This window comes from Quercus suber, unplaced genomic scaffold (genome assembly GCF_002906115.3).
Source record: "Quercus suber isolate HL8 unplaced genomic scaffold, Cork oak 2.0 scaffold_9, whole genome shotgun sequence".
NCBI classification, from domain to species: Eukaryota; Viridiplantae; Streptophyta; class Magnoliopsida; order Fagales; family Fagaceae; genus Quercus; species Quercus suber.
In genome coordinates, this window is record NW_027069475.1 from 2,791,841 (window position 1) to 2,859,044 (window position 67,204).

At 33.6% G+C, this 67,204-nt stretch overlaps 5 protein-coding genes and 1 long non-coding RNA gene across 10 annotated transcripts; 3 read left to right on the forward strand and 3 right to left on the reverse strand.

The window, feature by feature from the left end:
• Nucleotides 1-2,509: 2,509 nt before the first annotated feature.
• Nucleotides 2,510-11,126, forward strand: LOC112028169 (uncharacterized). Of its 5 annotated transcripts, XM_065777041.1 has the most exons (6): nt 2,511-2,735; nt 5,337-5,479; nt 5,574-5,681; nt 8,037-8,120; nt 10,270-10,550; nt 10,777-11,126. In XM_065777041.1, exons 2-5 carry the CDS (start codon nt 5,346-5,348, stop codon nt 10,499-10,501), a joined length of 558 nt encoding a protein of 185 aa, XP_065633113.1. In that variant the 5' UTR covers nt 2,511-2,735; nt 5,337-5,345; the 3' UTR covers nt 10,502-10,550; nt 10,777-11,126. The 5 variants fall into 5 exon arrangements, with proteins under 5 accessions (XP_065633122.1, XP_065633113.1, XP_065633105.1 ...); XM_065777050.1 differs by lacking the exon at nt 10,777-11,126 and having other exon boundaries at nt 2,510-2,735; nt 5,345-5,479; nt 10,270-10,775; XM_065777033.1 differs by lacking the exon at nt 10,777-11,126 and having other exon boundaries at nt 10,270-10,775.
• A 766-nt stretch (nt 11,127-11,892) lies between these two features.
• LOC136069015 (uncharacterized) lies at nt 11,893-12,575 on the forward strand. The gene is made up of 2 exons (XR_010630302.1): nt 11,893-12,006; nt 12,232-12,575. It is a non-coding gene; the product is annotated as an uncharacterized LOC136069015 (long non-coding RNA).
• Nucleotides 12,576-35,299: 22,724 nt separating this feature from the next.
• On the reverse strand, nt 35,300-35,967 carry LOC112041062 (glycine-rich protein 5). The gene has a single exon (XM_024073968.2). The coding sequence runs from the start codon at nt 35,907-35,909 to the stop codon at nt 35,553-35,555; it is 357 nt and encodes a 118-aa protein (XP_023929736.1). The 5' UTR covers nt 35,910-35,967; the 3' UTR covers nt 35,300-35,552.
• A 1,702-nt stretch (nt 35,968-37,669) lies between these two features.
• LOC112041061 (uncharacterized) lies at nt 37,670-38,393 on the reverse strand. Its single transcript, XM_024073967.2, has one exon. The coding sequence runs from the start codon at nt 38,331-38,333 to the stop codon at nt 37,947-37,949; it is 387 nt and encodes a 128-aa protein (XP_023929735.1). The 5' UTR covers nt 38,334-38,393; the 3' UTR covers nt 37,670-37,946.
• Nucleotides 38,394-52,659: 14,266 nt separating this feature from the next.
• On the forward strand, nt 52,660-59,002 carry LOC112034414 (uncharacterized). The gene is made up of 4 exons (XM_024067246.2): nt 52,660-53,153; nt 55,336-55,397; nt 55,531-55,635; nt 58,566-59,002. Exons 1-4 carry the CDS (start codon nt 52,910-52,912, stop codon nt 58,704-58,706), a joined length of 552 nt encoding a protein of 183 aa, XP_023923014.2. The 5' UTR covers nt 52,660-52,909; the 3' UTR covers nt 58,707-59,002.
• Nucleotides 59,003-59,939: 937 nt separating this feature from the next.
• Nucleotides 59,940-64,105, reverse strand: LOC112034402 (alcohol dehydrogenase). Its single transcript, XM_065777075.1, has 10 exons — nt 64,036-64,105; nt 63,643-63,779; nt 62,906-62,952; nt 61,908-62,233; nt 61,719-61,801; nt 61,540-61,615; nt 61,396-61,457; nt 61,186-61,281; nt 60,568-60,729; nt 59,940-60,451 (listed from the first exon to the last, which is right to left on the reverse strand). Exons 1-10 carry the CDS (start codon nt 64,070-64,072, stop codon nt 60,335-60,337), a joined length of 1,143 nt encoding a protein of 380 aa, XP_065633147.1. The 5' UTR covers nt 64,073-64,105; the 3' UTR covers nt 59,940-60,334.
• Nucleotides 64,106-67,204: the final 3,099 nt, after the last annotated feature.

The following is a 67,204-nucleotide window of genomic DNA, read 5'->3' on the forward strand; positions in this document are numbered from 1 at the left end:
TCTTGGTAGTCCGGTCCTGGTAGTATTGGCAATAAAAGTTCTGATTGCACCTCGTGGACTCTCCCACCATCTTATTCGGCCATTTAAAGTATGGCTCATTTTTTATTTTCTCCAACACCCAGTGTACTAGTTCTCGGAATACAGCATTGACAGTCTGCGTGTTGGCTACTCCGGATTGTCCTACGAAATCTCTCCTCAGGCGATTGCTGTTATATCAATCCGACCTGAAATCCCTCCTCTCCTGAGGATAACCTTCTCTTTTCCCTTGCCTCGCAGCTAGTCTTCCTCTACTCATTTATACTTATCGATCTGATCCATCAATTGGTGCACACTGGTGGCAGGCTTGCAATTAGAGACTTCCTCAAGCCATGCTTGGCGGGGAGACTATTTTTGAAGGTACTGATGGTGACATCGTCAAAATTTTCGTCCATTTCATTATACATCTCCTAATATCTGTCTTCCTATAATCGGCCATGAACTTCTCCATTTCCTCTTTAGACTCGACTAACTTCTTAAACCTACCCATCCCTAGGAACGGCTAAAGGACTTAAGGAAAGATGAAAGAAAGAGAGAAAACGTGAATTAGAGTTAGAAGAAGACTTACAGAAATGAGGAAAAGCTCCTTGGACAGACTTTTTATGCTGAAAAGAGACGTGAGTTTGGTTGGAGATTTGACCGAATTCAAGATATGTGCACAAGAACTCTTGAGTGTAAAAGTAAAGAGGCAAATCAGTTCAATGGATATTTATACCTCAAATTAAAAAGAACTGTGCGGATTTCTCGCCCATAAAGTTAAAGAAATCCCCACCGTTAGATTACCATCACACCGTTGAACGTGGGGAGCATAGAGCCGCCAGAATTTAATGAGGGTGCGCTCCGTATACCGAAGCGCCAAAAACATGCCTTGGACAGATGAAGAGACTCTGGCACTGACGGAGGACAAAACTTGACAAGCCATGACAAAGACCCAAGGACATCAAAATCCTCCTCCTCGTTCGAGGAGCTGGACAGCAGGATTTTGAGGGGCTATTGTGGGACCTAAGAATTTGGCAACCACGGTCCATTTTATACTGAGCCCAAGGCCCACGCTGAGGAGAAAGGAATGTCCGAGGATGAACGAAAAAAGCCCAAATTGCCGAGGAACATCGCCAAGAACAATCCCGTCATCGGTCAACTAAGATCATAAAAGGGGAGAGTAGCATGCCATCAAAGGCAGCCTCCCAGAGCTTTCAAAAAAAAGGACGAGTACAATGGACCAGCCATGGGAGCATGGTGGAGGAGCAATTCAAAGAGAAACTGTCACATTCGCATTAAATGCCCACAACTAACGTTTTGGCCGCATTAATGAGGAAATGACCCTTGAACAGTGCTATCTTGGTTGTTGCAACTCACAGAAAGTTTGGGAAAACAGTTGATGAGACAAACACTCGAGTAGTGACCTACATTATCAATAAATAGAGGGCCAAGATCAACTAAAAGGGGATATATAATGTAAGAGATCCTTCAAGAAGGGGGATCGGAGAAATCAGAAATAGAAAACACAGGAACCATTTATATGGTCTTTGAAGCCCTTATAACCAAGTACCAAAGAAGTAATAAGAACTACAAACTCCTCAAATGAGGGTCGAGGACAAAATTTCATACTTTATCCCATGCTCTTGTTATTCAAATCAACTCGTAACCATGTCTAATTGTTGTATCCTTACTAAGGCCTAGTTCTTAAACTCATTCTCTATAAATTTATTGTGTTGGGCTAGTTGGGCCATAATTCACTCATCCAACAGTAGTAGTGCTCAAACCTAGTCTCTACAGGGGCCTTTTTTATACTTATATATTAATTAAATTAATGTTTATTTAATATTTTTATATTATATTTTTCATCATTATTTTCATTTTCTTCTAAATTATTTTGAAGTTTATTATCAAAATTTGTTGTATTGGAAAATTGAACATCATTTTCTTCTAAATTTTTTGGTGAATTTCTTGCTCATTTATGATATTTTCATCTAAATTTTGTGTTATATTTTGTTTATTACTAATAACAAATTTATCCATTGATCATTTTTTAGACTCAATTAATTTTTCTTCTTTTTTTATTTTTTTAAGTTTTTCATATCTAGATACATATTTCTAGTAGACATTTCTAATTAAACAATATATTTATAAAGACTAAAATAAAAAATAACTTTCAAGTGTAGAACAAATGAAAAATAGAACCTGATTTATATAAAAAGTATTGTTGTAGTTTCACTGAACAATAACAAATTTTTAGCAATCTCAACCTGCATAAATAAATAAAAAAATAAAAAATTAAGCACAGCCATAACACTGACACAAGACTTATTAATAAGACCCACCCACAAAAAAAAAAAAATAAATAAATAAATAAATGCAGGCTTTTAAGGAAAAAATAAAAAACTTGAAGGCCCAAACTTAACGCCCAGTCCAGGGAGGGTCCAGGCAGCCGAAATGATAAACTAATAAACAAAGTTATCTTAAGTTCTTAACAAATAAAATGGAGTACCCTGTGCCCAAATATTTATAAATACCTGATTCCTGAACCCCAGAACCTAATACGGTGAGGTGAGCAGTTGAGACTTGAGAGAGGCGGAGAGCAGAGAATCAGAGAGAGGCTGAGGAGCTTCAAGCTTGCTGCCTTGCTTGAGCCTTGAGCTGTTGTCTGTTGAGCAGATGAGAACAGACTGAACAGTGGAGACTGGAGACTAGAGAGAAAGGTAAAATTTTTAGGGTTTTGAGTGGATTTATTTGTTTTGATTTGTGATTAATCTCTTAGACCGGATTTGTAGTTTATCTGGTTGTTTTTTGGTCAATGATTTTGTTTAGAACCAATGTTTAATAGGATTTACCAAAATTTTTGTTTAGATGAGAACAGACTGAACAGTGGAGACTGGAGACTAGAGAGAAAGGTAAAATTTTTAGGGTTTTGAGTGGATTTATTTGTTTTGATTTGTGATTAATCTCTTAGACCGGATTTGTAGTTTATCTGGTTGTTTTTTGGTCAATGATTTTGTTTAGAACCAATGTTTAATAGGATTTACCAAAATTTTTGTTTTTTTTGGTTAAAAGGATGTGCCAGATTATTTTTGTAATTCATTTGAAACTAATTCATTTACTACCCTAAGGGAAGGGCCGGCCCTGGTTCACATCTTTCTTTCATCATGTGATTTTTCTGAATGAATATTTTGGGGTTTCCAATATAGAAATTTCTGCCATGTTCATTTTCTTGATGCATATAACTAATTAGAAATTGGAATCAATGACAGAGTAGCTTAGTAGTTATTGGTCATTTTTTATGCCAATTAAGTCATCATTGACATCTTTCTTTCATGTTTTTCCAATTTGTTCTTTCTCTTTCCCTGTAACAATGGGTTTTTTTTTTTATTTGTGACATTATTGTGTATGTTTGTGGTGTTAGAAATTCAAATTTGTAATTTTGAAGTTTGAAATTTGTCATTTGTTCACATTTTTGTAATTTGTTACTTTGTGGTTATTACACCTATCCACACCAAAAAAAAAAAAAAAAAAATGTTAGTGGTTAATGGTTATTACCTTTTTACAAGTAATTTGTGTCAAAATTTAGCTTTTCTCCCAATGATTTTTTAACATATGCTATTATTAATTGTGATTGCTGGTATTTTTCATATATTTTATTTTATTGGAAAATAGAATCTTAGGATCATTGATCCAATACACGGTACCCTCTCACCGATGTTGTGAACAAAATAATTCCACTGGGCTGGCTGATTGGGCCTCTTAGCTCACACCCTAGTCCAAAAAATCAAAATTTCTGAATTAGAGGAAAAAAAGGTTTCTAGGGTTTTAGCATCTGGGATTCCTACTAGGGTTTTAGAAAGAACTCTTTCTCTCTCTTCTCTGTGTTTTGAGAATTTGGATTCCAACAGAGACAAAGACAAAGGTATGGTTGGTTAAAGATGATCTTTCTTACTTGTTTCTATACCTATTAAGCTGAAGTTGGACTCCCTTAAGTGTTGTTAAAAGCACGCTTTAGGTGTGCAACATGCGTACTTAAGCTCAAAGCTCGAATCCCCATTCTCTCAATGCTTCACTAGGCCCCAAAAAAAAAAGCTCATTTAATGTAAAATAAAAAAAAAATAAATAAATAAAATTAAAAAAAAAAAAATTGTTAGTGGTTATTACCTTTTTACAAGTAATTTGTGTCAAAATTTACCTTTTCTCCCAATGATTTTTTTAACATATGCTATTATTAATTGTGATTGCTGGTATTTTTCATATATTTTATTTTATTGGAAAATAGAATCTTAGGATCATTGATCCAATACACGGTACCCTCTCACCGATGCTGTGAACAAAATAATTCCACTGGGCTGGCTGATTGGGCCTCTTAGCTCACACCCTAGTCCAAAAAATCAAAATTTCTGAGTTAGAGGAAAAATAGGTTTCTAGGGTTTTAGCATCTGGGATTCCTACTAGGGTTTTAGAAAGAACTCTTTCTCTCTCTTCTCTGTGTTTTGAGAATTTGGATTCCAACAGAGACAAAGACAAAGGTATGGTTGGTTAAAGATGATCTTTCTTACTTGTTTCTATACCTACTAAGCTGAAGTTGGACTCCCTTAAGTGTTGTTAAAAGCACGCTTTAGGTGTGCAACATGCGTACTTAAGCTCAAAGCTCGAATCCCCATTCTCTCAATGCTTCACTAGGCCCCCCAAAAAAAAAAGCTCATTTAATGAAGTGTGCTTGAGGCACTTTTTTAGAGCTTTTTGTGAAGAAGCACAAAGCATGTCTAGACATGTTTTGTTATTTTATTGCTAAAAATGATATGGATCATCAAAATGAATTGTTTGATCTTGAAAGAAATTATATGGACCAATGATTTACTACACAACCACTATCCTTAAGGTGTTGTATTACGCAATTTTTTTTAAAAAAAAAAATTACATGTCATAAGATATGAACGAGGTTAATTTACAATTCTTGTGCTTTTGGTCTCTGACTTTTAGATGTATGTTGATTGAACCATATACACCATTTGATCATAACTATCATTGTTATGTACTTTTATAAAGCACAAGAAAATTATATAAAATATTATATTTAAACTTTCTGTGACTAGATTATTATGATATTAACCATTGATAATTATTTTTAATTTACTATATAAAAATTTTAAGAATTGAAATAACATAGTTAAAATTTGAATTTACATACATTATACATTTGACTTCCCTAATAGGTAAAATATAGAAATCTTGAGTCATTATTTTTATTTTATTTTTATTGCAAATTAAGATAAACCCCATGCTATTCAAACTCACTTTGTGTGTTGTGAATTTAGTAAATAAGCATGAGGAAGCTAAAGTATCATGAGAAGAAGCTGCTGAAGAAGGTGAATTTTTTGGAGTGGAAGAAAGAAGATGGGCACAGAGAAGCCTCTGTTATGCAACGCTACCATGCCACTCACCGTGATGATTATAAGAAGTATTATTCTCTTGTTTACTTCAATACCCACTTTTTATTTTACCTACTTTTTAACTGTTTTTATACCCTCTTTTTAATTAAATTTTGAGAATAGGTATTCAGGGTTGTGCCGGATGGTGCAGAAGTTAGTGAATATTTTGATGAAGATGGACCACAAAGACCCTTTTCGGATTGAAATGACTGATATGCTACTTGAAAAGCTGTGAGTTTCTCTTTCTTTTTTCTGCTTGTGCCTTTTTAATCGGACAAGAAGGGATAAAGAGTAAAGCCTTATGTTGTTGTTGTTGGAGATGTGGAATTTAATCGGGGCTGAGTTGAAAACTAGATGAGTAGAATCCTGTTTGTTATATTTTTCAATCAGTATGATTGAAAAAATTAATAATAGTAGTCAGGTAAAATCCATTGTTGTGTACACTGACTTGAATTTTGGCTACTGAATGTCTTTTGAGTTCTGAGCACGAAGATGGAGTAATTTTTGCATAATAGGCACATAAATTCTACAAATATTTGTAGTATGAAGAATCAATGGTTACCCAAAAAAAAAGAAATAAATTGAAAAGGAATGATCAGCTCAATGAGGCATCCTTGGTTTTGGTGCTTTCAAGAATCACAAGATTCCTCATGACCTATTTGGGCGCTCAAGAATTTATGTTTGTTATTTTTGTTCTATAACAAATTGAAAATCATATGTCTCTGTATTGCTTGATGTTCCAAGTTATTCTTGAGCACAGTTTCCCTAAAAGTGTTTATATAGAGATCCCTTCTCAAAGAAATTGTATAATTTAATGTTGGACAGTGTCCATTAGTGAAACCTTAAATTTCTTATGGAGAGAACTTGCATAGCAATAGTGAATCCACTACAAATATATTTTTTGGGACTTGTATGTGATACCCCTTGGTCACATAGAAAATGCAGCACCAATTACAGACACATTATAGCTATCTGTTATGGATGATGTTCATTTATGGAAGGGATTTTTAAATATTGAATTCTCATTTGTCATCCTTGTTGTAGATCCTTATTGTTGGTGCATGCACAGGAAGTACTATTTCATTGTTGAAATCTTAACACAAGAGGATTATTCTCATCTTCCACAATATAATGATGGGGCTAAAAATTGATATCTTCTGGCAAGAGGAAGAAAAACCATGCATTGTTTTATTGTTTGTGTTACCAGAATTATATCCATGAACTATATAATGATGTATAGAACATATAGGGTACAAGGTTAGGTGGTAGGGCAGTTTGCCTAATGCTTATGTGTGTTGTAGGGGTGGTGCACTTTTTATTTGGAATTTTTATTTTTTGAACTTGTGCTATACCGAATGGGCATATCTTTGAAATGACCCCAAGGGGTAGCACAATTGGCTAGGGACTATGCTTCATGAAGCGGAGTTCAATAGTTTGAATTTCCCGTTCTCCCCTTGCTTCCCTTTGGGGCCAAAACTTGAAATAAAAAATAGGCATATTTTTTTTAAAACTGATTAACTAACTATTCACATAGAAGATTTGTATGTTTCCTTTTGAGCACTTGATTAACCAATGAGCATTATAGCTCAACTGGTACTTCATCCTCCCATTATAATGGGATGGAGGTTGAGGTCGTGGGTTTTTGACACCCATTGGGTGCATAACTTACCAATCAAAAATATTTTTGACTGCTAGATTAACCCAATCACCATGAAGTTATTGTGGGGTGGGGTGGTGGGGGGAGTTGTGGTTCTCTCAATTCTTTTTGGGAAAAGTCTACTTTCCTATTCTTGTCATCGGTCAATGGTAATATACTGGAAATTCCTGTATAGTTAAAGGGTGTTTCTATTAGTACTGATTTAAAAATTTTCCTATGTGATGTCCATGAAAGCATCTTTTAAGTCGACGTTCTATAATGTTACCTGCTTATCCTCTTGGGGTTTGTACATTTATTTTTGCACCACAGCAGCATCAGGTGACAAGGCAGAATAAGCACCTGACCATCAACGTTTCTAGTGGGATTTTAAGCATCTTCTTTCTAATGCAGGAGGTGTCTTCAGCTGTCTAAGCAATGACTTCCCATAAATTTTTAGAACACCTTTTCTTTGTCATAGGTTTTTAGGCAATGGTGCCAAAGTGTTTAATATCTGATATGTGTTGATATATGGCATGGTTAACCTAGCAGCCCTTTGGGACAGACAGCCATAGATGATAGATCAGAACAATTCCATGACTCTGTGGCTTAATTGAGGCTGTCCAATGAGCTCTAGTCAAATGGCAACACCTTCCCGCTAAAATAAGGTGGAGGGTGTGATTATGAGTTCAAAGCCAATCAGTTTAGTGTGCAACTTACGAATCTAAAAAGAAAAATGATTGAAATTTCATATGAATGTGTATATACTAACTCAATATTTCAGGCTCTTTTGTCTGATTTTATGTTTGTTTCATGGATTGATTGTTTAATTGATGGTTTACTTATCAAAAAAAGAGATCATCCTTATCTAGATGGTAATACCATTCTCATTTCAGTTGTCACTCATTATCAAAGGGTTTTGTTGACTGTTATGCGTGTTTTCTCGATGACAGGTACAACATTGGTGTACTACCATCCAAGCACAATGCTGATGCTCTAAAAGTGTGTGAACGTATAACAGTGTCATCCTTCTTTAGGTAAGGAAAAGTTTCCAAGTATAAAAATCTCTTTCTGCTCAGTTTCAGGACAAGTCTCCCTTGCCTTAATAGTAAAGAAAGGTGTAGCTACATCACTACTTGTTTTATTCACATTGGAAGGTACCACCATGAATATATAGGAACAATTAAAAATATGCTATTCATTTCCACTAGTAGTCATACCTTTTTTTTTTTTTTTTTTTTTTTTGGAGAGCGGGTTTGGTAATGCTTCAATCTAGAAAACTTTGACAATGCAATTATAAAGATTAAGAAAATAACAAGAAGTACGTGTAGGAAAAGCATTACTGACATTAATTAAAGGATGGATTACAGTGGATTTTGCAAGTAATCATGATCGTGACCCAATATTAGTTGAATACAAGGAAATTGACTTATAAAAAAATGGTTGAGTATATTTAAATTGATTCCAAGTTTCGAACTACTTCTGACATGGCCTTTGGACCATATGGCACATCCACCCCATTAGTATAGGGTGGTGGGAAAGAATGGGGGTTTGCATCTCCTTGGGTGCTTGAGTTTGTCACCTAATAATAAATAAATTACAAAAAACTATTTACTAGTCCTAGGATGAAAGAAAAAGACAGATTGTTATTGTGAAGACATCTTGTATTGCACTTTCTCTGTGGCACTCATACACTATTTTGGTCACTTCTGAATGTTATTTTTTTAAGCTGCATCACATTGGGTCAGAGCAAATTCATCTTGCATGTTCATGTTTCTTGTAAAATATGAAAAAGAGAGATGATGCCTATTCACATTTCATGGCTTATGAGAATGTGTGGATTTTATCTCATGTGATTTATAATTCTTTGAAGAATGGCCTAATCCCATGAAGGCCACCATTTGTGAGTGCTCATGCATGATCTCAAGGGATCTTGAGACATCATTAAAAAAATTTTAGGGCCTGGCTACCTTGGATTAGTCACAAAAGAGGCCTGGCGGTTTAGTCATAGATTTCTTTTCCTTGTTCTCTTTTTTCTGTTTGTTTTACTGTTTCTCTTTTTTCGTTATGGGAGGATCCACATTTTTCTTTGTTGAATCCAAAACTTTTGAATTTTCAATTGAGGAAGGTGGTACTTTTTATTTGTTTCGTATTTTTGAAAGAGGTTGAGACTTGCCCCATTATGTTGCTTTGGGGAAGAAGAGTGCAAAGAGGCTGTTATTTAATGTGGAAGAGTAGCTTTGGATAAGGAGGCTGTTATTTATTGCTTGATATGATGATGCACCAGCTCACTATCAATATCCGAATTGGGATCGGTCCCCGAAACCACCATGTCGGTGCATGTGGGAACCGATACTTGTGAAATAGAGCTTGACACGGCATCATGAGGAATATTTTGACTATTGATAATATTTGGAAATGGAAGATTTTGATTTTAGATTGGTATTGTATGTGTAAAAGAAATGGGGAATTAGTAGACCACCTCCTTATCCATTGCCCCCTTCCTTCTGATTTGTGGTCTATGATCTTTACCTTGTTTGGTATTCATTGGGTTATGCCAAAGATGGTGATGGAGTTGTTGGCTTGTTGGAAAGGAAAGTTTGGGCGGCATCAAAATAGTGCTATTTGGATGGTTGTCCCTTATTATTTGATGTGGTGCATTTGGCGGGAGAGGAATAACCGGCATTTTGAGGATTTAGAGAAAATAGTTTTTGATCTTAAACTCTTCTTTTTTAATACTCTTTTGGACTTAGTTAGGCCTTCGTTCTTTATTTTATTTATTTATTTTTTTCCAGTTAATGGTTTTATGGACTTTTGTACTTTATGCTCTTGGCTTGTACTTTGCCCCTGATGTATACTTTCTGTATACTCAGGTGACACCCTTCTTCATTTATTAATATATTTCTTATTACTTATAAAATAAATAAAAAAAGATCTTGAGACACATTTTTTTCGATTTTAAGAGTGGAAACAGTAAGAAGTTAGAATAAGGCCTCTAATATTTTTCTCGTAATGTCATGCTCTTGAAAAGGATTGTGGACAATTTTTTTTCCATTTTTCTCAGATGAATGGACTTGTGTTTCTGTTCACCTAGCCACTAATTTGGTTCAAAGCCTCATCCTTTCACTGGCTTACACAATTTGAGTCTGACATTGACTTTTTTTGTATTTCACTATTTCCTTGTAGGCGTAGGCTCTCAACTGTTTTGGTGCGCCTGAAGTTTTGTGAGCACTTGAAAGAAGCTATCACATACATTCAGCAAGGACACGTGCGAGTGGGTCCAGAGACAGTTACTGACCCAGCATTCCTTGTAACAAGGAATATGGAAGACTTCGTTACTTGGGTAGATTCATCCAAGATAAAAAGGAAGGTGCTGCAGTATAATGATCAGTTGGACGACTATGATGCAATGACCTGAGAGCATAACACTGGATATTGCTATTATTTTCTCACATCTCCCTAATGAGGCAAGTTGGTTGCGATCTTTGAACTTGTGATTTTTCATATGAAAATTTTCCCGTCTCTTATGACTTTTGATTATGATTTAATAGAATTTGGTAACTGGAGACACCGATCATAGATCAGATTTAGCAAAGATATTAATTAATGCATGCAGCAGTGATTATTTAAATGTAAAATGAAATTAGCATCAGAATGTTTTTTTTTTCCCTTAATAGACTTTCTCTTTTACAGATATTGGTACTGGACTTTGTCATGCAAAACCATCCATATAGCCATTTGTTATACTTTTTCATTAGGGCACCAATGTATTCTGATATGCACATATGTGAGAACGGCGATGTAAAATGTTGTACCTGTGTATTAAACCAAGCAACATACCAGAAAACAAAAGGGACATACATCATAGACCTCCCCAGCTCCCGTTCCGGTTACCCCTTATGTCCTGCACAAGCTTCCCATTCTTCCCTTGGGACACATATGGTAGTTTCTCATTCTGTTTGTTTTAGTAGTGATGTTTTCTAGAAAACAAGCCATTTTCCAAAAATTATTTTTTATAAAATTATCTCATTTTCTTATGTTTAGTAGCAACCTTAAATGAATTGAAAATCAATCTCCTAACTTCATTTATTTAGCTTGTTGTGAGATAAAGTTGTTTTTTTAAAAAAAAAAAAAATTTGTGGAAAACAATCTATAAAAATAAGCAAAATTTTTTATGTTGACTAAAAATAGTTTTCATCTGACTCATTCTTTTTGATGCTACCAAACACCAAAAAATAAGGAAAATTATCTTTACATAAGGTTTTCTATCGAAACAAACAAAGCGTAAGTTCATTTACATTGTAAGGCAGTGTTCTTATGTTACTGTTTGTTGTGAGCCATCATCTGTTTTGCTTCACATGGGTTTAGATTTACTTTTGAGGATTTAGGATTTTGCAGTTTAGTAAAAGGTTTGGAAGAGATCGATTAAGGAAAAAATACAAAAGGAGAGGGATGTTTAGGAACATTCCTAACTGGGAAAAAAAAGGGTGCACCATTTATGAATTACAGCCTCGTAATTTTAATTGAATTGATTTTTATCATTAAAGAAAACAAATTTAGTAATTTTTTTTTTTTTTTTTTTTTTTGAGAAACCAGTAGTTTCATTAATTCAACATGGAATTATTTCACTATTTCCTTGTAGGCGTAGGCTCTCAACTGTTTTGGTGCGCCTGAAGTTTTGTGAGCACTTGAAAGAAGCTATCACATACATTCAGCAAGGACATGTGCGAGTGGGTCCAGAGACAGTTACTGACCCAGCATTCCTTGTAACAAGGAATATGGAAGACTTCGTTACTTGGGTAGATTCATCCAAGATAAAGAGGAAGGTGCTGCAGTATAATGATCAGTTGGACGACTATGATGCAATGACCTGAGAGCATAACACTGGATATTGCTATTATTTTCTCACATCTCCCTAATGAGGCAAGTTGGTTGCGATCTTTGAACTTGTGATTTTTCATATGAAAATTTTCCCGTCTCTTTTGACTTTTGATTATGATTTAATAGAATTTGGTAACTGGAGACACCGATCATAGATCAGATTTAGCAAAGATATTAATTAATGCATGCAGCAGGATTATTTAAATGTAAAATGAAATTAGCATCAGAATGTTTTTTTTTTTCCTTAATAGACTTTCTCTTTTACAGATATTGGTACTGGACTTTGTCATGCAAAACCATCCATATAGCCATTTGTTATACTTTTTCATTAGGGCACCAATGTATTCTGATATGCACATATGTGAGAACGGCGATGTAAAATGTTGTACCTGTGTATTAAACCAAGCAACATACCAGAAAACAAAAGGGACATACATCATAGACCTCCCCAGCTCCCGTTCCGGTTACCCCTTATGTCCTGCACAAGCTTCCCATTTTTCCCTTGGGACACATATGGTAGTTTCTCATTCTGTTTGTTTTAGTAGTGATGTTTTCTAGAAAACAAGCCATTTTCCAAAAATTATTTTCTATAAAATTATCTCATTTTCTTATGTTTAGTAGCAACCTTAAATGAATTGAAAATCAATCTTCTAACTTCATTTATTTAGCTTGTTGTGAGATAACGTTGTTTTTTTTTTTTTTTTTAATTTGTGGAAAACAATCTATAAAAATAAGCAAAATTTTTTATGTTGACTAAAAATAGTTTTCATTTGACTCATTCTTTTTTATGCTATCAAACACTAAAAAATATGGAAAATTATCTTTACATAAGGTTTTCTATCGAAACAAACAAAGCGATGTACATTGCAAGGCAGTGTTCTTAAGTTACTGTTTGTTGTGAGCCATCATCTGTTTTGCTTCACTTGGGTTTAGATTTATTTTTGAGGATTTAGGATTTTGCAGTTTAGTAGAAGGTTTGGAAGAGATCGATGTAAGGAAAAAATACAAAAGGAGAGGGATATTTAGGAACATTCCTAACTGGGAAAAAAAGGGTGCACCATTTATGAATCACAGCCTCGTAATTTTAATTGAATTGGTTTTTATCATTAAAGAAAACAAATTTAGTATTTTTTTTTTTTTTTTTTTTTTGAGAAACCAGTAGTTTCATTAATTCAACATGGAACATGGAACATGCTGGCTGGCACCTCAATCCAAATTATACAGTCAGCGCAAAGCGGTAGAGTATTTTGCTAATCACTGAGCCACATGATTGGCTTCACGGTATACATGGGAATAATTCATAGATCTGAAGGAAGAAGCTTTCAAACTTGCAAAATCAACCTTAGTATTGTTCTATTCAGATGACTAGAGGGCCTTATTAGTTATTTACCATCAATGAATCAACTACAGTTTCATAAGGACAAACAGTTTCCATTAATTCCGATGCTCGCATAGCCACTGAAAGTTATTCTTAATTGAGAATTCCAAGTGATGTGATATTAACATCTAATTAAGAATCTAAATAGTTACAATAGATACACAGTCTCTAATTATAAAAGTTGGATAAAACAATGACATGTGTCATCTTTTAGTTACAATAGATACAAACATTTAATCTAATTATCTAATTATAAAAGTTGTTTCAGAACAACATCCCAAAAAATATCCCAGAACTAGTATTCAAATACTCTACCATATCCAGAAAAGCATCCTTAAAACTAAAATCTCCACACCAAAAAAACGAATGCCTACTTTAAAGTGTAAAAGCCCTTAGAAAGCTGTCATGTTTTCTTCGAATCTGCTTCCTTAAGCTGACCCCATGGACTTCCAACTACCCCATGGCTGTGCCATAAATATTTCAAAGTAATAACGCCTCCCCTTTTAGTAGCAAAACGCTGCTACCATTCACCAATAAAATTTTGGTTAAATTTCACAACACTCGGAATACCTGAACCTCGTTGTTGAATTGGTTCATCTTTCAATTCACCAAATCGAATTTAGAACCATCCAAATCCCCCAAAGGAAACCCCTTTGCAATTTTTCATGGTTGGTTAGTTGCTCAGTTAACAATATATATGCATACCCCACTTACTCTTATTATCATTTTACTCCAATATATATATATATATACACACACATATGTGTGTGTGTGTGTGTTTTTCTAATGTTACAAGAACAATAAATCTTCTATCAAAAATTTGTTGAAGTCGTTGAAAAAATCAATAAATGTCTCGATAGTGAAAGATTGCAAGAAAGATTCTTAAGGATCCCTTCAAGTTAGGGTACACTCACACAGTCACACGATTTAAAGTTAACATAACTATAAGAGTGTTAACATAACTATAAGAGTGCAAAAATTGTTTCTAGAATTGACGTGAACACGAAGTTATAGCCTGTTTTATTCAACCAAGCCATATGGTGCAAAGGTGACATACGATAGGTTCCTTGAATTGTGTATGGTACGGTCAACATGTCACTAGCACAAATATCACTAATTTGTTATTAGTTTTCTCTGCTATCTCAATAATATTTCTCGTAAAAAATTTGTAATGCTTAGTGTTTATTTTAGACAAAATAGAAAGACAATAAAAATAGTGTAATGATCTGATCATATACTATATGAATTTACAAATTTAAAAATTGCATGACATATTGACTAATAATGTAATGTTTCATGCCTACACAAGAATGCAAATATTGTTTTGATAAAATAAAAATGCAAATACTAGTTTCATAACAAAGCATAGGTGACAAACTATTAATGGAAAAACCAAAAATGATGTCAGTGGTGGACACAGATTGGAATCAATAACAACTTGCCTCTTAGGTTTTGTTATGAAAATTTTGTGAAAAATGTTATGTCTAGATCATGTACCTTAATTTGAAAACTTATTATTGGCAACTTTGTTTTTGTATGCCATTTTTGACGGTTGGAAAATAATTTTTTAAATTATCAGAATTATAAGATACGGGTAATGTTCTCTTTTCCCATAATGAAGTTCTTAATTGATAAAACTTCTCTATTAGAAAAACAAAAACTTCGTGAAATCTTTCATAATAATAAAATTCATGAACTCACAAATATATAATTATTTTAACTAATTTAACCTAATAATTATTTCGATATTTTTGATTGCGTGTATTAGTGTATTATTAAATTTCTTCTTGTTTCAATTTTTTTTTTTTATTATATGAAGAGCACTTAATTACACTCTTGCATTGACAAAAAGAAGATGCATGACATTGTTATATGCATCAATAAAGTGATACATGTCATCATTTTTGTGTATTCCCATTTATAGGATCTAATTTTTATAATATTCTTAAAGAGTTGGGTTAAAGTTACATCTGGTATAACTTTAAACAATGTTATACTACTTAATATGTTTTAATTGAATGAAAATTTTAACAAATCTATTGTTGAATTATATTATTTTCGTATATTTTTCATACTTATAAAATTTCAAAATGATCCATCAATCAATTGTTTAAATTCAAGTTTTTGTAGTTTAAAATAATGCATAAAAATAAGTTTATGAATCGAATGGTAAATAATATTCGATTGATATGAAAATTGGCATACATATTAAGAACATATAGAATATTAAATTAACGGTAGGATTTTTAAAATATGAATTAAACAATAAGTTATTGAGTGGTGTAACATTACTTAGAGTTACACCAAGTGTTATTTGAACCCAACCTATATGTGTGTGTGTGTGCGTGCGCGTGTATGTGTGTGCATGTGTGTATAAACATACTAGTAGGAGTATATTATATTAAAGTGGAAGTTGAGAGAAAGTAATTGAACTCTAACATGATATTAATTTAATAAAAAAGTATACCATGTTCTAAAAATTGGTTGTTCATAACTTATTCAAAAATGCACACATGAAATAGTTTATTGTATCACAATAAATAATAATAATAAATCATGTCAAGTATCAAAATATTTTTATGAACAATTTGCATGTTCTACCAAATAATATTCCTACAATTTTTTTTTTTTAAATTAACAAAATATAAAAATGAACATTAATAGTATTTAAATTTTGTAGGAATTTTAATATACATCAAATTATGTTTATCTTTAAATGTATTTATGCATATATATTGGGTTACAAACTAGTTTTCAAGAGTATTGTGATATGCAAGCAATTAACATAAAGGGTAGGAGAATGTGAAAGATTATTGAAGGCTAAGTGTTGGTTAGAAGTTAACTGAATCGAATGCAACCCTTTAAGAGAATCACTGTTGGAAGCAGAATTGTACGGCTATTTATAGAAGCAGAATTGGAGCACCAACTGCGAAAGCCTCTTAACTAACTCAGCGCATGGCTTGCTGCCAGTTGCTACATGTCCTCATAGATTGTAGATGGGCTAAATTTCTGTGGACTGCGTTTCTCGGCCCATAAAAGCCTACCCAAGCTCAAAGAATATTGTTTATATGGAAATTAATTTGAACTATCTATCTCAAACCCAACATTGGAAGGAGCACCCTTATAACCTTTACTCTCTAACAAGAAAAGTACAATGTCTACAACACTTTCATAATAAATCATATGTGATAAGTTGTTATTAGTTTCAATTTAAACTTACTATTTAAATTACTTTTTTACCCACTAATAACAACTTATACCAACTTTTGTAAAATTATTATAAAAATATTGTGAACATAACATTTTTTGTAACAATTATAACTAGCCAGGAATGCTTTTTATTCCGATTGATATGAAGTTAAGTTACATCTCACTTACATTGCTTTTTTATGGAATAGTTCATCATGCTAATTAATGAAATTTTGTTTTACAGTTAATCAAATGCTTCAATGGAAGGAAAACCACGTACAGATTAATCGTTTTATCTATTGAAATCCTTCAATAAATTGAATATTGATGGAAGTGTGAAAATCCAGGCAGAGCAGGGGCGAGAGGAGAGGGATAGAAAGGGACATGAATGAAAAATGGATAAAATGTTTTTCTTTCCATGCATGTTGATAGGGTATGCTACAAATAATATGGCCAATTAGACTCTCAATTGTGTGGCTAAGCTTGGGCTAATTAGGGATATCATTTTACAGTCGGATTCGGCGCTTATCCTTCCTATCTTTACTAACTACAATTAATTAATGGACAGTGAATCCACATCATGTGCTCCGAGAGACTAATAAATTGCTATGCCTTAATTTTGCTTTTCAATGTTTTAATTTGTATATGATAATATATATATATATATATAGAGAGAGAGAGAGAGAGAGAGAGAGAGAGAGAGAGAGAGAGAGAGAGAGAGAGAGCTTGGGATCAGACAGAGATTTTTCCCCTACTACTAGTGAACCTTTGTTTATATTAATATAATACTATGCCTGTTTTAAAAAATAAAAATAAAATCAAACCACTTCAACTTTAAATTGCTAGTTCGTACCTACACATTGAACATGTAAATTAGGGATGGGCAGTCAACCCACTAATCTGTCAAAACCAACTCGATTCAGCCCAATCCACTGGATTGAGTCGGTTTTTAGGGTTGGTGGGTTGGGTTGTGTGGACACAAGGGGTCATTTTCGGAGTCGCCACCTAGTTTTCGCAATGATCTAGGAACTATACATATAGCATCCTTACGAGGAAGGACCTTTAATCTTACTACCAGAGTATGGGTTCGGAGTTTAGATACGCTCTTGGGAAGTTGTTAGGCACCTAAGATCGCCCAACCCTAAGGTTAACCTCCCATCATTGTGTCTTATGTCTTAACCTTATTAAAAACAATTTCAACGCTTGTATCCTAAACTCATACACACACTAGCATGCATCTAACATACAATCATGGCATTTTTATCCCTAAACAAGCATACTTATCTATCCACAAAGCGAAGAAAGCCAAACATGCAAAAGAAACCCTAGCATTCATCTAACATGTGAGAACCCTAGCATTCATCTAAATAAGGCAGTAAACATATCATACAACAACACATATAAAAAACAAAGTATCAACACATTAGAAACCCTAATTATACATCTAAGCATGTTTCATCATATCATCAAAATAAAACCAAAACACAAATGCATGGACATTTCTAATGCATGACTTACCCTTTACTTACCTCTCAACAACACAGCACCTATGGCATTGATGAATGGGCATGTGAATGAATGGCATGGTATAAGAAGAAAACCCTAATCTAGCATGTGATAGCAAACAAACATGTGATGTAGAGATACTAGCACATATAAGCATGTGAATAGACTCTAAAAAGGAACAAAACATGTGAAACAAACCCAAAAAAAAAAAAAAAAACAACATAAGAGATCTGGATTAGGGTTTTTGGGCAAGCACTTGCATACGTAGCCCAAAGCTTGCGTACATAGCCTGAAGCTTGCATACGCAGGGTTTACGCTGTTGGGAAAATCTAGTTTTGTATCTCATACAAAACACACGCAGCGGAAGCAACAAAAAAAACGGATCTACTTCAATCATGAAAGATAAACATGTAACCATGAATTCTAAAATCAAAGAATAAAAAGCGTACCTTTGGTGCAGTGAATTTCAAAACCAAACTTGAGAATACCTTCAATCTTCATCTCAATTCCACATAGTACCTAAGATGTGTGGTCTCTCAATCAGTCTTTTGTATATAGATTCTCAAAGAAAAATCCTTCTTCTTCTCCTTGTGGAGAAAAACTGAATTCTATTTCTTTTCATCTTACGTATGTTTAACCATTCTCATAGTTTCTTTATTTAATAACACTTATTAAATAATGATTGATTTCTAATTGGGTTAGCCTTTTGGGCCTACCCAATTAGGCTTTAGTTTGTGGCTTGAGATGGGACCAAAGGGACCAATAAGACAGTAGCTCCAATGGGCCTTGGGCTTTTCCGTCAACTCTTGACAAGTCCAAATTTACCATTAATTATATTCAATACCACTATAAGAATATAATTGCACTTTAGGCCTTATCTATAAATTATATCCCAAGACTTTATTATACATTCAATCCTTTCATTAAAATATTTGTAGTAATACAAAATTATTAATATTGACTGCCACTTTGAAGATTACTACATCTTAATCCTTGAGTACTCGGTTTAATCCTTTATGTTATTCATAATATATTTATGAAATCCAATTCCATAAATATATACTTTAGTAACTTCTTACTAAAGTGGTTGGGCCCAACATTCTGAATAACCAAACTCATTAAACTTATCTCAAGGGAATATTTTATATCTCCGTTAAGAGATTATGAATTCCATCTTGAGAATATATATTCCATCAACACTAAATGCGGCTGCCCAACATACTGAGGTTTTGACCATAACTTATAGATTTCACTCCTGATATATCAAAGCAACCTACATCTCATGATCAGGTCCATTATTCTCTCACGATTTAGAGTTGATGTAAATAGAAGTCGTGAGATTTATTATTCAATTGACAGTCTTTAGGAGAATAATAAATCTCACAGCGGTCCAGTACAATATGTCTTAACTCTTAAAACATATTAACATACCAACTAGAAGTCTCCACTTCCATGATCAAGGCAAATCATCTTAGTTGATATGTTATAGTTTTCGCAGATGAGATGCCCAATTTCATCACCAACTATGAACTAAAATTCTGAATTTATAAAAAACTTGTGATTTATATCTTTCTGTGACTTTTCACATAGATCACATACTATGCATCTCATGGACTAAGATAATGTCCCACTAGTTCATAAATAGTCTCATATAATTAAGCAACTTAATTATTCATGACATGCCAATAAATTAGATTTTAGGGCACAAACCCTAACAATCTCCCACTTGCTCTCAAAGACAATTTACCACATATCCGACACTTATCTCCCTATAGAGTAATTCATAGTCACTCTAAGGCAAGGCTTAGAAACAAGTTTCAGCCAGATTTATTGCATAAATTATCTTTTCTACTACTACTTTCACGTACTCATATCTTCTCTAATGAGATGATACTTACGCTTGATGTGTATCTTCACCACCTAGGATGAATACATATCTTGAAGTCCAACTTCATGAATCACAATCAAACTACAAGTCAGTATTTGTACATCCAGTATCTATCAAAACTTCACTTTTGTGGACACGCATATAAACCCTCATTCTCCTAAGATATTTTAGTATATGCTTTACTCCCACTAAATTAAGTGATCTTCGATTTACTTGATATTTGCTGACTATGCCCACCGCAAAATAAACATTTAGCCTAGTATTTAGCATAGCATAAAGACTTCCTATCGATTTGATATAAGGAACCGTCTTATATGCTCTTCCTTTATATGTCTTAGGACCATAGTCCTATATAAAGGAACTTCAAACTTAAAAGGAAAGAATCCTTTCTTGAAGTATTACATGTTATACTTGGCTAGAATCTAATCTATTTAAGCAGTTTAAGATAGACCCAACATCCTAATTTCTGAATTTTAACAAAGTTATAATTCTTAGGATGTGACTAATCTTTCCCAAGTACTTTATATCAAACTAGACTAGACAACCAAAAACTCCTTTGATGACAATAACTCTATATCATTCTAAATGATTAGAATGTCATCAACATACATTAAGAAATTTATTATTCTATATAGCCTTTACACACATAAGGCCTTTTAAATACTTGATCAAAATCAAACCATTTGATTGCTTGATCAAAAATGATATTTTATGATTTAGATGCTTGCTTTAGTCCATAAATGGATTTTAAGCAACTAGCATACTAAACACTACTGGTTCTTTGCTATGAACAAGTCTAGTCACATCATATAGATGTCTTTCTCAAGATTGCTACTAAAAAAAAAGCTTTCTTGATATTCATTGCCATATTTCATCCAAATGAAATATAATGAATAAGAAAATCTAGATAGAGTTAAACTTGACTATTGGTGAAAAAATCTTTTCATAGTCGAAACATTTCTTTTTGAATAAATCTTTTCGCCACTAGTCTTGACTTTGAAGGTTTGCACCTTCAAATTTATCAATCTCATTTACTTGTAGACCTATTTGAAAACAATAGGCTTAATGCAATTAAGCACCTCTACAAGTTCTAGACTTTAAATAGAATCTAATTCTATTCTCATAACCTTGAATCAGTAATCCATATTCATATCATCTATTACCTTTACGTAGGACCGAGGATCAAATTCATATCCTTGTGGAATAACTACAAAAGTTTATTCCAAAACTATGAATTTATTTGGTAATCCTCCCACTACGATATTGTACCCGTGTATTAGCTATATATCTAGAATAATGTCTTGTAGTGTATCTAATACAACCATCTCAGTTCCAAATGTACTTTATAGTTGTCCTATAACAAATTTTGACATTTTTGTTCTAGAACAATCTACCTTTACTTTGAAAGAGCCTCATTCCTCCTTTATGTATGCATTAACTTAAAGAAGTCATTGAAACTTTATTCCTTTACAAAAAGGAACCCTAGATCATATTATCCTCTAAATAGAATTCATAGATTGTGAATATAACAAAATAATGATTCTAAAAGCCCATCTTTCACCAATCTTGAATACCATTTAGATTAATAAGATCTAGACATAAGTGCCAAAACATACAAAACCAAAGGATCGAAACTGAAGGAAATTTAGACCCCTTAGAACAACCAGATTGGTTAGCCTAGATTAATTAGCCAAGTTGTTACTTAGTCAAATTATGCAATTCTAGGTTAAAGCAATCAAATAATCATATCAAAATAATAAAGCAGCGGAATAATAAAAGACACAATGATATGATCACCCAAGAAACCACACAGTAAAAACCTGGGGAGGATTTGACCCACCGATCCTCAAGGCAAACCTGAATCCACTATGAAAGAATCGAAGTTCATACAAAAGGACTACAAGCTCCCCGCTCGACTTCCTAATGTTACCCACCAGTAGAACTTACTAACACGACCACGTGCAAGTTCCGAATCCACGGACTCCTTCTTTCTTGAATTCTTCAATCAACTACAAGCACCCACGCTTGATATTCTTTAAGCTTCAATGGTTGCAGCCTTGTTAATCATCAAGATGTAGATAATATCTCTACCTTGAAAACCCTAAGTTTATGTGAAGAAAAGCTCCTCAAAGATCTCACAAGAGATTCACATAAACAGCAATATGAGCAACAAAGACTTAGAGAGATTTGGGTACAAAACCCTAGATACAAAAGAGGCACTCTCTTCTCTCTCTCAAAAAGCTCTCAAAAACGTGGCTTAGGGTTTCCTTTATATAGTGGGAGAAGTAGATCTGAAACCCTAATCCTTAATAGGCTTAAGCTGCTGTTTAGGCCGACTTAAAATTCTGCAGATACGATTTTCGATCGATCGAGCCTGTTCTTCAATTGATCGAACCAGGCAGAATATGAAGTCTTCTTCCTGCAGCTTGTATGAATCTTGACTTGAATCACCTTGAGCAATGTCTAATAAAACCTATAGACTCTAAGATCTATATCTAGACAAGTTTGTGTTCACGATTTGCCTATTGTTCTAAACATTTAGAACCTAACAATCTCCCCCTTTGGCAATTCGTGACAAAACTTCCATACCGAATGAAATGCTCATATACAAGAACAACCCAATACAATAAAATGCTCATTACAAAAAATTCAACCTAACTATTATCCATCAGTTGCAAGTGTAGACAACAACTTAATTGAATCAACCTGTATATTTCCTGAAACACTCAACAAACGCATAAACACATGTGTGATAGAAAAATAGTAAATCAACAAATATGCAAACTAACTCTCCCCCTAAGTTAGATACATCAAAAACAATGTTAACTCCCCCTAAACATAACATTCTTGTATCAACTATTTCTCCCCCTTTTTGTCACGTATTGACAAAGACAACACATACAAAGAGTAAACAGTCAACATACACAACAAAGGATAAGAAAAAATAGAGAAAGAAGGGGACACAAAACAATTCAACTCTATAGAAAATAGAGACAGCTCCCCCTATGAATAACACAGGTTAAAAAAACTTTTCTCCCCCTATCAAAAATAGGAAAAACAAAACAAGTTTTGGGAAAAACAATTTTTGGGAAAAATAAAGGAGATAGGGGAAAAGAGCAGCAGCAGCAGCATCACCAACAGGATCAGGTATATCCTCACGAGCAGGACCAAAGTTAAAAACTAAGGTGAGGATATACATGAAGAAAAAATAATCTTTCTTTCAATAAAATGCAAACATGGCACTATGTGACCCATAAATAGTTGCTTGAGTAGAGAAAATATGTGCACATTGATTATCCATCATATCTCTTAACAAAAATATTTTCTACAGTTCACATATAAGAAATAGCATATACTAGAATGTACAAAACTCAAAAATTAATCAATCAATTTTTAAATCAAGTTGAGTACCCAATGTAGCAAAGTGTATGCATGCTATGTGTGAAAACAATGAGAGATATGACTACAAAACTGCAAGATGGATACAAAATCAATGCAATGTATGTGAATCCTAAACACAAATGATGCATGAAAAAATTTTGGTCAAAAACATAGAAACTGAAAATTTTTCAGTTTCGATCGATCGAGAATCGATCGAACATCAATCGAGTTAGGCAGACTCAAACCAAAAAATTTAATCGCAATTTCAATTGATCGAAAAACAGGTTCGATTGATCGAAAGTCTGGAAAAATCAGATTTTTGAAAAACAGATCATTTTAATGCAGAAACTCCTCAAAGCACATTATTTTATAAAAAAATGCATAAGTATGAGATGAAAAGTTATTCAAAACACACTTGAATTTAACCCAGATATTCCAAAATCAAGATTTTCAATCAATTTGTCCTCAAAGTGCAAACATTATACACATTTTGTATTAAAATCAAGGAACTTTTAATCTTGGATGGTCACAACAAGATCACACACAATAAAATGTACCAAGTTTAACAAAGAGTAACTTGTGTAGTGTGTGCAACTAGCAAAAGCTTGAGATACATATGAGGTGATATGTGAATATCAATTAATCACAAAGTCTACAAAATTCATCACACAAAATTTAAAAGAGACTATCACCTAAAGAGTTACATCATATAACTCCCACATTTCCTAGATCATAAGCTTGCAATCATGTAAGTTTCTTGCATATTTGCCTCATAGTTATGTGAAATGGCATCAAGTCTAATAGTACACACCAATTTTAATTATGTGAGATGGCATCAAGCCTAATAGTACACACCAATTTTAAGCATTAAGCAATTAAGCTGAGGCAACATCTTATGTTTTTTTTGTGCATGTGCTACACTTTCTCGAGCACAAAATCTTATGATATGCACTAAGGCGTTCATGATTGGCTAGTGAACAATAGTGAGATGGTTATTTATGCATTTCTTAAAAGGATCAAGTTCGACAGTCAAATAACATGCGACTTCAAGATTAAGACAAAGTGATAAACACCATAAACATCTTTCCCACACAACATGCACTACAAAGTTTCAACTAGTCAAGTGCAATAAATAAGCCCATCAAAGCTAAACAAGGTACATAAACTTGTTATGTAAAGATAAGGTGGCCAACCTTGATTTCAAATCCATGATATGAAATACAAAACACAAAAATCTTTTTGGTTTAAAAAATTTTATGACCAAAAACAAAAAGCACACATTATGCTAAATGAACAATGCAAATGCAATGCATGACAATGTTTAACTAAGTTATAGAGGGTACACAAATAAGAAATATCAATTTCTTAATTAACCCATGAGTACATGTACAAACTAGTACATACTCACACAAAATCAAAAATAGCTTAGCATACTATTCAAGTTTCTCCACAATGTCAAGCATATTTTAAATTAAGAGAGAGATATCATAACCCATGTAATCCTCAAAACAAATAAAACAAGACTCAAAATAAAATATTTTTGTCTTTTTGAAATTTTTCAATGTTTTTGGATTTTTTTTAACAAAAACAAAAACAAAACATGTCCACAATTAATTGAAAGAATTAAATTAAGGACAAGTTAGCAACACTCACCTTGGAGAATCTTTTTTCACCCATCTAGCACGAGTCTTTGGCTTTGTAAGTGAAAATCCATGTGAAGCAGAGTGTATTTGAGGAATTACACCAATCTTCTGAGAGAGACTGAAATCCTGCAAATTCCTTTCACAAGCCAACAAGCTCAAATTTTTCAAAAGCATATGAAATAATTTATATGGACTTATGGCAGGAGAAATATCATCACATATCCTAAATTGACACACAGAATGCTTAAATTTCAATTTATGACAATTAGGACGAATGTGACCGGAGACACCACAAAAGTGATAAACAGGAACAATTTTAGGAACATCAGTATTTCTATCAACAAGTCTAGTATCAGATTTAGGTTTTTGCCTCAACAAAGAACAATTTGGTCTAATATGACCAACAACACCACAAAGGTGATAGGTAGACACAAAAACAGATTTATTATGCTCTCTAACAGTAGGTTTAGACATAGGTTTAGAAACCTCAGCGTCTACATCATAACTTTTACCTTTGTCTAACCTAGCAAAATAAGTCTTTTCTTTATTATTCCTCTTAAAAGGAGGGATATAAACTTTCTCAGTTTTAGGCTTAAGAGAAACAAAAACACTTCTGTTATCATCAACAGGCTTGGTACTAGTCAAATTTTCAATTTTAGTTTTAGATTCAACTAACTCTTGTTCTAAGCTTTTCATCTTCTCATCTTGAGAGGAAATTTGATTTCTCAAAAATTCATTCTTTTTATTAGACTCATCTAATCTCACAATCAAATCCTCTTTTTCAAGATTAGCTAATTTTAACTCTTCTTTAAATTTCTTAGAAATTTTCAAAGATTTAGATAATTCCTTACAAAGAGTTTCAAAAGCATCAAAAAAATCAACAGAAATAATAGTGTCCTTTTTATTCAAAACATCACAGGCATCAATAAAATCAGCAGAAGCATGAGCAGAAAGACACTTCAAATTATCCATGATAACAGGGGTCAAGGATCAGCTCTTAGATCAAAAGATCTAAAACAAGAAGAGCTACCCGCTCTGATACCACTTGAAGGAAATTTAGACCCCTTAGAATAACCAGATTGGTTAGCCTAGATTAATTAGCCAAGTTGTTACTTAGTCAAATTATGCAATTCTAGGTTAAAGCAATCAAATAATCATATCAAAATAATAAAGCGGCGGAATAATAAAAGACACAATGATATGATCACCCAGGAAACCACACGGTAAAAACCTGGGGAGGATTTGACCCACCGATCCTCAAGGCAAACTTGAATCTACTTTGAAAGAATCGAAGTTCATACAAAAGGACTACAAGCTCCCCGCTCGACTTCCTAATGCTACCCACCAGTAGAACTTACTGACACGACCACGTGCAAGCTCCGAATCCACGGACTCCTTCTTTCTTGAATTCTTCAATCAGCTACAAGCACCTACGCTTGATATTCTTTAAACTTCAATGGTAGTAACCTTGTTGATCATCAAGATGTAGATAATATCTCTATCTTGAAAACCTTAAGTTTATGTGAAGGAAAGCTCCTCAAAGATCTCACAAGAGATTCACATAAACAACAATATGAGCAACAAAGGCTTAGAGAGATTTGGGTACAAAACCCTAGATACAAAAGAGGCACTCTCTTCTCTCTCTTAAAAAGCTCTCAAAAACGTGGTTTAGGGTTTCCTTTATATAGTGGGAGAAGTAGATTTGAAACCCTAATCCTTAATGGGCTTAAGCTGCTGTTTGGGCCGACTTAAAATTCTGCAGATACGATTTTCGATCGATCGAGCCTGTTCTTCGATTGATCGAACCAGGCAGAATATGAAGTCTTCTTCCTGCAGCTTGTATGTTCTTGAATCTTGAATTGAATCACCTTGAGCATTGTCTAATAAAACCTATAGACTCTAAGATCTATATCTAGACAAGTTTATGTTCACGATTTGCCAATTGTTCTAAACATTTAGAACCTAACAGAAATTTTCTCTTTAAAAAGTAAAACATATAAATTTCCATCTAGAAAACAATCATGGACAATGCTTAGCTTTACCAAAACAGAAATAACTTCCTTTTGGTCATGCTTTTGAGACTAATTTCCTTTTGGCAATTACTAGGGCAACTAACTTGTCCAACTGTTTGGTATTATAATTCCTCTTCTTATCACCCTTACCTTTCGGTTTAGGCTAAGAATTTGAATTAAATCATATCGATCCTAGCCTTAAATTTTAGGATGTCTTCCGTTACGTAGAATTCACTAATCAATTCAGATAATATAAAAAGAATTTATTTTCTAAACAATCTGAATTGATCAAATGATTCTAACAAGGACTTGTGGATCATATCCAAATGAGATTAACATTTAATCTCAACATCCAAGAATTCCAATTCATTTTAAAAATAAAATATTTTCATAAAATGACATAGAATTGGAACTTCTTAAGCTTTTCTTAGCACTCAATATGATTTATACCAAGCATCTCATTTAGACTTAATATAAAGTCTAAGTCTAGTACTAACTCTTGCATCTCATGCAGTAGCACAATTGAGATAGAAGCCAATATAACATATTAGCATTTCAATGGAGACTATGATCATATCATAAGATATCTTCCATAAATGCATCATGTATAGGAAATTATGACAATGCTGAATCAAAACATGAATATTTACTTCAGCTCCTTTAAGCACCATGTCCAAAATTATTTCTTAGTTAATGTGATTCAACTAAAATAGTAGCTAGAGGACAAAATTTATGACAAATTTATTTTGAGACCATGAACTTAAATACCAAGAGATTATCATTTTGCATCCATAACCATATAATATGGAACCCGAAAACATACTATACTAGGTGCAACGACAACCTAATCCCGTAATTAATATTCCTCAGCATAGAGTGAATACCAATCACTATGATCAGGCGAGAATTATTCTCTTTATTAATGTTATCATGGTAACTCTTACCAAACAAAAGTAATTTGCCGCTCTTCCTTTGGCCTCTAAGTAATAACAGCAAGAACTCAGCATAGAGGATGCTATCAAACTTAGTCTAATGTACACCATTGTCTAGAATCATGTGTAGCCACATTTCATCCCTTTAACAGGCTTATTTTGTAGTACCATGATAAAAACACCCTCCGCATGGAATGCAAAGCTCAAGGCTAAGACAAGGTGTTTGATCAAACCACTATAAACCAGGAAATTCAATCTTGTAGTACCATGAAATAAACATCCTCCGCATGGAACGCAAGGCTCGAGGCCAAGACGAGATGTTTACCCCACACCACTATGAGCCAACAATGGAGGCCGTGAGATCCAACCCTTGTATCTCTCTCCCACTAGAAATTTTAAAACAAGTGGATTGTCTTGAAATCACAATTTTAACCCTACACATCAAATGTGTTTAATTGTTTAAATTCAATGTGATATAACTATGTCACGTCACAATAGTGTAACGAATATTCGCGCTATCACAAAAAAGTTTAACCTTGTAATCCGTGAACTAAATACCCTCCGCATGGAATGCAAGACTCGAAGTCAAGACAAGGTATTTATTCACATTACAATAAACTTAATAAAAAGGGTTATTTCATCACTCCCACTCATTATTTGGGTTTTTCTTCAATAATTGTGATCCCATCACAACTAATAACCTTGCACTTGATAAAGACTTTAATCTTATTAAAATCACTAACTAAAATGAAAGCCCTAAACTATTTAGGATTCCTTAAACACTAATGAATCAAAAATTAGTTATATAGAACTCTATCCTTAATTTACTAGATAAAGAATTCTAATCTTATTAGAAACTATATAACTTTAATTAGAATTTTAATCTCATTAAAAAACCTCTAATTAAAATAAATTAAGGACTATTAATCATTAAATGATTTAGTACCAAGAGTTCTATTAAACTAACATCTTTGATCTCATTGGGTTTTTTAGTTAGAACCATGTGTAATCTAATCACACATAAGCTTGCTCTTAAAAAACTTGAAAACACTTAGAAAAAATTCTGATTTTCTTTCTTTCGATCGATCGAAAAAATTAAAAAATTCAAACTTGACCACCTGACTTGTTCGATCGATACTCGATTGCCTTTCGATCGATCGAAAAACAAATTCGATCGATCGACTATCAATCGAAAATCAATCTACTTAAAAAGTCTGATCACTGTTTCACTCGATCGATCGAAAGTGATTTTCGATCAATCGAAACTCGTGAAACTCGAATTTCCAAAAATTTTCTAAGGCGGTTTTCTAGGGTTTTTCTTGAACAAACAACTAATCGTTTTTAACATCTTCATTGTTCTCTTCCAAAAACACTTTTTTGATTTTATCAACGAAGATTTTCAGATCAAACATTAGGGTTTTCAATATCAAGGTGAAGAACCCTAAAACATAAAAACTTAATCTCCAAAATAACATCACGCCTATATTAATATATGTAATCATAAACTGATTTCACAACCCAAACATGAATCTATACATGTATTCTTTATCCAAGCGGTGCATTAAAGAAACTTACGCACATGACAGTTATTCCACTTACATTCAATAACTATAATCATGGCACCGTAACTAAGAAAACATCATGTGAAAATCTATAACATAGACTCATATACTCACATGAATCCATATATATATATATATATTAATAAACAATATGAATGAAACTACGTTGAACATCATCATGCAAACGAATTCACTGAAACAATATTAATATAATATAGAGACAAAAAAGTCAAACCGCTATTCTAAATATGCATAAAGTGTAATGAAACACGAAACCAACTGTGTCAGGTTTGTATATTGTTTCTAATAACTATATTCTCATCTTGGCGATCTACATTGATAAGAGACATCGCAATTCTTAACCACCGTGTTCCACTTCAATACAAAGATTAGAAACACACGGCATCTGGTTTTAATGAATAATAGTTTTAAAACAAAATTATTCAGAAACTTTTACTGCGGAAAATAAAAACAGCAAGAAAACTATTTTTCCTTAATTCTAATATTCAATCACATGTCATACAAGCATGATATTGAAGACCGCTCTGATACCATTTATTGGAAAAATCTGGTTTTGTATCTCATACAAAACACACACAGCGGAAGCAACAAAAAAAAAAACGAATCTACTTCAATCATGAAAGATAAACATGTAACCATGAATTCTAGAATCAAAAAATAGAAAGCGTACCTTTGGTGCAGTGAATTTCAAAACCAAACTTGAGAATACCTTCAATCTTCATCTTAATTCTACATGGTGCCCAAGATGTGTGGTCTCTCAATCAATCTTTTGTACATAGATTCTCAAAGAAAAATCCTTCTTCTTCTCCTTGTGGAGAAAAACTGAATTCTATTTCTTTTCATCTTACGTACGTTTAACCATTCTCATAGTTTCTTTATTTAATAACACTTATTAAATAATGACTAATTTCTAATTGGGTTAGCCTTTTGGGCCTACCCAATTAGGCTTTAGTTTGTGGCTTGAGATGGGACCAAAGGGACCAATAAGACACTAACTCCAATGGGCCTTGGGCTTTTCCGTCAACTCTTGACAAGTCCAAAGTTATCATTAATTATATTCAATACCACTATAAGAATATAATTGCACTCTAGGCCTTATCTATAAATTATATTTCAAGACTTTATTATACATTCAACCCCTTCATTAAAATATTCGTAGTAATACAAAGTCATTAATATTGATTGCTACTTTGAAGATTACTATATCTTAATCCTTGAGTACCTAGTTTAATCCTTTATGTTATTCATAATATATTTATGAAATCCAATTCCATGAATATATACTTTAGTAACTCCTTACTAAAGTGGTTGGGCCCAACACTCTAAATAACCAAACTCATTAAACTTATCTCAATGGAATATTTTATATCTCCGTTAAGAGATTATGAATTTCATCTTGAGAATATATGTTCCATCAACACTAAATGCAGCTGCCCAACATACTGAGGTTTTGACCATAACTTATAGATCTTACTCCTGATATATCAAAGCAACCTACATCTCATGATCAGGTCCATTATTCTTTCAGGATTTAGAGTTGATGTAAATAGAAGTCGTGAGATTTATTATTCAATTGACAGTCTTTAAGAGAATAATAAATCTCACAGCGGTCCAGTTCAATATGTCTTAACTCTTAAAACATATTAACATACCAACTAGAAGTCTCCACTTTCATGATCAAGACAAATCATCTTAGTTAATATGTTATAGTCTTCGCAGATGAAATGCCCAATTTCATCACCGACTACGAACTAAAATTCTGAGTTTACAAAGAATTTGTGATTTATATCTTTCTATGACTTTTCACATAGATCACATACTATGCATCTCATGGACTAAGATAATGTCCCACTAGTTCATAAATAGTCTCATATAATTAAGTAACTTAATTATTCATGACATGCCAATAAATTGAATTTTAGGGCACAAACCCTAACATATGCATGCTCATGGCATGCGTGCATGTTACTTACTCAAAACCTTAACCCAGAAGCGAACAAGGTAGAAAATAGAGCATGGACTAAAACCCTAACTCTAGCAAACAAACATACATTTTAAGCATACCAAAACTTAAACCTAACCTAGAGAAAGCATATCAAAACATGTTTTAACAAACAAACAAAGCAATCAGAGAGATTTAAAGATAGAAAAGAAGTTAAAATTGAATACCTCACAAAAAGCTTTCTAGCTTGATTTTGGCCGTTCCCCTTAGTCAAATCTATCACAATTTAATAAAATATTGATTAGCAACGTTAAACTAAAAGGATTGGGGCCAGAAAAGATCTCAATCAAACAAACTTGACTTGAGGATGTTTCGTGAAAACTCCCTTTTGATTCACTATTTTCTAGCGAATCTTAGGTTTTTCCGTGGGATTTCTGTCTGTTTTGAAAATGTACCATATAAGACTTTTTATAGTTGAAAAAAATAGGGTTTAGAATGGCTCCCAGACGATGTGGGATTCATTCCAAACCTCAGTTATTATTGTAGAAAACTTGCATTTTTTATTCTTCTAAAACCCCAGTTGCATACGCAGAACGCATGTTTTGGCCCGCATACGCAAGCCGCAACCCACGTGCGCAAGTCAAGGGTCACTTTGGTCATTTTATTTTCAAAAATATATTTTTGCTCATTTATAATGTTATATTTTTCATTTTAACACTCTTTAAGTCAATTTAGTGTCTAATTGGGCTCTAAACTGGGCCTTAGAGTTCGAGCATCATTGGAGAACGGGAGTCTGAGTCGTAAGGGGTACAAAATGCGATGTCTACAGGTTGGGTTGTGAAATTTGTTTTTTTACCCCTCTTCCTAAATAAAACCCAAACTCTAAGTTCTCCTCATATAGGGTTTGGGTGCACACCACTACTTTAATTGTGCCACTTCAAATTTTTGTTACATAAGAATTTATACATACACAACAAATTTTATAATTTTTAAGGTAATAAACTATATAACATTACTTTCAATTTTATTATTCACTAATTACAATTTATCCAAAAAAAAAATTGTTAAATTTATTTTGCTACCCATATATTTCTGTACAGATGGGAGATAAATACAGTGGTCCCTACAGTGTTTGACGCTCGAGCCTGAGTGCTGCAATATTATCTTTGACTGAATAACCCACCTAAACAAATGAATGTGAAACCTAACACCTAAGCTGTGAAGCACTGTAGTACCATTTGATTGGATGGCATCTCTTGAGTCTTTACTACTGAGTCACGGACACTACAGAGTGATTGAATTCACACAATTGAGCAGAGCTTGCTGCCATTACCACTGCCAGAGCTAGAAAATTAAACATGGCAGTCCTGCTGCCTATTTTAAGTAACTGTTGGTTACCTCATTAAATGCCATTTTACCAAACATAATAATAATAATAATAATAATAATAACATCTGTCAAGCACAACGTGTTCCATCTTCTTGCATTTTATGAGATGAGATCGAGATCTCATAAACTTTGTCAGGTGAAAGATATATGTGCATCACTTTATGCTGTCGGCCCTTCCTTTCAAGCTTGGTGCTACATTATTACAGGGTCGGAGAACACTCAAATCAAGTGTGATAGCAACTAGCAAAGTAGCAAGAGTCCTTAACTCCTGGAATTTGTGGCACCGCAAACCCCAACCAGATCGAGTAATTGAAAAAAATATTAAACAAATGGAGGAGTAAATGGCTCAATGAAATCAACATGAACGTATGTAGGTGCTCTATTAATATATCCAAGGTTTTGGTGCAACCATTTACTGTCATATTATTGTCTTAGCTGGTTTAACTGATCTACAGCTTAGTTTAATATATTAGCATGTTGGTTTTTTTGCCATCTGTTTCAATTTTTGTTCTACGGAAGGTGTAATCTTAATTTTGTTCCCTTAACTGAGTTTGGTATGGAATTGGTTGTCACATTAAATGTGTCGGATAGAGAAGATATAAATTAAAAGAGTATTTAGTATGTATATAAATCTCAAAGAATTTGGTGTAGCTGTGTAGCCCCATGTTGCTAGCTACTATTAGGCAAGATGAAAGTTTAAATTTTAGAAGTTTAAGAACTTCTAACTTTTTTAAAAAAAGTCTTAATTATCAAAAATTAAAATCAATTGAGATTTGGATGTTATAAGAGTGTGTGTGTGTGTGTATATATATATATATATAATAGGTTTCCATAATTCGAGACATCCTTGTATAAGCATTATTTATTTAAGATTTGGATCAATATCAAATTGATTCTCTATACTGTATTTGAAATCGTAAACCCCTAAACTTCAATAAATAGTAAGATCACATCTTCTAGTACTGCCATTTCTTTAATGCAACGGATAGAAAATTGCATGTGATAGTATTTTTAAATTTAAATTAAATTTTTTTTTTGGTTGCTTTTGCTCTTTTTAATAATTTTTCGGTTGATATGTAGTTGATTTTTTTTTTAAACTAAATTTTATAATGTTTTCCCTTTCAATTTACGAAATCAAACAGTACTTTAGAAAATCTTTTTGAAATCTAGTTTTGGTAATATTTAAATATGAAAATACTCGTTTCATATTTTTAACAAGAATTGAAAAGGTACATATAAGTACAACAATTTCAAAAACAAGTTGATAGGCCATTGGTGTTCAATTAGATATCAACCATTTGTCACAATTCAAGGGGAAAAAAAAACGATGATAATGGATAAAATAAATATGTGTGCTTTGGAACTACCACCATTTCCATCAAAATTTTGAGAATAAATATCAACCATTTGTCTCTTATTTCTCGGCTTGTCCTTTTTTTTTTTTTTTTTTTTTTTTATGAATGAAAAACAAAATTTTCCAAATACAAAAAGGTGTATTTTATATACAAAGGAGTGTTACAGGGCAGGGTAACCCTCTTGGCTCTAAAGTAAGCCCTTCTCTAATTAAAAGCCCTTACTTTCCAAGCAGTTAGTAATTAATTTACTACTTAATAACATATAATTAAAAATGCGTACTGTAATAATTAATAAAAATGATATAATACGTTCCACCATTTTGGAGTTGCGTTTAAACTTTTTAGCCTGCATGCGCACGTTTATCCTGATTACTCCATTTGTTTAAAAGGATTTTTTTTTTAAATATATAAAATATTTTAGAGTATTTCTTCTAAAATTAACAATACTTCGGCTCCCAAAAAATAAAATCTTAGTTCGTTAGTGTCATTGCTCTGATATCACGTTAAGAATATAAAGTGAAAGAGAGAAATATTGAACTGTATATTGATGTATATTCTGATAATACTGTATAATAGAGAGTCTTATATAGATTAAGTAGGTGTGAAGTACTAATAATATGAAGATACTATAAATATAATATACTGAGCTAAGCCCAATGAGTTAGGTTAAAGTAAGCTATATACTAACATTGCCTGTAAATTAAAAATAAAATTTTGAGGATAGGAGTGAGGCTTAATTAAGCTGTAGGGATCGCTTTCTGAATCGACATTGCCTATTTGCCACTGACTGAAAAGAATAAAGGGGGCAACCTTGCTATGCATGGAAGCTCAAGCATTTTAGTGTGCGTTTGGGAAGCGCAAAACGTGCTTCCCAGACGCAAGTTTGTGTTTCTCTTCTTTTTTTTTTCTTTTTTTTTTTTAAGTGTTTTCAGACGAAAAGTTTAATTTTTTTGTGAACAGTGCACACATTTTTTGACCACTTTTACATTAAAAATAGATCTATGATATTATTTATACATTTAAAAATTATTTTGCTACAATATTTTTTTGTCTTCAGTTGTATCCAATCAAAGTGACTTTTTGGATTCTTTTGTAAACATAAAAAAAAAAAAAAAAAAAAAAAAAAAATATAAAAAATGTCACACAAAGCAATGTATTTCGATAATGTTTCAATTCGAAACGTTACAAGGCCATAAAAACCTAAGTAACTCAAAGACTACAAATGGAAACAAACTATTATTTCTGACTACGTACGTAGACATAAGGAAACACAACAAAGTACCGAAAAAAACATATGGTTCTCACACGACTAACTTAACTGCCAACACACTAAAAATAAGTTAAGAACACTAGTAAATCATAAGCTAAACTTAAATGCCAAACTTCAAGCTCAAGGTAATGGAAAAGCGCCGTTTCCACCTCCAGCGCCACCACCGGCTCCACCGCCAACACCACCACCCAAACCACCAAGACCACCGAGTCCACCTAAGCCAGATCCACCTCCAAGTCCTCCACCTAAGCCAGATCCATCTCCAAGCCCTCCACCTCCAAGCCCACCACCAATCCCAGCAGCTCCACCAACTCCACCAAAGGGAAGTCCATTACCGCCAAGTCCGGAATAGCCGCCAACCCCACCGAATGAGACAAAGTTCTTTTGGTCATCGAGGCCAGCATCACTTGGCGCAGTTCTTGCTGTAGTGTGGACTACAGCAAGAGCAAGAATCACCATGATACACAACCTTGTCATCTCTCTTCCTCTCTCAATCACTATCACTCTCTCTTTACTGTCGCTCTGTTTTAGAGTACCTGATGAAAACCACACTGCTGGGGGTCACCTTTTATAGGCCAAAAGAGAAGTGGATGACAGTTGGAAGTAGTAAGTGAGGTTAAATGCGAGTTCAGAAGTTTGCTGTCCATGGCCGAGATTTTATGGTCGTCATCACAATATATTCAAGAATAAGCTTTGGAACCTTGTTTAGAGATGTTATACTCATCAACACAATTTCTAAAAAGCAAAAATGAAAGTAGTGCTGCAGTTTCTCTTCTTTTTAGAGAGGGTGAATTATGTGTACAGTAAAGTATGTGCACTAAACATTTTCTTAAATTAAAACTAAATATTTGATTATAACTTAAGTACTTAAGTCTAGAAGAAATAATAAATTTCATAATTTTTTTCTTAACTATAAAGATAATAGGTTATAAATGAAGTTCATAAAAAAAAAAAAGAAAAGTTATAAATGAAGAATCCGGTTAACAGTTGCCTTTAAGATATTTGTTAATTGATTATTTTATGAAATTTTTAATACTATTTTCATGAAAAATATAAAAAGTTGTCAAAAAAGTTAGTTTTCTTTTTTTTTTCTTTTCTTATAAAAAACTTCTAAAAATATTATATTTTCTAAATCAATGCTCTTATGACATCTATTAACTTTTTTCATAAATGAAGTATAATAAATGTAATGTTAGTATCTTTTTTATTGATACTAAAACGATAAAATTTCAATTATTATATGATGTTCGTTCCAAGATTTTTGATCTTTATCATTATATCAAAAAATCAATTAATTTTTAGTGTAGATGAAATTTAAATCTTAGATTTCTTATTTAACAGCAAGAGATTTATCCAATTAAGCTACTTAGAACTTATACGTTGTTTAGTGTTAGTCTTATGTCAAATGATGTTATATATTAATTACAATTTACCATTTCAAAAATATTATAAAATTGTATTGTGTATTTAATTTGAAAGATAATAATATATTTATTAATATTATCAGTGTACCATTTTTGTGGAGTATATTAGAATAATTAAACTTTATTTGAAGAAAAAAAAATGAAATAAACATCATTAAATCAGCCTCAATATCTTTCTAATAAAATGTATGATCAAGTTATTGTATATGCATCGAAGCTAAAAGGAGATGAATAATTGTGTACCTAACATTTTCACACATACACTACAATCAGGTTATTGTAACTCTTATTTATTAAGCCTGCTTGCACATGTTTGTTGTGATTGCTCTATAAATTTTGGGTTTGAGTTTGGTTTACTTTCAGTATTTTTTTTATTTAAAATTTTTTTTTATTTTAAATATACAATAACAAGTAGCAGTGAGTTTTAATCTCATATTTTATTTAGTGGGTAATGTTATAGTTTTTCATTAAAATAAAAAAAATTCAGTTAAAAAAGTATTAGAGATATGCCAAATCCAAGTATTTTTTATATAAAATATTTTAGAGTATTTCTTCTAAAATGTTTATTTTTTTATCACCATACTTCGGCTCCCAAAAAACAAAATCTTGGTTCGTTACTGCCTGTAAATTAACAATAAATCTTTGAGAGTAGAAGTGGGACTTAATCTGTAGGGGATCGCTTTCTGAATCTCTGACTGAAAAAAAAAGGGGCAACTTTGCTATGCATGGAAGCTCAAGCATTTAGAGTCATGAAATGACTTTCTGAATTCTTTCGTAAACATCAAAGTGAAAAAAAGAAACGAAGATAGAAAATGTCACACAATAACGCAATGTACGTATTTCGATAATGTTTGAATACAGAAACGTTACAAGGCCATAAAATCCTAAGTAACTCAAAGACTACAAATGGAAGCACTTTTCAAATTATTATTTTTGAGTCTTTTGACTACGTACGTAGACATAAGGAAACGCAACAAAGTACTAAGACATATCGTTCTCACACAACTAACTTAACTGCCAACACACTAAATAAGTTAAAAACACTAGTAGTCGTAGATCATAAGCTAAATTTAAATGCCAAACTTCAAGCTCAAGGGAATGGAAGAACACCGTTCCCCCCTCCAACGCCACCACCGGCTCCACCGCCAACACCACCACCAAGACCACCCAAACCACCAAGACCACCGAGTCCACCTAAGCCAGATCCACCTCCAAGTCCTCCACCTAAGCCACCTCCACCTCCAAGTCCTCCACCTAAGCCACCTCCACCTCCACCTCCAAGTCCTCCACCAATCCCAGCAGCTCCACCAACTCCACCAAAGGGAAGTCCATTACCGCCAAGTCCGGAATAGCCGCCAACCCCACCGAATGAGACGAAGTTCTTTTGGTCGTCGAGGCCAGCATCACTTGGCACAGTTCTTGCTGTAGTGTGGACTACAGCCAGAGCAAGAATCACCATGATACACCACCTTGTCATCTTTCTTCCTCTCTCAATAATTATCACTCTCTCTCTTTTTACAGTCGCTCTGCTTTAGTACCTGATGAAACCACACTGCTGGGAGTCACTTTTTATAGGCCAAAAGAGAGTAGGTGACAGTTGGGAGTAGTAAATGAGAATAAATGCGAGTTCAGAAGTTTGCTGCCCATGGCCAAGATGTTATGCTCATCGTCACAATGTATTCAAGCATAAGCTTTGGAACCTTGTTTAGAGATGTATGACCTCCTTTGTACGTTGTGTTGACTAGTAGTCTAGCACCGTTGGGACAGGTTAAAGTAAGGAAAAGTCTAGCTGCACAAACTTTTCACAACTTTTTGACACATGACAAAATGTGATCAGGAAAAAAAAAAATGAGTGGCTATGTATATGTAATAGTTAACCATTTATAAGGACAGATTAAAGTAAGGAAAAGTCTAGTTGCACAAACTTTTCACAACTTTTTGACACATGACAAAATGTGATCAGGAAAAAAAAAAAATGAGTGGCTACGTATATGTAATAGTCAACCATTTATAATTCTTTATATTAAAGTTGTAGTAAAAAAAATTAAGAAATAATTTGTGATCTTAAAAATGTTATTAAAATAAAGAGGAATGTCTATTACATACACGGTAGATACAACTTCTAAAAAATTAAATTTAAAATTGTGACTAATCATAGTTTTGAAGTTTAAAATCATGACTTGCCGTCACAGTTCCCCTTATTTTTGGAGAGTGTGTGTACTATGTGCATTAAGGGATGTGCACTGGAAAATTTCCTAAAATAAAACTAAATATTTCATTATAATTTAAATACTTAAGGCTAGAAGGAATAATAAACTTCACAATTTTTTTTCTTAACTAAAAGGGTAATAGGTTATAAATGATGGATCCGGTTAATCGGTGTCTTTAGATAATTTGCTAATAGATTATTTTAAGAAAATTTTAATATCATTTTTATGAGAAATATAAAAATTTGTAAAAAAAACATTAGTTACTTTTTTCTTTCCCTAAAAAAATTTCTAAAAATATGTCATAAATCAATACTCTTAGGGCATCCGTTATCTTCTCCCATAGATGAAGTATAATAAATGTAATGTTAGTGTCCTTTTTATAGATATTGATACAATAAAATTTCTATTTATGATGTCTACTCTAAGATTATTGTTTTTTATTATCATGTCAAAATACCAATGGTTTTTAGTGTAGGTGGAGTTTAAATCCAAGATTTTTTATTTAATAACAAGAAATTTAACCAATTGAGCTACTTAGAACCCATGCGATGTCTAGTGTTTGGCTTATTAGAAATAATGTTATATTAATTACAATTTACAATTGTATTACAAAATTATACTAATTGAACTTTATTTGAAGAAGAAAAAAAAAAGATAAAAAAACATCATTTAATCAGCCTCAATAATTTTCTAATAAAATGTATGATCACCTCAATATTTTTCTAATAAAATGTATGATCAGGTTATTGTATATGCATTGAAGCTAAAGAAGATCAATAATTCTAGTACTTAACACTTTTATATATACTTTTTCATAGTTGTCTGTTATTATTACATGAATCTATCATTTTTTCTCTACCACTCATAATCCACCATATAGAATAGTTGTGATGAAACATATAGTATAATATATACTAAAATCATTCCAAGATGATATCTATAATAATTGAAATTGATGACGTCATCTAATAATGTCATTTCATAAAGATTTTACAGATGTTATTGTTCTTTGATATACAATATTACAATTGTATCTAAATATATATATATATATATGTGGGGTTTTAATTAAAAAGCTATATGTATAACCAAAGAAGTTTGAGTTTTGGTTGAAATCATAATATTTTGCTTAATATTTTACCATATTAGCTTTTAAGTCCTCACAATTTTACACATCCTCACTATTTTAGTTATTTCTTATGTCAATTAGTTTGGTAAATAATAACTCCATAATTTCTTTCTATTTTTCCTTCTCTCCATCTCACAAAGCGAGCAATTAATTGATAACACCATAACTTTCTCTCTCCATCATTCTCTTTACCTCACAAAATTAGAATTTACCTGATTCCAATCATTAGTTGGCAAAAACTGCACTTTTCAAAACTAGTGTTAGCGTCATGTAAGAAATTCAAAACGTAAGAAGAAAACAAATCATACTTTTAACCATTGTTGTTCAAATGATTTATAAAGAATTTTTCACAACCAAATGTTGAATTATGAAGGAAATCTTCTTGTGTATAGCCTATTCCTTAGAAATCCTTTGATGGAGAGAACACAAACATTTTAAAATCTAAATTGGAGATCCTTTGGTAGACGACACCCTATTTTGTAACCAAGGAATTCATCAAAGGTAAAATTGCTATTTTGAAATATTCAATGAGTAAAAACGTTGTTTGAATCATTAGTTGAACAGGAATCTCACTCTAAAATATAATTGAGTTCAAAACAATCAAAATGACATATCAAAGGCAATGATCGGACCATCCAATCAAAACATCATTCCACATCAAGATTCAACAGTTAGTACCCATTCTTACACAATATAGTATAAACCATGCAATTATGAGTATTAATTATAATTCACCCTTAACTGAATTAATTAGATGTCAAAATCTCATTGATTTAATTTTTTTTGTTAGTAAAAAATTTCCCTCAAAAAAAAAAAGAAAAAGAAAAAGAAAAAAAGAAAAGAAAAGAGAAATTGAAAATCATTAACATAATGTTGATTTACATTTTTTTACATAAGTCATATATCCCAAATTTATTTGATCTCATTTACTCACTCACGTACTAAATGCCAAAATAGCCTACACAAATTATTTTAGACTTCTACAGTTATTTCATATCTCATTAACAAATTGGGCCACAAAAGAAACCATCATTATTATATAAGCCCAATATATATCTCATATTCCATGTCATTTTATTTCACAATTTGCCCCAAAACCGACCTAACGAGACCAATACATATACTTCATTCCATTTTATTCAAGGCCCGTGACTAACACTTTTTTCTTTTTTTTTTGATGAGTGAAAATTCTTTATTAACAAAGAAGAGCCCAAAATTGCAACTAGCTACTTGCTTCATCCCACACAATAGAGGCAAAACATGGGGGACAGCAGCCAAGATCAAAGGAAGCAAAAAAATTACATGACAAAGACCATTTTGCTAGAGAATGAGCTGCCATATTGGCTAATCTAGGGACCCAGGAGACAGAAACATTAGAAAGAGCAAATAGCAGGTTCTACATCTCAATAAATTTGGATCTAATTCTCCAAGGGAAAGCTTGACTTGGATTCATATGAGCATCACAACAAATCTTGGAGTCAGTCTTAATATAAATACCCTCAGTTTTCAACTTGGCTACCAACAAAGACCATCCTTCCTCTCCAATCTCTCATCACTGCAGCTATGAATGAAAATTTCAAACCAATTGCAGCATCCACATTAATTTTAATTGAGAATCGCCTAGAAGGTGACCAGGCATGAAGCAACTCTGTTGGTCTCATAGAAACCATCCCAGCAGATTTGGAGTTTTTGAATTCAGCAAGGAGCCTCCCAATTCTGGAAGATAAATTTGTTGGAAAATCTGGTTTTGTATCTAATACAAAACACATAGCAGAAGCAACAATCATGAATCTACTTCATTCATGAGAGATAACATGTAACCTTGAATTCTAGAACAAAGAATAGAAAGCGTACCTTGGTGCGATGAAATTCAAAACCAAACTTGAGAATACTTGGGAAAATTTTTAATCTTCACTCCAATTCCACTTGATGCCCAAGAAGTGTGGTCTCTCAATCAGTTTCTAAGGAGAGAATTAAAAGAGTGTCTAACACCCACATACAAACCATTTCATGTCTTTTGATCTTAATGAAAGACTCATATGAAAAGATTTATAAAATTCTGCATGTTTCTCTCCTTATATATAACTAATTATCTAATTGGGCTAGCCTTTTGGGTATTTCCAATTGGGCGTAAGTGTGTGGCTTGGGGTAGGACTAAAAGGGACCAATAAGACACTAGCTCTAATGGGCCTTGGGCTTTTCTGTCAACTCTTGACAAGTTCAAAGTTACCATTAACTATATTTAATACCATTATAAAAATATAGTTGCACTCTAGACCTTATGTATAAATTATATCCCAAGACTTTATTATACATGCAACTCCTTTATTAAAATATTCGTAGTAATACAAAGTCATAAATATAAACTGCCACTTTGAAGATTACTACATCTTAATCCTTGAGTACCCGGTTTAATCCTTTATGTTATTCATCTTATATTTATGAAATCTAATTCCATAAATATATACTTTAGTAACTCCTTACTAAAGTGGTTGGACCAACACTCTGAATAACCAAACCCATTAAACTTATCTCAAGACAATATTTTATATTTCCGTTAAAAGATTATGAATTCCATCTTGAGAATATATGTTCCATTAACATTAAATGTGGTTGCCCAACATATTGAGGTTTTGACCGTAACTTATAGACCTCACTCCTGATATATCAAAGTAACCTACATCTCATGATCAGGTCAATTATTCTTTTAGGATTTAGAGTTGATGTAAATAGAAGTTGTGAGATTTATTATTCATTTGATAGTTATTAGGAGAATAATAAATCTCACAGCGGTCTAGTTCAATATGTTTTAACTCTTAAAACATATCAACATATCAACTAGAAGTCTCCACTTCCATGATCAAGACAAATTGAATGAGCTCTAAGGTTGAAGAAAACCCAAGATCATCTTACCTTACACCCCATTGACTATTGAACCATAAAACCTTTGTCATCGGTCATAGAGCAAAAAGTTGGATTGAGGACTCGACTTTTGCCTCACAAAGGGGACATAGCTCATCTCCAATTTCAAAAAATCTAGCTAAATTGGCTTTAGTAGTCAAGCATTCAGCAGCAATTCTCCAGATTAGCATTTTAAGCCTTCTATGAAGATTGGATTTTCAAATTTGATTCCAGAGTGGCTCAGAGGATTGACTGGATTAGAAACCCCAACAAATCTCCAATGCTTGTGGGGGTCCAAGTCCACCCATCCTCAATAACACAAGAAGATAACGGAATATTTAAAATTAATTCAATTTCTGAATCCTCAAACCATTGCTTCAGCTTGTGAATATCCCAAGCATTATGATTAAAATTTAGAAGCTGAGAAACTAGTAGTATCTCATCCAGATTAACCCCAGCTTTGGGCTTAGGAATAAATCCCTGAAGATCTGGAATCCAAGGGTCATCCCAAATTCTTATGGTATTGCCATCACCAACAATCATACAAGCTGCATTAGAGAAGATGCGCTTTACTCCTTCTAAACTTTTCTAGATTGGAGAAGAGTTACCTGGAGAGAGATGAGAAAGCCAATTGTGTCTGACTTTGTATTTAGCTCTAAGAGCATTAACACAAAGACAATTCTTTCCAGACAATATCCACTAGGCAAGTTTTGATAGAAGGGCTAGGTTGAACTCCCATGACTTCTTGAAGCCCAAACCACCTTCCTTTAAAGGTCTACAGAGAGAAGACCAAGAAATAGGAGTCCAATAATGTCTTGACTTCGTTTTAGGATTCCACCAAAACCTTCAGACCACTGAATCCAGTTGGTCACACAAATTCTTGGGGAATTGTAAGGCAGCCATTGTGTATGTTGGAATGGACTGTGTTACTAATTTGATTAGAGTGACTCTTCCCGCCCAAGATAAATTTTAACTTTTCTAGCCACTGAAAACAAAGGGACACCAAGATAGGTGGTGCACTAAGGGAGAGAATTGAGACCCCACCAACATTTTATTTGGTTGAGAAGCTGAGAGCTAACACCTTTAGAGGGGAAGACACTAGATTTCTCCACACTAATTAATTGACTAGACCAAGAATAGTATTTTTCAAAGCACATTTTGAGAGAGGCAAACTTAGAAATCTTAGCTTTGCAGAAAAGGATAACATCATCTGCATAGCGTAGCTTTGAAATAGCAAGAGCAGTGTAGGCCACTTTCATTGGAGATATGTTTTTCCGATCCACCTCTCTATTGATCAACCTTATAAGAACCTCACTGCCTAAAATGAATAGGTATGGAGAGAGAGGATCCCCCTGTCTGAGGCCATGACTAGGAACAAAGCTTGGAGAAATTCCGCTATATAGCAGCAAGGAATATTGAATAGTGGAGATGCATTGAAATATTAAATTAGAGAATTTTTCACTAAACCAAAAGCTTTAAGCACCCTTGTGGGCATAAGGGGGGAGTTGCCACCTAGTTTTTGCAATGGTCAAGGAACCATATATATGGTGTCCTTTCAAGGAAGGACCATTGATCTTAATACTAGAGATATGGGTTTGAAGTTTAGGTATGCTCCTAGGTAGGTGTTAGGCACTCAAGATTGCCCAACCCTAAGGTTGGCCTCCCATCATTTTGTTTTATGTCTTAACCTCATTAAAAATGTTTTCAATACTTGTATTTATACACACACACACACATCTAAGCATGCAACATGGCATCATTCATCCCAAATTAAACAACATACGTATCTATCCATAAAGCATAGGAAACCAAACCACACATAGCCCTAACATTCATCTAACCATGGCATCACAACATTAACATAAACCCTAGTGTCATACATCTAAGCATGCTCCATCATATCATACCAAGGTAGCAAAGTAGGCATGGCGAGCAAATCATGGATCATCACATGTACCCCAAAACATTTATGACATGAAATCACTCATCAAACAAGTATATTCATCTCTATCATCAAAATAAGACCATAACACAAATGCATGAACATTTCTAATGTATGACTTACCTTTTACTTACCTTACAGCAACTCAACACCTATGGCATCACGCATAAGCATATGAATGCATGATCATGGCATTGAAACTAAGAAACCCTAATCTAAACATGTTAAAGACAAACAAGGATGTGAACAAAGCAAACAGAAACTTATGGAGCATAAAACATATGACAAGAAGCTAAACAGAACAAACATGTGAAAGTAGAAGCAACAGACAAATAAAATTAGGGTTTTTGGGCTATGGCTTGTGCACGTAAGAACAAGCTCTCATGCGCATAATCAGGCTTGCGTGTGCACACAAGATTATGCATACGCCGCCTCTTGCCCAAAAAACCTAGAAACACTAAAACAGAGCAGAACCATCAAGCAGGAATTCTAACAATCTAACAATCATAAAATATAAAAAGAATTGTAAAAATAACCTAAATAGACAAACATAGACATAAATTACACAAAGAAACAAGATTAAAACATAAAAGAAAGACTAAAAAAGAAAAAAAGAAAAAAAAAAAAAAGGTTGAAGCTTGATACCTCAAAAAGGAGTTCCCAAGCTTTGATTTTGACCATTCCCTTTAGCCAAATCTATAATAAGTCCTTAAACAAGCAATTAGTAATCTTAAACTCAAAGGATTGAGGCCAGAAGAGGTCTCAATCAAATAAAATTGACTTAAAGGTGTTTTGTGAAAAACTCCCTTTTGATTCACTATTTTCTAATGAATCTTAGGTTTTTCCAATGGGATTTCTTTGTGTTGAAAATGTACCATGTAAGACTTTATGTAGTGGGAAAAATGGGGTTTAAATGGCTCCCAAACGATGTGGGATTCATTCCAAACCTTAACCATTATTGTAGAAAAATTTCATTTTTATTTTTATTTTTTTTTATTTTTTTTATGTCTCTAAAACCCTAGCTGCGTATGCATGAGTGTGCCTGCATATGCATGCTTTGGCCTACGTACGCAGGCTACTACCCATGTATGTGGGCTGAGGACAACTTTGGTCATTTTATTTCCAAAAATAGATTTTTACTCATTTAAAAGGTTATATTTTCCATTTTAACACTCTTCAAGTCAATTTGATATCTGATTGGGCTTTAAACTAGCCTTGGGCCTTAGAGTTTGGGCATCATTGGGGAATGGGGCCCGAGTCATAAGGGGTAAAAAATGTGGTGTCTATATACCTCTGGTAGTAAGATCAATGGTCCTTCCTCGAAGGGATGCTATATATATACATGGTTCCTAGACCATTGCAAAAACTAGGTGACAAATCCCCCCCTCCATTGTGCGCACACCATGTATGGCTATATATATTATGAAAATGAGGGTTTGGAAAGGCTCCTAGACAATGTGGGATTCATTCTAAAACTCAGTCTTTAATGCAAAAAATAGCATATCTACTGCATCTGAAACCCTACCTGCGCGCACAGACTCTTGCTTGCATACGCAGGCTCTTATGTTGTGTAAACACTCAATTTTACACCTATAATTTAATCTTGGAAGATGGCTAGAATGACCATTTCATATACCTGAAAAATCATATTTGCATTACATGCATTAATTCATTCATTGCATATCATAAAAATGATCTTGAGATTCTAATGATCACAATGGTATGCCCAATTCTCAAATCAGACCATCGGATTAAAGATATCACAAGATCAAATGTTCATGATCTACATGCATTACGTATGAGTAAAGCTGATCACATGTGATTAATTTAAATTAATTTTGATTGGTTAAACAATTAAAATTAACTATATAATTTTGTGATTGGTTGTTGGTTTTGTCAAAAATAAGCCTGCTTGCATGGGAATAAAATAGATAATTAGATATCAATGTAATTGTTGATAATTAAGTCTTTTTAGAATATTTATCTATCAGATAATTACTACTTTAAAGACTTGATTATCAAGATCAAAGTGATTAATTTTAGAATACGAGTTAAAAACATGTCTAGGTGCAATTCTCAACTCCGAAAATCCTCAAAAAAGAGTCCAAGTTGGACCAAAATTGGAAGTGGGTTTTAGCACACAAGAGGGCCAATCGGCACTCTTTGATAACGACGCAGCTAAGAAACCCTCTGATTAAGATAAAACACATCTATTTCAAATTTTTGGGGATAACAACGCAGTCTAATTTGTATATGATCTTATTCAACTTATTTTTCAAGCATCCAACCTCTATAAATTGAGGAAAAACATCATAAATTAGGGCCCTTCTTTTTCTAACTTCTTTGCTCCCCTTACATTAAAGACGTTCTAGAAGCCTTGGCTTTAAGAATTTCTTTTTTGTAATTAAATATATTTTAGATCTCAAAGAAGTTAAACTTCTTTGATTTCTAAAGTATTCTTTTATTGAAGGGTACATTCATGCAAGTAGGTATTTAATCTCATTCTTGTGTTTATTTTTCTCTTTCTTAATTGATATATGTGTGTTGTTGATTGCATGGTTTTCATGGATATATGTTTGATTTCATTGTCAATACAATCTTGTTCATACTTTATATATACCATTTTCACATGTTTAGTTGGATTTTTCTTTAGTTGATTAAAATGCTTATGATTTAGTTCTTCTTTAAATTTCAAGATCTACAATTAATCGCTAAAACTTAAAAAATTAAAAAATTAAAAANCTATCATCAAAATAAGACCATAACACAAATGCATGAACATTTCTAATGTATGACTTACCTTTTACTTACCTTACAGCAACTCAACACCTATGGCATCACGCATAAGCATATGAATGCATGATCATGGCATTGAAACTAAGAAACCCTAATCTAAACATATTAAAGACAAACAAGGATGTGAACAAAGCAAACAGAAACTTATGGAGCATAAAACATATGACAAGAAGCTAAACAGAACAAACATGTGAAAGTAGAAGCAACAGACAAATAAAATTAGGGTTTTTGGGCTATGGCTTGCGCACGTAAGAACAAGCTCTCATGCGCATAATCAGGCCTGCGTGTGCACACAAGATTATGCATACACCACCTCTTGCCCAAAAAACCTAGAAACACTAAAACAGAGCAGAACCATAAAGCAGGAATTCTAACAATCTAACAATCATAAAATATAAAAAGAACTGTAAAAATAACCTAAATAGACAAACATAGACATAAATTACGCAAAGAAACAAGATTAAAACATAAAAGAAAGACTAAAAAAGAAAAAAAGAAAAAAGGTTGAAGCTTGATACCTCAAAAAGGAGTTCCCAAGCTTTCATTTTGACCATTCCCCTTAGCCAAATCTATCATAAGTCCTTAAACAAGCAATTAGTAATCTTAAACTCAAAGGATTGAGGCCAGAAGAGGTCCCAATCAAATAAAATTGACTTAAAGGTGTTTTGTGAAAAACTCCCTTTTGATTCACTATTTTCTAATGAATCTTAGGTTTTTCCAATGGGATTTCTTTGTGTTGAAAATGTACCATGTAAGACTTTATGTAGTGGGAAAAATGGGGTTTGGAATGGCTCCCAAACGATGTGGGATTCATTCCAAACCTTAACCATTATTGTAGAAAAATTTCATTTTTTTTTTATTTTTTTTTTTATTTTTTATGTCTCTAAAACCCTAGCTGCATATGCATGAGTGTGCCTGCATATGCATGCTTTGGCCTACGTACGCAGGCTACTACCCATGTATGTGGGCTGAGGACAACTTTGGTCATTTTATTTCCAAAAATAGATTTTTACTCATTTAAAAGTTTATATTTTCCATTTTAACACTCTTCAAGTCAATTTGATATCTGATTGGGCTTTAAACTAGCCTTGGGCCTTAGAGTTTGGGCATCATTGGGGAATGGGGCCTGAGTCGTAAGGGGTAAAAAACGTGGTGTCTATATACCTCTGGTAGTAAGATCAATGGTCCTTCCTCGAAGGGATGCTACATATATATATGGTTCCTAGACCATTGCAAAAACTAGGTGACAAATCCCCCCTCCCCCCTCCATTGTGCGCACACCATGTATGGCTATATATATTATGAAAATGAGGGTTTGGAAAGGCTCCTAGACAATGTGGGATTCATTCTAAAACTCAGTCTTTAATGCAAAAAATAGCATATCTACTGCATCTGAAACCCTACCTACGCGCACAGACTCTTGCTTGCATACGTAGGCTCTTATGTTGTGTAGACACTCAATTTTACACCCATAATTTAATCTTGGAAAATGGCTAGAATGACCATTTCATATACCCAAAAAATCATATTTGCATTACATGCATTAATTCATTCATTGCATATCATAAAAATGATCTTGAAATTCTAACGATCACAATGGTATGCCCAATTCTCAAATCAGACCATTGGATTAAAGATATCACAAGATCAAATGTTCATGATCTACATGCATTATGTATGAGTAAAGCTGATCACATGTGATTAATTTAAATTAATTTTGATTGGTTAAACAATTAAAATTAATTATATAATTTTGTGATTGGTTGTTGGTTTTGTCAAAAATAAGCCTGCTTGCATGCGAATAAAATAGATAATTAGATATCAATGGAATTGTTGATAATTAAGTCTATTTAGAATATTTATCTATCAGATAATTACTACTTTAAAGACCTGATTATCAAGATCAAAGTGATTAATTTTAGAATACGAGTTAAAAACATGTCTAGGTGCAATTCTCAACTCCAAAAATCCTTAAAAAAGAGTCCAAGTTGAACCAAAATTGGAAGTGGGTTTTAGCACACAAGAGGGCCAATCGGCACTCTTTGATAACGACGCAGCTAAGAAACCCTCTGATTAAGATAAAACACATCTATTTCAAATTTTTGGGGATAACAACGCAGTCTAATTTGTATATGATCTTATTCAACTTATTTTTTAAGCATCCAACCTCTATAAATTGAGGAAAAACATCAGAAATCAGGGCCCTTCTTTTTCTAACTTCTTTGCTCCCCTTACATTAAAGACGTTCTAGAAGCCTTGGCTTTAAGAATTTCTTTTTTGTAATTAAATATATTTTAGATCTCAAAGAAGTTAAACTTCTTTGATTTCTAAAGTATTCTTTTATTGAAGGGTACATTCATGCAAGTAGGTATTTAATCTCATTCTTGTGTTTATTTTTCTCTTTCTTAATTGATATATGTGTGTTGTTGATTGCATGGTTTTCATGGATATATGTTTGATTTCATTGTCAATACAATCTTGTTCATACTTTATATATACCATTTTCACATGTTTAGTTGGATTTTTCTTTAGTTGATTAAAATGCTTATGATTTAGTTCTTCTTTAAATTTCAAGATCTACAATTAATCTTTAAAACTTAAAAAATTAAAAAATTAAAAAAAAAAAACTGTATTTTCATTAAATACAGATTTGAATTTTTTTTTTATGAATCAAAAACATATCTGTATTTTCGTTAAATACAAATTTGAAATTTTTTTTGAATCAAAAACAGATCTGTATTTTCATTAAATATAGATCTGAAATTTTTTTCTGAATAAAAAACTGATCTGTATTTTCATTAAATACATATTTGAAATTTTTTCTAAATAAAAGAAAACTGGTTTGAAATTTTTTGTACATAAAAAATTGATCTGTATTTTCATTAAATACGGATCTAAAATTTTTTCTGAATATAAAAATTGATCTGTATTTTCATTAAATACAGATTTGAATTTTTTTATACTAAAAATGTTTTTCTTCTTAAATAAAAATTGCATATATTGAATTTTTTAAAGAGTGAATTAACATTGAATTTAGGGAGTTCAATATGTCATTGTAATTTCATGCATCATTTAAATGGGTATTAAATGGTCATTTAGAGTCTAAAAGACTAGACTTCGTTTAGGCAAAATGGGTGTCTAACACCTTCCCATTCTGTAATCTAACCCCCGAATCTAGATTTTGGTTCGTAGATAGTGCTTTATCTTTTTTTTAGATTGTAAACTAGGAAATAAAGCCTTGTAATTTTCATTTCTTCGATTGTAATCTAGGGAAACAAAGCTTTGTAATCTTTTACTAGATTGTAATTTAGGAGACAAGGCCTTGTATATTTCATTTATTAGATTGCAATTCATTTAAATAAATGAGAAGTTGTATTATTCCAATATATATCATATGTAATTCTTTTTTTCTTTTTCTTTTTTCTTTTTGTAAAAAAAATAGGTTGCAACTCCACACTAATCCTGAAAAGGGAGGTGCTGATGCCTCAACCTTTTTCTGAGAACCAGTTTTGCCCAGTCTCTCATAATGGCAACTCCACAATAATGGAAAATTTTTTTTTGATTTGTTTTCTTCACCAATAAATATTCCAAAAAAAAAAAACAAAGTGTAAATTAATAGATCTTAAGTAGCTTTTTAAATTTTACTAGTGTGCTTGGCAAGCAAAAAAACCTCTTTTTAGCTTTATTTGATGGCATAAAGAAAAAAAAAAGGCTTTTTCCATAATTTTTTATACTATTTTTGTAATAATAAATAAATAAGTAACACTTCACACATTTTTAAAAAATCAGCTTTCTGCTTAATATAATGAAATAATACTGCCCGAAGCGGGTCCGGGTCGGGTCTGGGTTTTATTAATAAAACCCAGACCCGACCCGAAATCCGACCCGGATATGACCCGGTTACCAGAAAATTACTAAAATGCCCCTGCTATATATATATGGTTGTAACTTGCAAACCCTAACTCCCTAATTCACTAACCCAGACCCAGCCGCCTCTCCCTAACTCTCAATCTCTCTCTCTCTCTGTCACTCACGCCCTCAATCTCTCTCTCTCTGTCACTCATGCACGTCATCAAACTCAATCTCTCTGTCACTCACACAGCCACGCACGGCACGAGCACGCAGCACTCAGCCACGCACGAGCACACAGCCACGCACAAGAGCATGCAGCCACGCCTTGGCCTCACAGTCACTCCTCGACCTCACTCTGAGCCACGCCTTGGCCTCACAGTCACTCCTTCAGCTCTCTCTCTCTGATCTCGAACAGGGCCAAGACTCTCACCTTCAGCCATGCCTCAGTTCTTTATATTTATTTATTTATTTATCCGAAATCTCCTCCGCTGGTTTGGTTATTTCTGGGTTTGCTTTGAGGATTGAAAAATGGGATTTTTTTTTAAAAAAAAAAATTTATTTGGGTGTGGCTGTGGAGATTTGAAAAGAAGGGATTTTTGGGATTTGTCTGTTTAGCCGTGGGTTTGAATCGTTTGATGTTGAGTTTGGACTTTGGAGCTTGTTTCAAAAAACCTTTCTTTCTAGTTGGGCTTAACGGGGCCCGGCGGGGGCAGGTCTGGGCCCCCGAAAAAAAATTCGTTTACTAAACGGGCCAGGTCCGGGCTGCGGGTCTTGCCCCGCGGGTCGGGTCCGGGTATGCAAAAATCCGGCCCGAACCCGACCCGTTGCCATTCCTATTCAAATGCTGCTACCAAACAGATCCTGAACTTGTAATGGGTCCACAAACTTTAGAAACTCCACTGTGGACCGCAGACATGAAATTCTAGAGCTATCTCTTCTTGGGCAAAGCTTTTTGTTTTACAAACTTTGGGCCGAGTAAGATCAACTTCCTGTGGGCCCTTCCCCTCTAAGCTTGTGAGGTTGTGAGGCTTCAGAGAAAACCAAGACAGACTGAAGACCCTTGATACTCACAAATGAATCTAACGACCTCACAACAAGGTTCAAGCTCAATACCAATTTCATAAGGCTGTCTGACCTTTGATACCCAAAAAAGAAAAGAAAAAAAAAAATATATATATATATATATATACACACACAAACAAGTATTCCGCAGAGTTTATGTTATGACTACGAATATGGCTTCGTCAGTTATTGTCCATAACATGTGCTCCATTCCATTAAACTCTCCAAAATGTTACAAAAATGAAAATTTAACTCTCACCCACTCCCAATTTCTTTCCTCCAAATCCCTTTTGAATTTAAACGGACCTTCTTTGCTCTCAGCAATCCATATTAAGAATCGTACAATCCAATCATCTCGCTCAGCAGCATCCATTGCCTTCGCTGCACAGTCCAACTTTTTGAAAGGTAAGCTTCATTCACTTTTTTTTTTTTTTTTTTTGGGGATGGTTTTTGAATTTACTGAATTGATCTTATCTGGGTTTGTTGACTTTTTGATTATTTCTGAATTGGTTTCATTTGTCTCAAACTGATTAATAGAGATAATTTGGTAATTGTGAGCAAGCACTCTAATTTAGTTACTGCTTGATTATGGCAATCTTTTTAATGGATTCCCATGGAGAAAATCTAGAGCTTGTGCAACTAAAGAATCCCATGAAAGTTTGATGGGTTTTTTTTGGTTACGTAAGATGTTGAAGTCACTAAAATAAGATGAAACCGTAACTGTTAAGAGGAGATTCCATTTGAACAATGCCTTATTAGCTGCATCCTAATTTGGTCAAAAAAAAAAAAAAAAAGCAAATTGATTGTCTTCAATATAAATATGAAAAAGTCGACCCTGCATAGTTGAATAAGCTGCATTATATTTTTGAATAAAATTTCCATGGAACAATCTACTTTTGAGTACTTTCTTATAAACTGACAATCACGATTGTCTTGTCACTTCTACATGCAAATGCTTTAAAACTTGCTTGCCAATACCTGTATCCAAGCCCTCTCCTAAAAAAGTGCTTCAATATAAACTGACTAATACATCTAGTTTCCCTTTTCAATTACACCCTTATTAATGCAACTAAGCACTTAACATTAGGATGTTTTGGTCATTTTCTTGTAAACTTTTGCAACATATGCATTTGAATCACATAAGCTAGTGCCCGAGAGCTTTGTATTTAGTGTTTAAAATTTTAGTTGCTACAATAAAATGACTCTAGTGCCATGTATATGAACCATTCCTTGTTGATTTAATAGTTAATACCAAGTAATGGGTGTGCCAAGTGGTGGGTTTTTCATGTTTACGGCAAGCAGATTTACTAAGTTTTTTGTTTTTTCACATTTTGTTTTTGGCAATACTACATAATTATAGCTGATAGGAGAAAATCTTCTCATCAAGGTTTGTTCCACCTGAATTTTGTGATAGAGAATTTGCCAATTTTTATGTGTGATAAGTTGATCCCTGTTATTTTGAGATCATATTTAGTATTCAGAGTTTTCCTTGATTTAGTACCACTCTCGGGGCCTGCACAAAAACAATGCTTTGCCCCTAATGTCCAATCAACTAATGTGCCTGAACACATTTCAAGGAAAATCATCTATCTCTGGGATTGAGTAGCATTTCACCCTAATAACAACAATTTCTACCCTCTGTCCCTGTTCGCTTTCCAGAACCTATGGAATTATGGAGGGTCATAGTTGTTTGAGTTTTATTACTAATAGCTAGATTTTTTCACCCCATCAATTGTTATGATGCAGTTGGGAGCATGATGAAAAAATAACACACTCCAATGTATCTCAAATATGAAGTTTCTTAGAGGAGAACAAAGGAAAAACCTCTTCATTGATGCTTAATCAAGCAAATGTTAAAGTTCTCAAAAGAATGTAGAATCAAAAGGGAATTGTTATTGATGACGAGAGGTGAGGCATTTTTATAAATCTGTCATAACCTTTACTTATGAGGGAGCTATAAAACCCAATAAACTTTTAATCAAGGCCCTTATTTAAGTTTAGCCAATGAACTCTAGCTCAAATTGCACCATAAGAGTGGATAAAGGGCAGGGTTTTAGGTTCAAAACCCACTAGGTGTATGTGTAACTTATCAATAAAACAAAAAACCCCTTAATTAAGTTTAGTCCTGTTCATACATATCAGCATAATTTCATAATTTAAAATATTTGAAAAGACTAAAAGAATAGTATTGCTCCTGCATCATGATGTCAGTCAAGTTCCATGGATGGTCCCTCCCCTTTCACATATCATGGGGATTGAGCATAACATATTTAAGGTTTAAAATTTAGCTAAGAGCCAGTTTTACTTTTAAATATAATCTTAAATCTTGATAGAACATGCTTTTATCCAAGAGGCCTAGCTAATATTGATGGGCTGGGTTTGTTGAAGTAGGTTTTGCTGAATATCTCTGTCTGATGTGATGCATTTGTATTATCTAAAAAGCTTTTGTGCCAACATTGAATTTGTAGTTGGTCATTGTAAATCAGAGTCAACAATTAAGGTAGCTTTCTGTATTGCATGAGTTCCTACTTCCTTTTGCTGGTATGTTTTGATTGTGCTAACTTTCATTTTGATCTTTGTCAAATAGTTATTCAAACAGTGTGGAAGGTTGGAAAGGATGGAGTTGAGGCAGGAACCAATTTGGTGCCCGTAAGTTTATTTTGTTTCACTTCCAAGTCTACACTAACAAACTAATTAGCAGTTTTATGTATGATTGAAAGTTTGAAACCATCCTTTATTTTCTCAATGGAAGATCTAAAATTTTTTTTCTACATCTTTCTAGGATTCTGTACCCAGACCAATAGCAAGGATTTCTGTCACATTAGTTGCACTGACTGTTTCACTCTTTGTACTCAAGTCTTTCCTGTCTACAGCTTTCTTTGCGCTGGTATGTTTTCTACTTCCTTTCCATCTGTAAGTATTGATGATTGTTTATTCCATTTGATCTTTACTGCTGCATATTCTGCAAATGAAGTGTACTTCTTATCTTTTAAATGATTGCAATTCAAAGTTAATGCAGTTGGTTTAATCTAAAAAGAACTAGCAGATGGCTTTTCTGGGGAAAGCCAATTCCTTTTTAGTTTGATTGTGCATCATACTCATACAATAGTGTTGTTTCAGTAACTTACAAGTTTTTTCCCTTTTTTTTTACTGATTTTTTACTTTGGAAGCAGCAGTACACTATCTCTCTTTTAATTATTAAGTTCTTTTCGCATAAAATGCATTTTTTAGATCAAAAACATTTATCTCTTAGGAATGAACATGTGAGTTTGCATTGAGAAGTTTACCTTTGCCACTCAACTCAAAGCTGCCAAGATTTCGGTCACAGGCATATGTATCTCGGTTTGCATGGGGATAAGTCCATGAACTCAGAAGCTTCTTACACTTTAGTCCCAGGGACACCAAAAAAGAAAAGGACTTAAGAGTAGGAAGATATGTGCTTCAGGTCTGTTGATATTTTCTTAATTAAGGAAAAATTTCTTAATCTTACCAAAAAAATAAATAAATAAATAAAGGTGATCTGTCTTTACTGACGCAGGACAACATTGGGGGGGAGGAGGGGACTACAGTTTACACTACTGTAGCTGTATTGTTTGCAGTACCATATTGGCCTAGTATATCTAATGTTAATTAAGGGTATTTGAGTTTTTTGGTTTCTTTTTATAATGCATGGTTAAGATTAGTCTAAATGAAGGGTCGTAACTAATTCTTTCCAGGGTTGCAGAGTCTTGTCTGCTTTTTTTTCTTTTTTTAATAACTTCGTGAACTTTTCTAAAGAAAAACCCTTTGGACTTGCCTCTAGCTAGAAAACCTATAGGCAACTAACCCTGCCTGCCAGAACCAATTGTTGGATAATCCAAGGGCATTCAGCCCTGACAAGCTAAGCAGTTTATGTTATGTATAGAAGATTTTAAAGCCATTTTAACCTCTGGACCTTTTGACATCAATGAAAATTGTCTTTGGTTTCTAGGTTCTTTGTAGAACACTAGGGTTTGCTTAATGAAGCACTCAAGAAGTTCTCTTTGTTTCCTTCTAAAAAACATAGACTTCAGTGGAAAATTATAGTAAATCATTCTCATTGCACTCCCGGAAAAAGGAGTGTTGCAATAGATTGATAGCCAATGTCAAAATTTAGTCGCATTATTATGAATGAGACATTTATAGACATAACTTGGGGCATTCCCTACTAGCAATTCATGTGACCGATCTCAATTTGTATTTTGAGAATATATAACTGATCCCAAATTTTGGGACTAAGGGTTTATTTGTTGTTATTGCTGTTCTTGATTGCATCACTTGTTGCGAAGAGCCTTTTACTTCAACTAACACCTCTTGGTGTATCCAATGAGACGTCCAGGATTCAAATCTCCCCTTCCTTTATTATAGCTATTGAATTATCAAAAAAAAAAAAAAAAAAAAAAAGTTATTCACCTTTGGGTCAAGATGATCTTCTTGAGTATGCTTAAGTATTAAACATGTTTCTATCTCAGAATTTGTGTATTTGGATAAATGGGGTTTGTTTATATTGAAAGTAAATAAAATTAGTAAGTAGTGAGTTTCATCTAAGAAAGAGGTTAAAAATATTATCACTCATACAACTTAGTATGGTGATGTCTGTAAAATACAACACTTCTTTCATACAAACTTCATAATGAATAACACATACTAAAGAGCTTAAGCTTCCCTTCAAATTTAAGAGACTTCACCACCTGAACTGCATAAAATGAGATAAACACAGCAAGTTCCTGTTAGTCTTTTGAGAATGAAATTAACAACTACTACTTCAACCGAAATAGTTTACTCCTTCAAATATAGGCAAGATCCAGTCACCTGCATGTGACTGGTGGCATGAGAAAAATGAACTTATAATCTATGACTTCACCACCTTGTAGCTCATACAACACAATTTGCCACGCAAGGGATGGCCACTGGTAGTATAAACTAAGAAAATATGCCTGATTGCAAATCTTGATTTAGAATCTTGGCCTAGATTAAAAAGTGAGAAAGTGGCCCTCTTTTCTCAGTTTTGCTTCAGATTACTGATCTCTTTGTGAGTCTCACTAAATATGCTTCTCAAGAATTCAGGTTTCTTTCTACACCTTGCTTGAATCAGTTTCCTATCATAATCAGGTTGTGTGGATTAGAATATCTTGGCACTACACCTGGGTTATGGAGATGAAACAATATATCAATTTCTTTATACGTCCAGTAATATGTTCCTCTCTCAGTCAGTCCAACACCCTGCTAATATCTTTTATACATATTTTTCTCTTTGAGCTATTATTAGTATGCTCACATACGTGCAGTCATTCATTCATTTGATAATAATACTCTTTTCATTTGTTTAAATCGGAAATTCAACTCCCATTATGATTCTTGTGGAAAAATATTTAGTACTCTTTTTGACACATGTATGACACAACTAATTGCCAGAAACTCTCCTAAATATTCACTTATTTTACTTCTGACGACTCCTTAATATTCACTTCTGACTTCTGAGATGCATTGGTTATAGAGAGAATTTTTTATTTCTATTTTCTTTATGTTGTAGAAATAATTAAGGCACAATTCTTCAAAAGTGGACTATTTTGAAATCAGTAGTTCACTTTTACACTTCCAAATTTATAAAATCATCTCTCAATTAATTTTATTTTGTTTCTAGAAGTGGCTGAAGGAAAAGATACGGTAAGAAGGGCATAGGGGATGGGGTATTTGTCAAAGTTTCAATTAATGACATGATATAATAGTCAATGTTTATAAAGTGATTTTTCAGCATCAAATTTTAATGGCGAGAAGTAATACATTTCTTGATTCCAGGCCACGATGGGACTCATTTATTTCGCATTCATAGCCATGAATAAAGATGATGGACCAAAAGGGGGTGGAGGGCCTGGAGGCACCACCTCTACGGAGGACTCTCTAGAAGAAGCGAAAAGAATAATGGAAAAGTACAAGTAAAATAGGCAAAGAGTAAGTATGCTGGTTCCCCATTATTCAATTTACATATGCTACTGTTTTCTCATGTAAAGTTGTGGCAGACATGAGGGAACAAGAAAGGAATACAAGTATACCTTCTTTTCTTTTAAATTGCTTGAATCATATCTCAGGTTTATAGATGCTTCTATGCTTTGCCAAAATCATATCTTGAGTTCTGCAAAGCTTTATAATATGTCCAATGTTCTTAAGTTGAGTCAAATTGAGCCTACATAATCTCGGATGAATCTTACTACAAATACAATGTCATTTTCTGTTTATCTTGCATTTGAGTTGCTGTATGGGGGGGGAGTTCTAATGTTATGCACACGCAAAATGGTCTGTGCATGTTTTTGTTAATTATTATTCAGATATAGGTATTCCTTCCATTAGAATTTGCCATCCCCTTTCATCACCTATTTATTTTAAGACAAGGATCATTGCTGTTTATGTACTCATGTAGAACATTACCAGGCAATCCAACACCCAATCTGCCAAGACAATAAGCCTAGTCACATGTGTATAATGTATTGTACTATTGTTCCACTTTTTCAAGTCCATCCATAAGCTTTGCTCTAATATGCTTTTGAGAATGGTCGAGCTAACTTGATCATCAGGCAGCTATCTGAGTCTACATTAAAGCAGTCATATCATAAGATATAAAATGAATGCTTCTTTTTCTAGAAGATCCGAGTCATGATTAGGATGGTCAATTGTTGTAACGACACCAGCAAGCATACAATCACACTCGCATCTTTTCTTTGAAAAATTATAATATAAAATTTTTTTCTTGGAGCTCTTGCCAAATAACAAAACAGGTGGGCCATGATTTGTCAAAAATTGGTGGACACAGCAATAGAGAACATCTAAAAGTTTGATTGGCACAATGCGGACAAAAGGATTTGGTTATCACTTATTTGTCACAATTCAGTTCTTGATAATTGTCAAAGAAAGATATTCGTTTCCTGTCACAATTTGATATCATGGTCTCAACATTTTCTTCAGTATTTATTTTCCAAATTGCCCCATAACCTTCTGTTATCTGATCAATGAACTATCTAATAGGTTCTCCATAAACATTCATTTACATTTCAAAAGAAAGTCGTATTGCTGTGTGTTTAGATGAGATGGAGGTGAAAATATGGAAGAATTTTAAGCTTAAAACAAACAGAGATTATACAATATGGAAAATGAAAGTGGCTGGTACAAATTTGGCAGTTCTATACAACTCAAGTTTCATTTAGATTCCAGAAAAATACAATACCTCAGCACCTGAATTAATTCTCAAAGCACAAGTTCCTATCATATATGATGTATGTATATGACAGAAAGAGAGAGCACAACCCGGGCTTTTGGGGCCCATTATTTCTATATGATTACATTTCGACGGCCAGAGCATGGCCCGTTCCCATAATACATAAAAGGATCCTGGTTTAGTAGTGCCTGTAAAAAGTACTACACGCGACAATTTCACAACAAAGCTTACTATTAATAATTTTTACTTAGGTTTGCTGTGAAAATGTTGTGTTTGTAGCTTTATTCATAAAAGATAAATTAAACCTGAGAATCCGGGTTCAAAAACCCATAGTTATTTCTTAATTCTGTCGAAAACTCTATTCTTCCATACTAATTATACACCGCAAACCCTCTCCCTTCAGCATGTACTCGAAGGCCTTATTGATGTCAGAGAAAGGGACCCGGTGGGTTATAAATTTCTCCACTTCCAATTTCTGCAAGGAAAATTTTAAAAATAAAATAAGGTAATTTTTTCCTCTTTGTTTCTTCATGACATTAGACAAGTATATAAGAACCCAAAACTCGTTAAAGCGTGAGAAAGTAAGAGTACCTTGTTCATGTACATGTCAACAACTGAGGGAAGGTCAGTCCGAGGTTTGTAGTTTCCAAAGAAAGTTCCTTTGAGTGTCCTCTCGTTAAGCACATTAATGGGCTTGGTCATGAACACCGCATCCTTGTTGGGCACTCCTACGAGCACAGCTACACCCCATCCCTGCATTAACCAAAAAAACAAGACTCAGGTTAAAGTTTGACAGTACTAGAGCCTAGAGTACCAAGCCAAGTATTGGCCTAAAACTAATACACACACTCCAACTATAACTACTAAAACTATATAATTAAAAGAACAGGGAATATTATAAGCAATTCCTGAAGGACAGCAACTTGGTACTTTCGGAGTACAGCGCCGTGGTATTCCCTCTTTCCCTCTTCTCATATGGATGATAATTTCCATAATGAATTTAAAGAAGAGATCTAATATTACCGACAGGGGGGAGCATAACATTGTTGTACTCATAGTATTGAATAATTATCATCCAAAGAATAGGACATTCAAGCTACTTTAGTTTACATTGTTATCATAGAACCAACCTAATGTCAGACCAAGCTCTATCTTTATTATTAGCAATAAATAAGATGAGTTAATTGTTAAATTATCTAGAAAACATACATCATGAACACACTCAAAAGCAGAGATCATGGCGTTGATGTTGCCGGTGCACTCTAGACTCCTGTCAACTCCACCATTTGTCATCTCAGCAATAACCTGAGTAGTTACAAGGTATTAGGAATCTAAAATACGACTCACTTATACTACGGAAATTCATGCAGCAAGATACTATAGGAAAAGTGAACTTCAGAATACAGAAGAGTTTTACACCTCTTGAACTGGTCTGTCATGGTCCTTTGGATTTACAAACTCAGTTACTCCAAATTTCTTGGCTAGCAATAAGAGAGAGAATCATAAGCTCAATATCATGGAAAATAAAAACTCAATCAATAAAAATGATGAAAGAGTACCTACCTTCCTCAAACCTCTTGGGGTTGAAGTCAATCCCAATAATCCTTGACGCCCCAGCAATTCTTGCACCTTCAGCAGCCTAAAGAAATAGAACAGAAATAAATTAAAGTGTAGAAAGGATCCAAATCTTACAAAAAGAATAAATAGAACAAAGATTTCAAACAAAATTTTCCAGAACATACAGCCAGCCCAACAGCTCCAAGACCAAAAACAGCAACTGTAGATCCCTTCTTTGGTTTTGCAACATTCAAAGTTGCACCTAATCCTGAAATTTTTTTTAAGAAAATGTCCAGATTTTACATAAACCTCTAGGTGGAAATTTCAGATGTAATACAGAAATCACCAACACAAGATTTCATTGGACATAAAACCTGTTGAGATGCCACAACTGAGGATGCAGACCTTATCCAAAGGTGCTAGCGGACTAATCTTAGCTAGGCATCCTGAATGAACAACGGTATACTCACTGAATGTGGATGTACCAAGAAAGTGATTTATAGGAGTCCCACTGATAGAAAACCTGGATTTTCCATCATTAAGCATAACTCCTCTGTCTGTATTTATTCTCAAAAGGTCACACATATTGCTTTCCTCCGACTTGCAGTGCCTGCAGTCCCCACACTCTCCAGTGAACACCGGAAGCACATGATCTCCAACTTGGAGGTTTGATACACCTTCCCCAACGCTTTCTACAACCCTGTTAGAATAAAATCTTGGCAATGAACATGCTATTGCATTTATAACAAACTAGAGTAAAATACATTACAGTATAAATTCATCATTTAAGAAAATGAATGAAGAACAGAATCAAGACTAAAGTTGTAATTAGACACTTCACAGGCACAAAATTATCTTCTTCTTCTTTTTTTCTAGTAGTCAAATGCAGGATTTATGTGCTTGTCAGAGCTGTGAGCATGCAATCCATCTTGATGATGTGAAATTGCTCCAAATTTTTTTGTTCATTTCTTATGATGACTTGTTTTCTTCATAATGAATCATTTCATCATGTAACACCTTCATTCTAGAGGATTTCTGCTTCAAAAGCTTCTAAGATATTCATCACGCCTACGAGCCCCGCGCGCCCAGGGGTGGGGAGGGGGGGGGGAAGCTTTTAAGATAACCCATATAAGTATTAAATGAATAATGGGATTAATTGGCAAACTTGTCCGTGTAGCATGCTGCATTACTTGAAGACTCATACTAATGCAATATTCAAACATAACAGATCTCATGGACATAGATCACGGTTAATTCCATCAAAAACCTAAGATTTCTCACTCAGAAAATTTGCTTAGGGAATGTGGCACTCGGTGTAAAGTATTACTAATTAAAAACAAATATGCCATAGCAATATAAATCTACAACTTACCCAGCTGCTTCATGGCCAAATATTCGAGGAAACAGTGGATTCTGGCCCTGAAAATTAAAGAAAAGAGAAAATGAAAAATGAAAAACAAAAGAGAGAGAGAGAGAGAAATTAAGTGCATTCTCAAAGGATTAATAATAAAAGCCAACTCAAATTGTTGTTTCAAACAAGAATCACCAAGAATACGCCTTTGTTTTCATAGGAAGAGAAATTAACGCCAGAAGGTATTGATTCTATTAGATAATTTAGATTCCATGACATATGGGTTGTAAATTACTTATGCTACTAAAATCCATGAGCTAAGTCACTCTAACAACAAGAAGTATGCTTTAGTTCCAAATGTTTGGGATCAGCTGTGTCACTTTAACATTTCTACAATAATGAAAATCACAAACTGGACAATTAACCCAATGCATTCAAGAAGGAAACAAAGGACGCCACTTTTTTTGTAGTATAGAGGCCAACAGCATTTGTTGTAATTAATATTTAATACATCAATCTAAATTTGGCACAACATGGAGGTCCAGGAGATTTTCGACTACCATATTCCTAAGTTAGTCTTAAATTTCACTTTATTGTGAATGGCTGAACCAAGATATCTCTATTGAATTTAAAGTGAGAACTGTGCAATTTCATAACATAGGACTCTGTAGCAAGTAGCAACTGTATTCTTTTAAAGAAATATGAAGAAAGGAATCCATTAGGAAAAATAATCGATACAAAAACATTTCAGATCCAACCTTGGCCTCCCAGAAGTAGAGATCGGTATGGCAAAGTGAAGTATATTTGATCTTGATCCTCACTTCCATAGCCTGTGGTGGAGCCACCTCCACTTGCTCTATCACCAGTGGCTTCCCTGCCTCCCACGCAATGGCAGCTTCAAAAAAACGTGTACAAAATCCACACCTCCAATTATAATTCGAATACATTGAAAAAAAAAAAAAAAAAACATTTCTTAATCAACAAAAATAAATTTTTGACCACCAAAAAAAAAGAGCACATACATAGTCCTAAAATATAGTGAACAAAAAACCCACTTGGCCAAAACAAAAGATTATAACCACCAAAAAGCACAGAAATAATAAAATAAAAACAAAAAGTAAATGCATGATAAAATATAAAAGTGTTCATACCTTTGCAGGGAATCACAAGGCCAGAAGTAGCAGACATGGTTGGTTCAATTTCAGAATGAATGAAGCGAAAATGTTTCTGTGTGAGGAGTTTAGAGAAATGAGCATTGGAATGGGACACAAAAGAACCCAACCGCTTATACATATATATACCACAGTGCAAAGATATTTTTTTGATGACACTGTACACTGATTCAACTTACAGTAAAACTCAAACACCAATTGCTGTTGGCTGCCCATGGATTTACAGAGCCAAAAATATAAACCGCTCCGATTAGGAAGGCAGCACACAAAGTATATAGGCATATATTCCGTTTGCTTTCTCTGCAAAACTGCCTAATAAAAGTAGGCTTTGCTTTCTGTGGATTGCCAAATCCTTTGCTCCTTTCCGAACACAATATTTCTATAAAAAATTATTTTGATTAGGATTCAATACCTTACGTACACGATTTTTAAGTTTTAACGTTACCATTTGCAATTTCGACTCTTTCTCTCTTCACTCTTTTGCTATCAATCCTATCAACCATTATAATGTTTTTTTTTTTTTTTTCAGAAAATATTTCTATCACAAAAAAGTTATCCATGCTTTATTTTCCTTTCTTTTTTATTTATTTTTAAGTATAACAAGTACTTAGAGAAATTTGAATTGAGATTACTCAGTTGGGTCCCAAATAACATTATCAAAAATATTAGTAATTCAAAATAATAATCATTCACAAAAATACAAATATTTACGTGAAAAACCATTTCTTTTGAAAGAAAAAACTATAGACAAACTCCAAACAATTTTACTATTATCAAATCAATTACAATAATTTTTGTGCGTATCTCACAACTAAAGTAAAAATCTATCTTGTTTTCTTTACTTTTACACACACTAATTATCTTTCTTAAAGTCGGCAATACTTTACTCTCTCATTTCTATTTTTCTTCTCCACGTATAGCTCTCTGTCTTGACTGTCTTCTTTTTCTAAATGGCTTTCTCTTGGCTGCTCTCTCAATTCACTTGTGTGTTCATCGTTTTTTAGCACCACACGCATGCCTTTTATATAAAGCATGCCCTCACACTCTTAATTCAATTAGGAGTAGGAATCTTGGTACACCACGTGCAGTAGTTTGCAAGGAATTAGGACTCCTTACTATTCAAGCCTATCACAAACTCATTAAAGAGTAGTGATTAGATGCGGCTGGACTCCTAGGAACACACAAAGTACACATTGACCATGTTCTCTTATTTTAACTTTTTTTTTTTTTTAATAGTCAATTCATACGAAGTTTCATTAATTGGGGCAAAAGCCCATTGAAAATACATCCATACAAACTTGCTTTACAATTATTGGGGGGTGTCTTCCACCCAAATTACTGCATTTGATACTGGTTTAGCATGTCTAGCCAATTGAGGGGCAGTAGCATTGCTACTCCTACTTGCGTACTTTGCTTCCCAAACCTTAAAATTCTGGAGCACACAGATAGAGCTTTCCACCACCATTTGGATAGAGCTTGGGGGCTGATTTACACTTGATAGAGCAGACATTACTGTCAAGGCATCACCTTCCACAATCACTTCTCCAAGGCCCAAATCCCTTGCCAGTGTAATCCCTTCCTCGGCAGCCTTGGCTTCCACTTCCAACGCCCCCAAGGGGAGGGGCAGTTTCTTGCTCATAGCTCCCATAATTTGACCTGTATCATTTCTAATAATCACTCCAATTCTGCAGCAGTAGGGTTCCTTGAATATTGCTCCATTTACATTGATTTTGTACCACCCCGACTTTGGAGGGCGCCAATGAGGTCTGGCTTGAGGAGGCTGCTTTGGGGGCTTCGGGTTGGTCATGTTACTCTGTCTAAATTCTTCTATATACCTGCCTACTTCCATCGCAATACTCTTCGCTTGCTTGCTCTTGCCTTCGTGCTTAATAGCATTACTGTTCTTCCACATACACCAAGCAATGGTTGCAAAGAGTTCCCAGTCAAAATCATTTGACTTCTCTATAAGATTCTACACCAAGTCAATAAACTCTCCTTGAGGCGATATGCCATTGGGCAGATTGATACCAGACTCTTTCCAAACCTCTGCCGCGATTTTGCACCTCCATAGAGTATGGCCTGATGTCTCCCTTTCCCCACAAAGGACACAATCATCCGCCACAGCTATTTTTCTATTTCTCAAACAGTAGTTTGTAGGGAGAATATTTTTGCACGACCTCCACATAAAGTGTTTGATTTTGCTTGGGCAATTCAGGCTCCAAATAACCTTCCACATTTTTTTCATTTTCGCGCTATCTGAGCAATCACCTCCATCCCCCCCCTTTTTTTTTTTTTTTTTTTTTTTTTTTTTTTTTTTTTTTTTCTCTCTCTTTTAGGACTTTTAATGCCTCTCCATAAGCGCTCTTGACTGAGAATTCTCCATTTTTTGTCCACGCCCATGATTGAGAATCTTCTGTCATGCCCAGGCTGATTGGGAAACCAGGATTGTTTCCACTTCATGATGCAGGAACGTGTTCCTTACCCTTTCAATATTCTAGTAGCCCCAATCAAAATTTATCAATTGTTCAACCTTTTCCAGCTCTAAAGTTTGGTTTCTTGGGCTCACTACCTTAAAAGAATCCTCGATTGGCAGCCACTTGTCCTTCCATATGTTCACCTTTTTCCCATTACCAACGTTCCACCTTAGACCTTTATTAATAGAGCTTCATGTTGCGGCAATACTCCTCCAAACATAAGAGGGACTCCTCCCCAATTGAGCATCAATAAAGGAGACTTTTGCAAAATATTTAGCTTTAAAAACACTATGGAGCAAAGAATTTGGGTTTTTTAGGATCCGCTAACCCTGTTTGGTAAACAATGCCAAGTTAAAAGCCCTATAGACTTTGAAACCCATTCCCCCCCTTAGATTTTCTAGTGCATAGCTTCTCCCACATCACCCAAGCCAATTTTCTCTCATTTTCTTTTTGACCCCATCGGTAGTTTCTGACCAAAGAGTTTTGATCAGTGCATAATGAATCGGGGAGGAGGAAGCAACTCATCGTGTAAGTGGGCAGGGGCGTAGCCAGGAATAATTACTTGGGGGGGCCAGGTTGTAATAAAGATATACTAAATATAATTCTGAAGTCTATTAGATACAAAATTATTAACTTTCATGTATCATCATATACTTGAACATTAATAAACATGA

What these genes read in the sequence shown, in the direction of transcription:
- LOC112028169 (XM_065777050.1), top strand. Translation starts at nt 5,346, where the DNA reads ATGAGGAAGCTAAAGTATCATGAGAAGAAGCTGCTGAAGAAGGTGAAT. An exon ending in GATATGCTACTTGAAAAGCT is followed by an intron (nt 5,682 to 8,036) that starts GTGAGTTTCTCT and finishes TCTCGATGACAG; the next exon opens with GTACAACATTGGTGTACTAC. An exon ending in ACAGTGTCATCCTTCTTTAG is followed by an intron (nt 8,121 to 10,269) that starts GTAAGGAAAAGT and finishes ATTTCCTTGTAG; the next exon opens with GCGTAGGCTCTCAACTGTTT.
- LOC112041062 (XM_024073968.2), bottom strand. Translation starts at nt 35,909, where the DNA reads ATGACAAGGTTGTGTATCATGGTGATTCTTGCTCTTGCTGTAGTCCAC.
- LOC112041061 (XM_024073967.2), bottom strand. Translation starts at nt 38,333, where the DNA reads ATGACAAGGTGGTGTATCATGGTGATTCTTGCTCTGGCTGTAGTCCAC.
- LOC112034414 (XM_024067246.2), top strand. Translation starts at nt 52,910, where the DNA reads ATGACTACGAATATGGCTTCGTCAGTTATTGTCCATAACATGTGCTCC. An exon ending in ACAGTCCAACTTTTTGAAAG is followed by an intron (nt 53,154 to 55,335) that starts GTAAGCTTCATT and finishes TTTGTCAAATAG; the next exon opens with TTATTCAAACAGTGTGGAAG. An exon ending in CTACAGCTTTCTTTGCGCTG is followed by an intron (nt 55,636 to 58,565) that starts GTATGTTTTCTA and finishes TCTTGATTCCAG; the next exon opens with GCCACGATGGGACTCATTTA.
- LOC112034402 (XM_065777075.1), bottom strand. Translation starts at nt 64,072, where the DNA reads ATGTCTGCTACTTCTGGCCTTGTGATTCCCTGCAAAG. An exon ending in CAGTTGTGGCATCTCAACAG is followed by an intron (nt 61,802 to 61,907) that starts GTTTTATGTCCA and finishes AAAAAATTTCAG; the next exon opens with GATTAGGTGCAACTTTGAAT. An exon ending in ATGACAGACCAGTTCAAGAG is followed by an intron (nt 61,282 to 61,395) that starts GTGTAAAACTCT and finishes GTAACTACTCAG; the next exon opens with GTTATTGCTGAGATGACAAA.